This window comes from Mus caroli, unplaced genomic scaffold, assembly GCF_978045245.1.
Source record: "Mus caroli unplaced genomic scaffold, Mus_caroli_1 scaffold_10, whole genome shotgun sequence".
Taxonomy (NCBI): domain Eukaryota; kingdom Metazoa; phylum Chordata; class Mammalia; order Rodentia; family Muridae; genus Mus; species Mus caroli.
Genome location: NW_028227265.1, coordinates 123,890,222 through 123,962,310, shown reverse-complemented (window position 1 = coordinate 123,962,310; position 72,089 = coordinate 123,890,222). Strand labels below are relative to the sequence as shown.

At 38.2% G+C, this 72,089-nt stretch overlaps 1 pseudogene; it reads left to right on the top strand.

Annotated features, from left to right (window-relative positions):
* The first annotated feature begins 37,189 nt into the window (after nt 1–37,189).
* LOC110300417 (small ribosomal subunit protein uS2-like) lies at nt 37,190–38,432 on the top strand (annotated as a pseudogene).
* The last annotated feature ends 33,657 nt before the right edge of the window (nt 38,433–72,089 follow it).

Sequence of the window (72,089 nt, the reverse complement as noted above, 5' to 3'; positions counted from 1 at the left end):
TGATTCAACTTTGGTACCTGGTATCTGTCTAGGAACTTCTCCATCTCATCCAGGTTCTCCAGTTTTGTTGAGTATAGCCTTTGGTAGAAGGATCTGATGGTGTTTTGGATGTCTTCAGGATCTGTTGTTATGTCTCCTTTTTCATTTCTGATTTTGTTAATTAGGATGCTTTCCCTGTGCCCTCTAGTGAGTCTGGCTAAGGGTTTATCTATCTTGTTGATTTTCTCAAAGAACCAGCTCCTTGATTGGTTGATTCTTTGAATAGTTTTTCTTGTTTCCACTTGGTTGATTTCACCCCTGAGTTTGATTATTTCCTGCCGTCTACTCCTCTTGGGTGATGGGTTTAGTGCAGAGTTCTATCAGACCTTCAAAGAAGATCTAATCCCAGTTCTTCACAAACTATTCCACAAAATAGAAACAGAAGGTACTCTACCCAACTCATTCTATGAAGCCACAATTACTCTGATACCTAAACCACAAAAAGACCCAACAAAGATAGAAAACTTCAGACCAATATCCCTTATGAATATTGATGCAAAAATCCTCAATAAAGTTCTTGCTAACCGAATCCAAGAACACATCAAAACAATCATCCATCCTGACCAAGTAGGTTTCATCCCAGGGATGCAGGGATGGTTCAATATACGGAAATCCATCAACGTAATCCAGTATATAAACAAACTCAAAGACAAAAACCACATGGTCATCTCCTTAGATGCGGAAAAAGCATTTGACAAGATCCAACACCCATTCATGATAAAAGTCTTGGAAAGATCAGGAATTCAAGGCCCATACCTAAACATGATAAAAGCAATCTACAGCAAACCAGTAGCCAACATCAAAGTAAATGGTGAGAAGCTTGAAGCAATCCCTCTAAAATCAGGGACTAGACAAGGCTGTCCACTTTCTCCATACCTATTCAACATTGTACTTGAAGTCCTAGCCAGAGCAATTCGACAACAAAAGGAGATCAAAGGGATACAAATTGGAAAAGATGAAGTCAAAATATCACTTTTTGCAGATGATATGATAGTATATATAAGTGACCCTAAAAATTCCACCAGAGAACTCCTAAGCCTGATAAACAACTTCGGTGAAGTAGCTGGATATAAAATTAACTCAAACAAATCAATGGCCTTTCTCTACACAAAGAATAAACAGGCTGAGAAAGAAATTAGGGAAACAACACCCTTCTCAATAGTCACAAATAATATAAAATATCTTGGCGTGACTCTAACTAAGGAAGTGAAAGATCTGTATAATAAAAACTTCAAGTCTCTGAAGAAAGAAATTATAGAAGATCTCAGAAGATGGAAAGATCTCCCATGCTCATGGATTGGCAGGATCAACATTGTAAAAATGGCTATCTTGCCAAAAGCAATCTACAGATTCAATGCAATCCCCATCAAAATTCCAAATCAATTCTTCAACGAATTAGAAAGTGCAATCTGCAAATTCATCTGGAATAACAAAAAACCTAGGATAGCAAAAACTCTTCTCAAGGATAAAAGAACCTCTGGTGGAATCACCATGCCGGACCTAAAGCTCTACTACAGAGCAATTGTGATAAAAACTGCATGGTACTGGTATAGTGACAGACAAATAGACCAATGGAATAGAATTGAAGACCCAGAAATGAACCCACACACCTATGGTCACTTGATCTTCGACAAGGGAGCTAAAAACATCCAGTGGAAGAAAGACAGCATTTTCAACAAATGGTGCTGGCACAACTGGTTGTTAACATGTAGAAGAATGGGAATCGATCCATTCCTATCTCCTTGTACTAAGGTCAAGTCTAAGTGGATCAAGGAACTTCACATAAAACCAGAGACACTGAAACTTATAGAGGAGAAAGTGGGGAAAAGCCTTGAAGATATGGGCACAGGGGAAAAATTCCTGAATAGAACAGTAATGGCTTGTGCTGTAAGATCGAGAATTGACAAGTGGGACCTCATGAAACTACAAAGCTTCTGCAAGGCTAAAGACACCATCAATAAGACAAAAAAACCACCAACAGATTGGGAAAGGATCTTCACCTATCCTAAATCAGATAAGGGACTAATATCCAATATATATAAAGAACTCAAGAAGGTGGACTCCAGAAAGTCAAATAACCCCATTAAAAAATGGGGCTCAGAACTGAACAAAGAATTCTCACCTGAGGAATACCGAATGGCAGAGAAGCACCTGAAAAAATGTTCAACATCCTTAATCATCAGGGAAATGCAAATCAAAACAACCCTGAGATTCCACCTCACACCAGTCAGAATGGCTAAGATCAAAAATTCGGGTGACAGCAGATGCTGGCGAGGATGTGGAGAAAGAGGAACACTCCTCCATTGTTGGTGGGATTGCAAGCTTGTACAACCACTCTGGAAATCAGTCTGGCGGTTCCTCAGAAAATTGGACATAGTACTACCGGAGGATCCAGCAATACCTCTCCTGGGCATATATCCAGAAGATGTCCCAACCGGTAAAAAGGACACATGCTCCACTATGTTCATAGCAGCCCTATTTATAATAGCCAGAAGCTGGAAAGAACCCAGATGTCCCTCAACAGAGGAATGGATACAGAAATTATGGTACATTTACACAATGGAGTACTACTCAGCTATTAAAAAGAATGAATTTATGAAATTCCTAGCCAAATGGATGGACCTGGAGGGCATCATCTTGAGTGAAGTAACACAATCACAAAAGAACTCACACAATATGTATTCATTGATTAGTGGCTATTAGCCCAAAACTTAGGATACCCAAGATATAAGATACAATTTGCTAAACGCATGAAACTCAAGAAGAATGAAGACCAAAGTGTGGACACTGTGCACCTTCTTAGAATTGGGAACAAAACACCCAGGGAAGGAGCTACAGAGACAAAGTTCGTAGCTGTGATGAAAGGATGGACCATTTAGAGACTGCTGTATCCAGGGATCCGTCCCATAATCAGCTTCTAAACGCTGACACCATTGCATACACTAGCAAGATCTTGCTGAAAGGACCCAAATATAGCTGTCTCTTGTGAGACGATGCCGGGGCCTAGCAAACACAGGAGTGGATGTCCACAGTCAGCTATTGGATGTATCACAGGGCTCCCAATGGAGAAGCTAGAGAAAGTACCCAAGGAGCTAAAGGGATCTGCAACCCTATTGTTGGAACAACATGATGTACTAACCGGAACCCTGGAGCTCTTGTCTCTAGCTGCATATGTATCGAAAGATGGCCTAGTCGGCCATCAATGGAAAGAGAGGCCCATTGGACTTGCAAACTTTATATGCCCCAATATAGGGGAATGCCAGGGCCAAAAGAATGGGAATGGGTGGGTAGGGAAGTGGGGGGCGCTATGGGGGACTTTTGGGATAGTATTGGAAATGTAATTGAGGAAATTATGTAATAAAAATATATAAAAAAAAAAAAAAAAAAAAAAAAAAAAAAGAGCACCTTTAACTATGTAGTATCATGTGTATCATTTAAAGAGTTATTTACAGTAGAGTATAATGATCATATGTGAAAGCAGGAGTACATCATGTGAATATCTAAATTACTATTTTTAACCTGTTGCTTCTTACCTGACAAAAGCCTCTTAAAAAGAAAGAATTAATTCCATTGATCCTGCTCACAGTTCGGAGGTACACTGCATCATAGTGGGAAAGTCAGGGGGGCAGGCAGGAGTTTGAGACAGCTGCTGACATTACATCCAGGATCAAGCAGAGAGAATGAATCTAGTCTAGAGTTCAGTTCACTTTCTCTGTTTCATACAGTTTAAGATCACACTCAGGGAATGGAGCTGCCCTTAGTGGGTGGGTCTTCCCACTTCAATTAACATAATCAAGATAAATCCTCACAGGCAGGCCCAGAGGCCCAATCTCAGGTTATACTATATTCTCTCAAGTTGATAGTTAACACTAACCATATTAGTTACAAATTGTGTAACCTTCCTATGTTTCTAGTGTAGACACCAGGGCATATTCAAATTCAATTTTTCTTTCTTCAGCTAAGTAACTGCAAGCTTCCATTCCTTAAGATTCTAGAGAGCTCACTTCTTCAACTTACTGAAACAACAACAACAACAAAAAAAAACTTACTGGGAACAACTGCTATCAAAAAATTAGTTACGATTCTTATTGAAAAATAAATGCACAGTAAAATTCCACTATGTCAATTTACAATCCATTTAAAAGCTTAAAATGATTAGCTAGGATTGTTCCTAAGTATATTACATTGCTTCCAAAAGTAAAAACAAAACAGAGAACAATGTAATGTATTAATACATTTTTCTTTTAATAGTAAAATGTTACTAGCATATCCTTTAGCATAATACATTATATATATTATTGAATTTTTCTTCTTAGAGAAATTTAATTGTATCATCCTTTGTTCTTTCCTGTTTCCATTTGTTTTCTATATTACAAATTTTCTAAATAAAATATTAAGGGCTTTACATTAAATAATGGAAAAGTTATAAAATGTTATATGTCTTTTCCATGGCAATATATTATACCTCACAGATAATATAGTTGCTGCTATGCATAGAATAAAATAGAAAAGGAATGTTATAACCTCGTGAGTAGTCATAATTCTTACATGTCAATCTTGGCCCAAGCAAAAAAATCTCTCAAGGGTCAAGTACGAGTTCAAAGCCCAAACCATCAAATGTTGCAAACTCTAAAATTATTGTAAGATACAAATTAAATAAACAATACTTACTTGGCCTGTATTTAAAATTAATCATCTATGCTTTTAAGCCTGAGGAGAAAATTGTAATTAACCCAGTGGAATCCCTCACTAATACTGACTTGGCTTATTCTTTTACATTTTGGCTTTTAACACTCATCTTTTATGTATTTGTCGTATATCAAATTTATTGCTAAATTGTTCCCCTATAAGATTTTGTTTTGTTTCCCTATTTTAGTATGCAGTATCAAAGAATGTTTATTCTCAAGAGAGCCTACATGTGGGAGTTTACGATACTTTGGCATGGAAGAGAGAGATGTGTACTTTACAGGGTTAATTTAAAGACAGGGTAGGAGTGGGTGATTTTACCTTTCTTTTCCTTGGATGGATCTTTCTGCAGGGTTATAGGTGTCTTTGTGATTTGTTAAGACTCTCAGGGATTTTGGGAAATTTTGTGGCTTAACTATACTTGGCTCAAGGTGGTGGGGCAGCTTTTACAGATCCCAATTGGCCCAGGCTAAGAGGTGGGATGGCTTCCTGAATGGCTGCCGGTGAAGCTTTTCTTTCTCTCTCTTTCTTTCTTTCTTTCTTTCTTTCTTTCTTTCTTTCTTTCTTTCTTTCTTTCTTTCTTTCTTTCTTTCTTCCTTCCTTCCTTCCTTCCTTCTTTCTTTCTCTCTTTCTCTCTTTCTCTCTTTCTCTCTTTCTCTCTTTCTCTCTTTCTCTCTTTCTTTCTCTCTTTCTCTCTTTCTCTCTTTCTTTCTTTCTTTCTTTCTTTCTTTCTTTCTTTCTTTCTTTCTTCCTTCCTTCCTTCCTTCTTTCTTTCTCTCTTTCTCTCTTTCTCTCTTTCTTTCTTTCTTTCTTTCTTTCTTTCTTTCTTTCTTTCTCTCTCTCTCTTTCTTCCTTTCTTTCTTTCTCTCTCCCTCTCCCTCTCTCTCTGTCTCTTTCTTTCTTTCTTTCTTTCTTTCTTTCTTTCTTTCTTTCTTTCTTTCTTTCCTTCCTTCCTTCCTTCCTTCTCTCTTTCTTTCTTTCTCTCTCTCTCTCTTTCTTTCTTTTTTTCTTTCTTCCTTTTTTCTTGTTTGTTTTTTTATTTTTTTTTCCTGGAAATAACTTGTTTTGGACTTTTCCAGTTCTGGGAAACAGAAACTGAGGCCTAGTCTCCCCAGCTGAGAGCTTGCAGTTTGTCATGGAGTCAGCCTGGTTCTGGCTAACTCTGTTCTATCATTCTCCCCTCTGACTTGTAACTGATCGTTGCTTTGTCAGTTCTTTAACCCAAAGTCCTAGTCATTAGCCAAGGGGTCAATTGGGAACTAAGAATCATGAGTTATTGCCAGAAATAGAGACCTTTTCACTTAGCATCTCAGCCTGTAAGGTGGGATCCCGTATAAGATTTGACTTGGGGAAGCACTAATAGAAAATATAGGATATACATGTTGATAAATACTCATAATCCAAAGCACCTGATAGAAGGAGTACGAGGACTGAAAGACTGAGAGCAGCCTGAGCAGCACAGTGCGGAGTACGAGGAGGACTGAAAGACTGAGAGCAGCCTGAGCAGCACAGTGAAATTTTGTCTCAGAATGGCCAGAAGGGTTAATCAGCTAAGTCAGCTAAGTCAGCTTAGCAGGAGGTTTGTTTAGTGTGCTTAAGACTCTGTGTTCAATGATCTCCAGGCCACAAAGTATATAAGTAAATAGATAAGTATAAATAAAAATAAGACTACTACCTAATAGTTTTCTTTTACCAGAAGATAATATAAATCATAATGAGACCTTCTTCAGGTTTTAAATAAATCACCAATTATTTTCTTTTCTTTTCTTAGTTGTGTAAATCTAGACATATATAGATTAAAGTATTATAGACTTTTGATTGTATTGATATATGTGTTAAAATGCCTCTAATTTGGAATATAAAATACAAATTATTATGCTCTTCTGGTGACAATAGGGATGCTATAGTATTTTGGGGTTCAAAGAGTTTCTGAGAATTATTAAGAAGGCCATTTGTCTTTGATATAAAATGTACTATTTCCTGAAATGACAATATATTTCTACACATCCATCCATCAATCCATCCACCCATCCATCTGTCCACATATGCATTTATCTCTATATTATTCTACCTTCCTTATGCTGTGGTGACCTCCAACTAAAAATTATTTCATTGCTACTTTATACCTGTAATTTACTGTTATTAATAATTCTGTAAATATCTAATATGCAGGATATCTTGTATGATGTAACCTTCCCAGCCTTGAGCAGGCCAGGCAGACCTTGAACATTTGCCACAACAGGTCTTATCAACCGGGACAGAGGCATCTGCCTTGGCTACAGTTGCAGGTTCCCATGGGAACTTAGCTGTTTTGGCTGCCTGAGCTGATCTTACTCTACAACATACTCCAGCTGAAGCAGTGAATGTGTTTTGCAGATTTTCCCTTTATAAACACATAGTTTATTATTAAACGTTGAGCCTTGATTAGAACACAGCCTTGGCTTCATGCTTTTCTCACTCCCCTACCTTTTTAATTTCCAGTCCCCCTTTCAGGTAAACCCTGTTCTACCATAGGCTGCTGGACAAGCTACAATATGAGACCCCAAAAAGTGTCTCAACCCAGAGGTTAAGAACTATTGCTATACACATGCTATAGACCTATCTTCATTAAGGTTTCCATTGCTGTAAAGTGATGCCATAGACACTCTTATAAAGGACAACATTTATTTGGAGCTGGCTTAAAATTTCAGAGGTTCAGTCCATGGCAGGAACCATGGCAGCATCTAGCTAGGCAGGCATGGAGTTGGAGAAACAAGAGTTCTACATCTTGTTATGAAGGCAAATAAAAGACTGTATTCCAGGCAGGTAGGAGGAAGGTCTCAAAGCCCACTCCCCACAGTGACACCCTTCCTCCATCAAGGTCATACCTCCTAATAGTGCTCTTCCCTAGGCCAAACATTGTCAAACCACCACAACAATTTTCTAGCTATGTAGTTTGAGGCAATTTATATATCATTTCTAAGCCTCAGTATACTCATTTGTAACATCAAGAAAATATAGCATAGCATAGAATGAAAAGAGCTCATGAATTTACTTAATTGATTTATGTCAAAAGTGCAAAAAATAGTAAATAACTAGAAAACAGTTCATATATTTAAAGTATTTCAAACATAAAATGATAATTGTAGAAGAGGCTGTGGAGACAGGGTAGACCTAATATGCAAAGCCAAGGTAGAGAGAAGTCAAGGGCAATTTACAAAGACTGTTTGAGGTGACTGAGATAGGGGTCATGAGGGAATCTGGATTGCAAATTAATTTGATACTATGTCATCCTAAGGTATTTTGCCTTGAGGCATATGGATGCCTTTTAAGAGAAAATAGCTCCTATGTCTAATATTGTTCATTTGAATTAAGTCTATCATATTTTACATGTGTTACATATAAAATTTTGTGCAAACTGTATATATAGAAAGCTAGCTGTGAATATATAACATAACCAAATCAAACTTATAAATTAAAAACAGAATTATTAAAATTCAGAGATGGGTATGTATGCTACTTTATTTTTTTAATTAAAATACTTTTTTAAGTGAGTAGTCTTACACAGCATAGACTCTTGATTGGGGAATGTCTGTGTTGAAAGTGACACAAACCATGCTACAACTCTCTGCTTAAACAAGAGGGAGATTTTCATTTGTTTATATGTCATTCTGAGATGACATTTGAGCTTCTGATAGTAAGGTCTTCTATGATTGTCTTTAATCTCAGCCATAAGAGTGAACTTAGTGTCACTAGTTTTTAATGAGACTTTTTACCAGCAGAGCAATGACCATATTGAAACGTGTGGCAGTGCTATGTCACTTTCATTCTGAGTAATATGCTAATGTATATGATGATCACTGAAAGTGCACATATTTACTTGCACAGAGAGTTCTGGAAGCCAAATACTAATAATATCCCTAAAAGTATATTTGCAAAGTTCTGTATTAACAAAGAAAACAAAGAAGGCACAAACACGTTGAACATGAGTGAAAAATGTAGCTGTATAGATGTATTATCTTTTGGAAGTTTCACTCTACATGCTTTTATAGAACTTAAAATGATCTAGGCAAAAGGTGATGAAAAATTTGCAGCAGCTATGGAAATGGGAAAGAAAAGATACATTTGAGAGGTAAGTTTCATTTCAGATTGTATGTGGGAGGCAAGGGAAATTGAAAATCCATAGACAATTCTCATATTTCTACTGTGGATGCCTGGGTAGTAGGAATTGCCATTGGCAAGTGAAGAGAATATAAGAGATAGAGTGAGAGGGTGTGGGTAGAAAACAAAGGAACTAGCTTTGGATAGATTCCATCTAAAATACAACAGCTGTTACGGAATAGACAATCTTGAATATGAGCCAGGAGCTGAGGGGAATATTGAGGCTAAACAAAGATTCTATCCTCTGCATATCTGAATTTGCTATCACTTTGGAGCATATCAATGTCCCATAGTGAGAATGGCAAGACTTAGAAGAATGCCAAAATGCCTTTCCAGGAGATAGTGGTTCATTAGCAGATTATGTGGAGAAACAGATCTAAATTCAGACTGATGTGGAACAGAAACAGGGTATACCCTGGAGAGCATGATGCTGTGGAGTGTAGTTCTAGGCCTTGCCTGAATTGATGTAGGAGCCTCATCAGTTGTTTTTGCTGTTGTTGTTGTTGTTTGTTTGTTTTTTTGTTTTGTTTTGTTTGAGTATTGGTGTCCTCAAGTTCATGTCCACATATGATGCCATATTGAACATTTATTTCAAAATAGATAATTTTTCCTTTGTGTTATGTGTTTTTCCATGTTTTTCTGTTAATGTTTAACATGTGGTGCTATATAAATTTAATATATTTTCTGCCATATGCATATTGGATAATATAGATTAAATCAGAATAATGAGCATCTAAAGATTAGAATGATAGCTTTGTCTTTGAGGTTTCCATGTTTGAGTTTTCATGTTGAAGCCTCATGCCTGAGCCCTTCCTTTTATATTCTCTACCAAATGATCAAAGATCATTATGCTCCTGATTTCCAAACACTGTCTATTATCTATCTATCTGATATTTCTATCTAACTAGTTTATTCTATTTGTTATCTGCCTATCTTCTATCATTTTATATATGAATCTACCACCTATCCCTTCCTCCCATCAGTTTATTGTCTGTCTTATCTATCTATCTATCTATCTATCTATCTATCTATCTATCTATCTATCTATCTAACTATCATCTAGCTAGCTAGCTATAATCTATTTATCTATTAAATCATCTGTCATCCACCTGTCTGTCATCTATCCTCTTCCTATTATCTATCTACCTATCATTAATCAATCTATAATCTATCATTCATCTATCTATCTGTCTTCATTATTCTCATAAAATCTTAATTTAACAGTAAACTTCAGACTTGTATTCTCTTCTTTGCCCGCAAATAGAGATCATGGACTTGAACTTTTTCATTTTCCACACTAAGTTATTCTAAGTAATGTCACAAAAGTAAATCACAGTATTATTAATAATATTTTACTTTCCCTCACCTCCAATTATAAAACATAAGATTGTTTTTTGGATCTTCAACCCAAACAATTGTGTACTTCAGAACTTCAATAACAGTATTCACAAGCTGTGCTAGTGGGTGTTTTCCAGAACAATAAGATAATATATATTTATATCTATATATTCATTTTTATATATTTATGTTTCCTAGATCTTATGTATTTCTATTTCCTAGAAAATATAAGAAAAAGTATATTTTTCATGTTAGAAATTGGCATACAGTGTAGAGGTTGAGATATGTTCAGATTTATGGTTGGCAAATAGGGATTTGGCAGAACTCATGGTAGAATTGCAGTTTAAGTCAAAAGCTGCAAGAACCAAGAGTACTGACGGTTTGCTTCCCAAGTCATGTCTGTTTAAAGGCAAGAAAAGACCAGTGCCAGCATCTTGAAGACAGGTAGAGAGAAGGAATTTGCTGTTTTCTGCCTTTTATTCTCTTTGGGTTCTGTAAGGACTTCAGATGTCCCACTCATCCTGATGAATTGACACAATCTTCTCTTAGTCTACTCATACAAATATTCACCTTATCTGCAAACATCTGATGGATTCATCCAAAATAATAAGGAGAGTCATTTGGTGATACAGACTGGGCCTTCATCAATGTTCCTCTACGCTTCTATGTTTAGTGTCTTATATTCCAGCTTTTATAACACATCTGAATGATATGTAAATAAATTATTCACATTATATTATTCTCCATCCTCAATACCCCCTAATGACATCGCTGTGACCTTATAATTAAGGTCTTTGCTTCCTACATTAGTGGTCTAGGCCACACAATATCTGTCAGGGTAAATATTATATTGTTGGTCACTTTGCTCCAGTCTACAGGTACATTTCTGCATCCTGCATGGGATCTGCTATGCAGTTCTCAGGAAGGGGAAGTGCCTTTCTATCTTAGGGTAATAAGGTTTCGCTTTCTTCTATTCTCTATTATTTCTTAACCTTTTGTACACCTTCCAAATAATTTTTCCTCATTTTGCTATAACACTAAGCATTACCACTTTGGGTGCAGCTAACCTGAAAATATATTCTTATCTGGTAGGTCTAGAGAATAGTGGCAAAGTATGGCTGAAAAAATATTGAGAACTGACATGTGAAGCTTAAATCTATTTATCCGGGTGACTTATTACTAAAAATCATTGAATATTCATTTTCTGAAATAGAAAGATGAAGAAACACATAATAAGCATTCACTGTTTGGTTTTGGAGAAGATTGAGAAGTTAAGAGCATCTATTCCTTTTGCAGAGGACTCAGTTTGGTTTACCTCCAAGCACCAACATAGTAGCTCACAACTATAACTCCAGGTACAAGGGATCTGACATCCTGGCCTCCATGGACACCAGACAGCCACGTGGCGTACAGACAAAACATTCATACATATAAAAGAACAAATGAACCTAAAATCAAGACAAAAATAAAAATCAAACAAAAAAAAAATCAGAGAACATGTGGCTCACAGCCTAATGCTAAACAATTGGCTTCAAAATGTAATTCCATTTCCATCACCCTGTTCCCCTTTCTTTCTTTTTTTTTTTTTTTTTTTTTTTTTTTTTTTTTTTTTTTTTTAAGTGAACTACAAGGTATTATAGGGATTATGTCTGGTATGTTAACTATATGGTCCCATTCTCCAATTTATTGTAGTTTAACTTTATCTATAGGAATGACATATAACCACATTACCCAAGGAATGTTTTGGAATGATTCACTGTCGAGGGAATTTTGCTGATAGCCTTGGACATTTATCAGGAGATTGCAGCAGTTAAGGATGAGACCTAGTGGATCAAATGTCAGAGGAATTTCTCATTAAACATAATTTTTGTGGATCCAGATAGGTTTATTGCCTCAACCTTTTTATTCAACTCTGCCATGCTCTTGAAATTCAATGAATACAATTCTAACCCACCTATGAGCTCTTTGCTTTAACACTGAGTGTGGTTGCCTGTCCACCATATGTGTACTTTAAAGCAAAAGTCATCAAACCATCACCCATGGGCCAAATTTGGCAACAAGCATGCTTGTGTAAATAAAGTTTTATTGGAAAAAAGCCACATTCATTTATTTACATATTGTTTAAAGCTGCTTTCACACTATAAGGGCAGAGTTGAGTAGCTACAACAAAGACCATATGGTCTGTCAACCTTCAAACATTTATTGGATGGTCCATTACATTTAAGTTCCACGATTTAGAAACAACCATGTGTTGGGCACTTAATGGTCAACAGTATCTAAGCTAGACCCTGAATGTAGAACAAGGAAGAGAGGAGACTCTTCTCACACAGCACAGAGTTTGCATCTACCACTGTAACACAGGGAGATGCTTACCCAACCTCTGTCAGTAAGCTCTTCTCAGAAGAAATGGTGAAGGAAAGTTAGCAAGAAACAAAAGAGGACATGTAATGCAAGAGCCTTTTTATTTTTTATTTTTATTTATTTTTATTTATTTATTTTTTAATTAGATATCTTCTTTATTTACATTTCAAATGTTATCCCCTTTCCTAGTTTCCCCTCTGAAAATTCGCTATCCCTTCTCCCTGCTCTCCAACCCATCCTCTCCTGCTTCCTGGCCCAGGCATTCCTCTATACTAACTAGGGCATAGAACCTTCAGCAAGAGTCATTTTATATCTACACTTAAAGTTTGGATTTTTTTGTTTTAGTTTTTGTATTTTTGCTTTGTGTGTGTGTGTGTGTGTGATTTGAGTCCTCTTAATTTCGAAGTTTCCATGATGATAATAAATAAGAAAAAGAAAAATAGTTATTCTCTCATTAGGTCAGGTTCTGGACCTCAGCACAGCTCTGCTGCCTAGGACATGTTAGAATGCAATGCTTAAAAGACAAGTCTCATTTAAAACAATTAGTTTATTAAAATAAAATTTCTTTTGTTTTAAAATCTTTCACATTTTGTTACATGTCTTTATAAGCTCTTTGGCATATCTATAGTGACCTTTTTGTTTGAATATAGCTACAACATAGTATAAACAAGGTATGAAAATTGCTTATTACTATATGGGTGTATGGGTCACCCATAGCTTTCTTGCTACTGACCTTGATAGATAATGAGAATAAAATACCTTCTCAATGTGACTCTAGTTAGGAACATATTTTCCTTTTATTTATACAAAAGTTGTGATCAAAGAAACTGTTTTAAAAGATCATCTCAACACTTAACAAAACAAATAATTTTTGTGCTTTTGAAATAACTCAATTTCTTGCAATAAAGACAGAAGAAAACAGTTACCATTATGCTATTTCCAGTCTGCTTCCTATGCCTCTCATACCTCAAGATAGATGACATCAAATAAGAGTTATTTTTTCTACACCTTGATCTAAATTACTATTATTTGCTTACTTGAGATTATATATTTTTTGAGACAGGGTACCACATAGCCCAGGATGACTCCCAATTTCCTATGTAGCTGAGAATGACCTCAAATTTCTCACCCTCCCCACCTCCAGCCTTGACCATCTGAGAGCTGAGCTTATAGGCATGGACTAAATATTTACTAAATGTTAGGCAGTTTGTTGGAATCAGACCTTCCCTGCCTAAGAGAAATAATCTGCCAACTGAACTATATCGTCTAACCACATGGATAAAAATGTACATGCAAATAGAAATATAATAGAAGATAATCAAAAAAAATGTAGCCACATTTGAAATACTACATTTGGTATACTAAAATTTATTAATGGGAATTGAGGAGAGATCATTTAAAAATAAATGAGTGTTTTGTCTAATTTTATCTTAATGATTAGTTAATTAGCACAGTGCTTTTTCTTCTCTTGTTGACGCTCAAAGCAGAGATTTTTCACTTTTCTTAATTTTTTTACCTTGAGATACTAGACTGTTGTTTCAGGTCTAGAATTCAAATTTTTAAACGTATAAAAAGCCTAAATTAACTTTAACTCTTTCTCTTCTATAGGGTTTTATGATAAAGGGGAAAAAGCATCAAACTTTCAAAAGTCAGCAAGGAAGGAAATAATGATGACACGATAAACACTGCCCAGACCATTGTGAATCCTGGGTGTTCAACACACATGCTTTTTTCTACCTCTTTCTTCTTTGAATTGAGAAAATCCTCTTTTCTCACTCTGTATTGGTAAACCAGACTTACCAATTCACCATAACACATCTGACTTCTCTTGGGGACTGAAACAAGCTCTTTTTGTTTTATTATACCGTCTACAGTGTGGGCACATGGAGAAACTGGAGTTCAGACCTAATTATTGGTAAGGTACAAAGCTTGGTCAGGTCTCTCTCTCTCTCTCTCTCTCTCTCTCTCTTCTTCCCTTCCTCTCCCACCCATGATTGCCCTCAGGTCCATTGTGCCCCTAGACCTTTGCATATCTCTTTAAGTGCCATCCTTCTCATCACTCATTTGCAAATACACAGCTCTTCTCTGTGGCATGCTCACCATTCATATATCCATCTTCTATTTCTTCTTGCATTTTAAACTAAAAGGTGATGATGATACTGTTACTAAGCATAATTTCCATGAACATGGCCCCACCTGCAGAAGACATTGTTAGACCAACTGAGAAAGAAACTGAGTATTCTATGCTTACTTTCAAAACTGAGTTCATGGTTTCTGAGCCAATGTGTTTCTATTTTAATTCCCAGCTTTTGTACATGGCTTGAGCTATGCTATTAATATTTTATCTTATCACTCCATTAAACATTTTGTCTTTTATGACTGCCTCTACTACTTGATTTCTATTTCCATTTGATAGAGAAAGCTCAATATTTCTCTGTCACTGTGGCGGTTTGAAATGAAGTGGTCCCCCGTAGGCTTATATATTTGAATATTATAGTTCTAGTTGTTAGGACTGTCTTGAAAGAATTATGAGGTATAGACTTGCTAGAGTAAGTTACTAGGAGTAGGCTTCAAGGTTTCAAAAGCACTTTCACTCTTCCACTGGCTCTGCCTCTGGGTTATGTCTCTAGATATAAGCTCTCAGCTACTTCTCCACAGTCATGTGGAGAATAGGCAATTTGCCATGTTCCATAACATGATAGTCATGGACTCTAACCCCATGAAATTGTAAGCTCCAAATAATGTACTTTTATATTGCCTTGGTCATAATATCTTAGCACAACAATATAAAAGTAAATAAAACAAGGACCTTCAGTTTTCTGTAAATACCCAAAGATGTCTACATAGTTTTACATGTATTTGTGGTTCTGGATAGGTCCAATTGATCTATTCATTTAATCATCTTCACAGATAATTATGAAAACAAATCAATATTGAGCATAGATGGAAATAAAAGGAAATATAGGTGTGTTCAGCATTACTGTAAGGAAGAGAAGTTCTTCATATGGAAAACAAAGGGGTATTTTTTCCTATGATGGTTGAAGGTCCAATTAAAAATGAGTATAATTTTGCTTTTCACTCTTCTTAAAGTCTTTTCTTCCAGCAAGCTGGGAGAAATGGAAAAAGAGGAAACTGTGGTTGGGTTGTATTTTATGGCAGAAGGATCTCTTTTCAATAAAAAAGAAGTCACAAGGAAAAAAAAGTCTCTACTTTGTTACTGGTTTTAATCTTTTTCTTTCTCTCTCTCTCTCTCTTTCTCTCTCTCTCTCTCTCTCTCTCTCTCTCTCTCTCTCTCTCTCTCTCTCTCTCTCTCTCTCTCACCTGCATGCCTGCCTGCCTCTGCCTTCCTTCCTTCCTTCCTTCCTTCCTTCCTTCCTTCCTTCCTTCCTTCCTTCCTTCCTTCCTTCCTTCCATCTCTCTCTCTCTCTCTCTCTCTTTCTTTCTTTCTTTCTTTCTTTCTTTCTTTCTTTCTTTCTTTCTTTCTTTCTTTCTTTCTTTTTTTATTAGGTATTTTCTTCATTTACATTTCCAATGCTACCCCAAAAGTCCCCCAAACCCTCCCCCCTCCCCTACTCCTCCCCCCCCCACTCCCACTTCTTGACCCTGGCATTCCCCTGTACTGAGGCATATAAAGTTTGCAAGAACAATGGGCCTCTCTTTCCACTGATGGCCCAATGGGCCAACTTCTGATACATATGCAGCTAGAGACACGAGCTCAGGGGATACTGGTTAGTTCATAATGTTGTTCCACCTATAGGGTTGCAGACCCCTTTAGGTCCTTTGGTACTATCTCTAGCTCCTCCACTGGGGGCCCTGTGATCCATCCAATAGCTGACTGTGAGCATCCACATCTGTATTTGCTAAGCCCCGGCATAGCCTCCCTCACAAAAGACAGCTATACCAGGGTCCTTCCAGCAAAATCTTGCTAGTGTATGCAATGGTGTCAGCGTTTGGAGGCTGATTATGGAATGGATCTCTGGGTATGGCAGTCTCTACTTGGTCCATCCTTTCGTCTGAGCTCCAAACTTTGTCTCTGTAACTCCTTCCATGAGTGTTTTGTTCCCAATTTTAAGAAGGGGCAAAGTGTCCACTCTTTCGCCTTCATTCTTCTTGAGTTTCATGTGTTTTGCAAATTGTATCTTGTATCTTGGGAATTCTAAGTTTCTGGGCTAATATCCACTTATCAGTGAGTACATATCATGTGAGTTCTTTTGTGACTGGGTTACCGCACTCAGGTTGATGCCCTCCAGGTCCATCCATTTGCCTAGAAATTTAATAAATTCTTTCTTTTTAATAGCTGAGTATTATTCCATTGTGTAAAAATACCACATTTTCTATATCCATTCCTCTGTTGAGGGACATCTGGGTTCTTTCCAGCTTCTGGCTATTATAAATAGGACTGCTATGAACATAGTGGAGCATGTGTCCTTTTTACCGGTTGGAACATCTTCTGGATATATGCCCAGGAGAGGTATTGCAGGATCCTTCGGTAGTACTATGTCCAATTTTCTGAGGAACTGCCAGATTGATTTCCAGAGTGGTTGTACAAACTTACAATTCCACCAACAATGGAGGAGTGTTCCTCTTTCTCCACATCCTCGAAAACATCTGCTGCCACCTGAATTTTTGATCTTAGCCATTCTGACTGGTGTGAGATGGAATCTCAGGATTGTTTTGATTTGCATTTCCCTGATAATTAAGGATGCTGAACATTTTTTCAGGTGCTTCTCAGCCATTCAGTATTCCTCAGGTGAGAATTCATTGTTTAGCTCTGAGCCCCATTTTTTAATGAGGTTATTTGATTTTCTGAAGTCAACCTTCTTGAGTTCTTTATATATATTAGATATTAGTGCCCTATCTGATTTAGAATAGGTAAAGATCCTTTCCCAATCTGTTGGTGGCCTTTATGTCTTATTGACAGTGTCTTCTGCCTTATGGAAGCTTTGCAATTTTTTGAGGTCCCATTTGTTGATTCTTGATCATATAGCACAAGCCATTGCTGTTCTATTCAGGTATTTTTCCCCTGTGCCCATATCTTCGAGGTTTTCCCCCACTTTCTCCTCTATAACTTTCACTGTCTCTGGTTTTATATGGAGTTCTTGATCCTCTGAGATTTGACCTTAGTACAAGGAGATAGGAATGGATCAATTTGCGTTCTTTTACATGATAACCTCGAGCTGTGCCAGCACCATTTGTTGAAAATGCTGTCTTTTTTCCACTGGATGGTTTTAGCTCCCTTGTCAAAGATCAAGTGACCATAGGTGTGTGGGTTCATTTCTGGGTCTTCAATTCTATTCCATTTGTCTACTTGTCTGTCACTATACCAATTACCATGCAGTTTTTATCACTATTTCTCTGTAGTACAGCTTTAGGTCAGGCGTGGTGATTTTATCCTTGAGAAGAATTTTTGCTCTCCTAGGTTTTTTGTTATTGCAGATGAATTTGGAGATTGCCCTTTTTAATTCGTTGAAGAATTGAGTTGGAATTTTGATGGGGATTGCACTGAATCTGTAGATTGCTTTTGGCAAGATAGCCATTTTTACTATATCGATGCTGCCTGGGATGCATGCATGATGCTCCCAGCATGAGCATGGGAGATCTTTCCATCTTCTGAGATCTTTTTTAATTTCTTTCTTCAGAGACTTGATGTTCTTATCATACAGATCTTTCACTTCCATAGTTAGAGACACGCCAAGGTATTTTATATTATTTGTGATTATTGAGAAGGGTATTGTTTCCCTAATTTCTTTGTCAGCCTGTTTATCCTTTGTGTAGAGAAAGGTCCATTGATATAAGAGATAATAAGGAAAAGTAATTGTTGCTTCATATTATTTTTGTTGTTAGGGTTGGCATTCTGTTCTTGTGGCTGTCTTCTTTTAGGTTTGCTGAAGGATTACTTTCTTGTTTTTTCTAGGACGTGGTTTCCATCTTTGTATTTTTTTTTCTGTTATTATCCTTTGAAGGGCTGTATTCATGGAAAGGTAATGTGGGAATTTGGTTTTGTCGTGGAATACTTTGGTTTCTCCATCTATGGTAATTGAAAGTTTGGCTGAGTATAGTAGCCTGGACTGGCATTTGTGTTCTCTTAGTGTCTGTATAACATCTGTCCAGGATCTTCTGGCTTTCATAGTCTCTTGTGAAAAGTCTGGTGTAGTTCTGATAGGCATGCCTTTATATGTTACTTGACCTTTTTCCCTTACTGCTTTTAATATTCTATCTTTATTTAGTGCATTTGTTGTTCTGATTATTATGTGTTGGGAGGAATTTCTTTTCTGGTCCAGTCTATTTTGAGTTCTGTAGGCTTCTTGTGTGTTTATGGGCATCTCTTTCTTTACGTTTGGAAACTTTTCTTCTATAATTTTTTGAAGATATTTCCTGGCCCTTTAAGTTGAAAAATCTTCATTCTCATCTACTCCTGTTATCTGTAGGTTTGCTCTTCTCATTGTGTCCTAGATTTCCTGGATGTTTTGAGTTAGGAACTTTTTGCATTTTCCATTTTCTTTGTTTGTTGTGCTGATGTTCTCTATGGAATCTTCTGCACCTGAGATTATCTCTTCCATCTCTTGTATTCTGTTGCTGATGCTCGCATCTATGGTTCCAGATTTTTTTCCTAGTGTTTCTATCTCCAGCGTTGCCCTACTTTGGGTTTTCTTTATTGTGTCTAGTTCCTTTTTTAGGTCTAGTATGGTTTTGTTCATTTCCATCACCTTTTTGGATGTGTTTTCCTGGTTTTTTTAAGGAGTTCTCCCTCCTTGGTTATGTTTTCTTGTTTTACTTTTTTTTTTTTTTTTTTTGGTTTTTCGAGACAGGGTTTCTCTGTATAGTCCTGGCTGTCCTGGAACTCACTTTGTAGACCAGGCTGGCCTCGAACTCAGAAATCCGCCTGCCTCTGCCTTCTTGTTTTTCTTTAAGGACTTGTAACTCTTTAGCAGTGTTCTTCTGTATTTCTTTAACTGAGGTATTAATGTCCTTCTTGATGTCTTCTACCATCATCATGAGATATGCTTTTAAATCTGTGTCTAGCTTTTCGGGTGTGTTGGGATGCCCAGGCCTGGCTGAGGTGGGAGTGCTGGGTTCTGATAATGGTGAGTGGTCTTGGTTTCTGTTAGTAAGATTCTTTTTTTTTTTTTAATATTTTTATTAGGTATTTTCCTCATTTACATTTCCAATGCTATCCCAAAAGTCCCCCATACCCTCCCCCCACTCCCCTACCCACCCAATCCCACTTTTTGGCCCTGGCATTACCCTGTACTGGGGCATATAATGTTTACAAGTCCAATGGGCCTCTCTTTCCAGTGATGGCTGACTAGGCCATCTTTTGATACATATGCAGCTAGAGACAAGAGCTCCGGGGTACTGGTTAGTTCAACATGTTGTTCCACCTATAGGGTTGCAGATCCCTTTAGCTCCTTGGGTACTTTCTCTAGCTCCTCCATTGGGGGCCCTGTGATCCATCCAATAGCTGACTGTGAGCATCCACCTCTGTGTTTGCTAGACCCCGGCATAGTCTCACAAGAGACAGCTATATCTGGGTCCTTTCAGCAAAATCTTGCTAGTGTATGCAATGGTGTCAGTTAGTAAGATTCTTACGTTTTGCCTTTCACCATCTGGTAATTTCTGGAGTTAGTTGTTATAGTTGTCTCTGGTTAGAGCTTGTTCCTCTCTTGATTCTGTTAGTCTCTATCAGCAGACCTGGAAGACAAGCTCTCTCCTGAGTTTCAGTGGTTAGACCACTGTCTGCAGGCAAGCTCTCCTCTTGAAGGGAAGTTGGACAGATATCTGGCGTTTGGACCTGCCTCCTTGCAGAAGATAAAGGCCCGAAACAGGGCTTGTCCCAGAATCTGTTAGCTTCTGTAGTCCACACTCTCACCTGTACAGGCTTGTCTTGGCGGGATCCAGGAACCAAGATGGCTCCCCCAGATGCTGTGGCAAAGCCCTCCGGGGCAGGGCAGACACCTCTGCTCTGGCACCAATGGTGCCCAGGTGTCTGGAGCCTGAAAGGTGGTCTGCCCCAGAAGCTCTGTGGCTTCTGCCTGTCCCAGAAGCTGTTAGCCTCTGCAATCCACACTCTCACCTGTGTAGACCAGTCTTGGTGGAATCCAGGAACCCAAGATGGCTCCCCTTTTTTCTTTCATTCCTTTCTTCTTTCATTTTTATCCTTCCTTTCTTAGTGTATGTATGTTATACAAGACGGGACAAGGGAAAATCTTGGGTTCTGTTCCTCAGGATATAATTTTTCTTCTTTCTTTCTTTCTTTCTTTCTTTCTTTCTTTCTTTCTTTCTTTCTTTCTTTCTTTCTTTCTTTCTCTCTCTCTCTTTCTTCCCTTCTTTCCCTCCCTCCCTTTTTCCTCCTTCCTTACTTCTTTCTTGCCTGCCTGCCTGCCTGCCTGCCTGCCTGCTGTAGGGAGCCTACAGATCCACATGTCTCTGCTACATCTTTCTTAGTTTTTTTCTGTTTGTTTGTTTGTGTGTGTGTGGTTTGTTTTTTTTCTTGTTTTGTTTTTGAGTAGGAATGGAACTTAGATCCTTTGCTTGCAATATAGGTGCTTTGTTCACTAACTTATGTCTTCTGCACAATTTTTTTATTGTGTATAGCTTTCCTGCTTTCAGTTATCTGACTTCTTCCCTCTGATCACACATCTTAGGTGTTGTCTTCTTTTCTGTCTCTCTATACTAGTTTTCTTTGCTATCTTATCATTTTTCAAAAGTGTGAACCTTAATAGTTTGTATATAATTTCTCTAATGCTCAAATATAATACCCCATATTATAGATAAGGAAAGCTTTTTAAAAATAGGCAGAAAACTTTTTTTCAGTTCTCACAGGTGGTGTATAAACTGGTGCTGAGATTCAGTGTGTCCTGTGCTGGGTTTGTATCACTACATTGGATTCAAAACACTTTTAAAATTGGATTAATTATTCTGTTTGGCTTGATGTGTTTCATAAAATTATGCTGCAAGCAATTTGGTAGAGTTTGGTTTGATGATTTCATTTGGAGAGATGAACGATGGAAGTGGAAAACCATTGGAGGTTTTTTGTTTTTTGTTCTTTGTTTTTTGTTTTTACCCGAACAAATAAATATCTAAATTTTGCAATGTTTGGGCATCAACTGCCATGACTTCCAACAGTGCCTTCTGACTGTAATCAACAATTAATTTTCTCACTAGGTGTTAAAATACTTTGTAATGGAACTCTTGAGTGTCTCTTGTTTGGGACTCAGCTATGAAATATGGTTTAAATGAAAGGAGAGGTAGAAGCAGAATCCTCTTAAGGTTTTTCTACATTAGTTAAATTCATGATTAGCTTAAATTTGTTTTCTTTTTTCCCTATCTTCTCTATTTCAGCTGTTAGCAAACTACTAAGTAGGCTGGGTGGGGGCTACAAGCAGGAGGAAAATATTTAATCTTGTCTTTCTGTAAATTTAAGGCTATTTCCTCTTGTCTTTTCCCTGGAGTAAACTTGTATTTTCATTTTAAATATGAATTCCCAGTGGGCATTAAGCATGCCATTTTTATTTAACTGCATTTTGTTTTTTCAGTTGATGCCTCACTCACATAACTGATCTGTGGCTATAAGAAGAAAATAATGAAACCTGCATTTCTGCCATTGTAAGCTAATATTTTAGAGGCCACTGTAATGAAAATTTTGAGCACTGTTGCAAATCATACCTGTACATACATAATTTCATGTTTGTGTTGACAGTACCATGAATATATCATGTAGCATTAGGCATTTGAGTTGAACTTTCCTAATTGGGGTGTAGGGATAATTAGCTAATGTAGAATAATATTTAGCTCTATATTCTTTATAAAAAGAGGACATTTATAGCCAAAGAATTGATAATACAAACAAAGGCAGGCAGGATAATTCATCACTTTGTGGGTTTTTACAGAAGTAGGTTATACTGTTTTGAATGCTCAGTAATGACCACATATGTATTTTAAAAAATGAAAAATGTTAGCTTCAGTTTGGATTCTAAATTCACAGCAATTATAAACATGAGAGCAATTAAAATATAATTTAATTATCTTTTATAATGACATCTACAAATAAAATTCATTTTCTTAATTAAATTGTTTTAAGCAAATTAAATTGTTTTTATTAGTCTTATTTTTTCCCATTCCTCCTCTTTTCTATCTCTTAGGTTCTTGGTTATTTCTTCTCTGCTTTCATACAAAGAATTATGAAGTGAGCATATCTTAACACATTTAAATCATCTATTAGCTGGTTCCCTAAAATGGATTTAGAATTTATTGGTTATTTGACTCTGTCGCCTACATGTATGGATTTCTATTTTTGTCTTAAGGGAACATAGCTTCACTTATTAATTTCTCATTAAACAGAGAAATAATTCATTTTAGTTTCTTTTCATAACAGGTGTTCATAACTTTTCCTCTGAAATAATATCTCTGCTTTTCATGCCATAGAGGGTTAAATATTTAAAATTCCCGATCAACAAAAAAATTAGTAGGTAGGTAGCTGGAAAGTTCTGTGCCTAGAGAGATAGATGGTGGATTATACACCTTTTAAATGAATATTGATTTTACTATGTTCATTTGCATAATTTGAAGAATGCATTTGAGCTGTATAAACTATGTTAGGGTTGCTCATCTTCATAATTTCTGCATCTTCTGTATGTATGAATGTTTAATTGATTTTCTGATGTTCTTTTTGTCGCATTCCATTTTTATTGATGGCTCTATTCATTTGTGCTCAGTTAAAACCTCTGGAGATTAAAATAGCAAAGGATGACCATTTATTCTTTTCTGAACAGATTATCAATAATGAGTAGCCTTTCTTCCTTGGCAATCTCTAGTAAGAACCTAACTATATTCTATGGAGAGAAGTCAGTTTGACTAGCAAGTGTGTTTTGATGACTAATGAAGACATGGCAATCTGGGTAACATGGAACACAATGCCTTTGAGTTTGAGTGTGTTTGAAAGGGAGCATGTAAAAAAATGTTATTATTTCTCTGTGTGACTGAAGCCTGCATTTTTATAATTATATTACATTTTTTCTACTAACAAAAGTGAGATGCCACAGAGAAGATAACTTTACAGAATGAACAATACTGTGTCTACATGAATATTACTGAAAGTAGATAGCGAAAATTTATATATAACCAGTGTGTTGATAAACTCAGGCTTCTACTATAATATGATAAACTCCTTTGATTGTTTATTCTTTCTCTGACACACATAGTACTCCAGCTTTATTTTAGAGGGATAATGGTAGGATGGTTATAATGATTAATAGCCATATAAATCTCTAAAATATTTTACAATGGCAGTCTATTGGGGGCTGCAAAGCACAGGAATCAAAACTGAGTTTTGTCTGACCTAATTCTATATCACATACTGCTCATTGGTCAGGACGGTGGATCGCTGCTTCCATTCATTACTCATATGGACTTGATAATAAATAGGCATGATTTTTGTTCCCAGGTAATGTGCAGAGTAGATGCAGTCATTTATGGGATGAACTTAGGCTCATTAACTTGGCTGAGACCTTACAGAACTTGACATTTGTGTTTATGTGGCTTTAATTTGGAACTTGTACAAATAGCTGAAAGAAGCAAACAGAGACATCTCTCTGGAGAAGAAAGGCTTCTGGGTTCTCCGTTAGTGATTTGCCTCTTCCCTAACTCTAGCTTTTGAACTTCATATGGCTGCTAAAGAATGAGTGGTGCTGTAGACTTTATGTCTCTGCTTTCACTTTTCCCCTACAAGACTGTGATTCTTAATCTGTGCATTGCAGTCCCTCTGAGGTAGAAGGGTCCTTTTACAGGGGTTGCCAAGGCCATCAGAAAACAGATATTTACATTATGATTCATAACAGTAATGAAATTACAGTTATGAAGTACCAGTGAGGAAAATAATTTTATGATTGTTTGTTGTATGAGGAAGTGTATGAAAGGGTTACAGCATTAGAAAGGCTGAGAACCACTGTTTGTTTTTTTGTTGTTTTGTTTTGTTTTTTGTTGTTGTTGTTGTTTTGTTTGTTTGTTTGGTTGGTTTTTTTTTTTTTTTTTTTTTTTTTTGAGACAGGGTTTCTCTGTGTAGCCCTGGCTGTCCTGGAACTCACTTTGTAGACCATGCTGGCCTCGAACTCAGAAATCTGACTGCCTTTGCCTCCCAAGTGCTGGGATTAAAGGCGTGCACCATCACCGCCCAGCGAGAACCACTGTTGTAAGGAGATAATATATAGATAGTTTTACAGTTATATTTTTAATTTCTCATTATGACATTAGGCATAGAATCATTGTTCTAAAAAATGTGTGATATCTACTTGTACGTATCTGTGTCAAACCTAACAAAAACATCAGAGGGACATTCAAGTTTCATTCTGTTGCTAAGCTAAAACACTGAACAAAAGCAGCTTGGGTAAAGAAATGGTTTATTTCTGCTTCCAGTTACAGGTCACAGGATATCACTGAAGGTAGACAAGTCAGGAGCTCAAGCAAGAACTGAACGAGAAAGCATCTAAGAATGCTGCTTATTAGCTCGGTCATTAACATGTTCAGTTAACTTTCTTATAATAGCCCAGCCCTACTGCTCTAGGAATGTTGCCAACCACAGTGGGTTGGGCTCCCAAATATATCAAGGCAATCTCTCAGACACAGACATAGGCCAGTCTGAATTAGGCAATTCTGCAATTGAGCTTCTTTCTTCCTAGGTGACTCTAGATTATGTTTAGCTGACAATAAAACCCAGCATAGACAGGAGGGGATCAATTTCTTATTCCTCATAGTCTAGCTAAGATATTCCTAGACTTTGAGGCACTGCAACTCCAACAGTGATTTCCAAAGACATAGTCACTGCTTATTCTAGAAACTTAAGGATAATTTTCACAATGTTAGATCTGCTCTTGCAGCATCTCGAGGAGCCTCAAGAAATTTATATTAAGATCCCCATCTTGAGGCCTGGAGGAATGCCTTAGCAGTTAAACGGAGCACTTGCTGCTCCTACAGAGGACCTGGGTTTATTCCTAGCACCCATATCAGATGGCTCTTAATGACCTGTGACTCTAGTTTTAGATAAAAACATCTTCTGGACATTATGGATAGTGTGTGTGTGTGTGTGTGTGTGTGTGTGTGTGTGTGTGTGTGTGTGTGAATGTGCATGTGCCTGTGGTGCATATACATATATACAGGCACTTACACCTACACATAAAATAATTACATTTAAAAGAAAGTTCTCCAGTTGGTTCCTGTATTTCTGCCGTTGAGACCTATTACCTATCGAGGGAAACTGATTAGCAGAGGAAAGAGTTGCCTGAATGGTTAATGAGGTACCTTTGTTTCAGGCTTATTCTTTGTATGTCAGTCCTAACAATCTAGCTCTGAAGTCAGATTCTGTCTATGCAGGAGAAGTACCCAGATGCTATAACAGTGCTCTTGTGTTGTTTGTACATTCTGTTCTTTTTTACTCTTTGTGCAAGTTATTTTACTCCCTATCTTATTTATGCATCATTTGAAGATATCCCTGTCCACTAAATTATTTGTAAGAAGTTGAAACTCAGTTTGATTGTACATTGTCTTTTTTAATTTAACTCTCTGTGACAAGAATTGATCAAAGTGCAGGGATATGCAATGTTTGTGACTTAGATGTCATTTGGTTCTTTTCCTTGACTTAAAAAATACCTTTAAGGTTGGCCAGATTAGAAGTGAAACGAATGTACCAAGTGTTTGTCCTTATGTTTTGCTTCAATTATTTGTAACAGTTTCTTGATGAGAATAGGTCAAATGACAATAAGTTAGACTCTATTTGCTTCTGTTCCTGATAAATGACAATCTTAATCCTGTGTCCCTAAACTTATCTCTGAAAAAATGAAACCTTTCTGCTTTCATTTAGCACTGATTTTAGTATATTTAATCTATTACCTAATAAAATCATCTTTTTGTTTGTTTGTTTTAGAATGGTGGTTTTTTTTTATTCTTAAATCTATTTTACAGTCCAGTCTTTATCCCTCTCCTATTTCTTAACAATTATATTTTTAATAGCTGAGTTGTATTCCATTGTGTAAATGAACCACACTTTCTGATTGGTGTAAGGTGGAATCTCACGTTCATTTTGATTTACATTTCTCTGATGCGTACACATATTGAACATTTCTTTAAGTGCTTCTTCGCCATTTGAGATTCTTCTGTTGAGAATTCTGTTTACCTCTGTAGTCCAGTTTTTAACTGAGTTATTTAGTTTTATAGACTCTAGCTTTTTGAGATCTTTGTATATTTTGGATATTATCAGATGTAGGGATAGTGAAGATCCTTCCCCAATGTGTAGGTTGCCATTTTGTCTAATTGATTCTGTCCTTTGCCTTATAGAAGTTTTTCAGTGTTGTGAGGTCCCATTTGTCAATTGCTGATCTTAGAGCCTGAGCCTTTGGTGATCTGTTAAGGAAAATTTCCTCTGTGCCAACGGGTACCAGGCAATTTCCCACTTTCTCTTCTATTAGATTCAGTGTGTCTGGTTTTATGGGGAAGTCCTTGATCTGCTTGGACTTGAGCTTTGTACAACGTGATAAATGTGGATCAATTCGCATTTTTATACATGCAGACCATCAGTTAGTCTTGCACCATTTGTTGAAGATGCTTTCTTTTTGCCACTGTATGGTTTTAGTTTCTTTGTCAAAGATCAAGTGTCCATATGTGTGGGTTTATTTCTGGGTTTTCAGTTCTAATCTATTGATCAACCTGTCTGTCGCTGTACCACTTTCATACAGTTTTTATCACTATGGCTCTGTAGTGAAGCTTAAGGTCAAGAATGGTGATTGCCCCATAATTTTGCAGGCAAATGAATGGAACTAGAAAATATCATCCTGAGTGAGGTAACCCAGACCCAAAGGACATACATGGAATGTACTCACTGTAAAGTAGATATTAGCCAAAAAGTTTAGAATACCCATGATACAACTCACCGACCCTAAAGCTTAACCAGAAGGAAGGGCCAAGTGTGAATACTTCAACCCCACTTAGAAGGAGGAACAAAATAATCACAGGAGGCAAGGGGTGGAGTGATCTGGGTGGGAGAGGGGAGCGGGTGTGAGGTGGGGCAAGAGGTCAGGATCAGGTATGGGGGAGACAGGAGAGAATCCTGGAGGGCCAGGAGAATGAATAGAAATGTGCAGCACGTGGGGTGGGGGAAACAGAGAACCCCTAGAAAGTTCTAGACACCAGAAATGTGAGAGGCTCCCAGGACCCAATGGAGATGGAATGCCCAACAGTGGAGAAATGGAATCGGAAGAGACAACTTCCAGTAGATAGACATGGTCACCAGTTGAGGGATGTTGCTACCCACCCATCTCGAAAGTGTTCACCCAGAATTTTTCTTGTTTCAAGGAAATACAGGGACAAAAATGGAACTGGCAATCAAGAGACCACCCCAACTTGTGATCCATTCCATGCACAGACACCAAACCCTGACACTATTACTGATGCCAAGATGGGCCTGTAGACAGGAGTCGGGCATTGCTGTCTTCTGAGAGGATCTACCAGCACCTGAGTGAGACACTTATAGATACTTACAATCAATCTTTGGACTGAGTCCTAGGACCCCTAGAAAGAGTTAGGGGAAGGACTGAAGGAGTTGAAGGGGATTGCAACTCCATAGGAAGAGCAACGCTATATTGGATCCCTCAGAGCTCCCAGGAACTAAGCCATCAACCAAAGAGCATGGGCTGTTTCATGGCCCCTAATACATATGTAGCAGATGATTTCCTTGTCTAGCTTCAGTGGAAGGGGATGCATTTGGTCATATGGAGGCTAGATACCCCAGAATGCTAGAGAAGTAAGTTGGGAGTAGGTGGGTAGATGGGGAGTACTCTCTTAGAGGCAAAGGGGAGGAGGGATGGAGTTGTTGGCTCATGGAGGGTGACTAACATTTCAAATGTAAATAAATAAAATAATTAATAAAAAAGAAAAATAGGTTTTTTATTATGTTACATTTGGTTTATATTAAAAAGATACATATTAATTTGTTTTCTATCTAAGGTCTTATTCTATTTTTGCAATGGAATATTTATTTTATATCCATATATTACATATTGATTTAGAATGGGCTATGTCTTTTTAAATTCATCATAAATTCAAATTTGATTAAGTTGAAATGATTTTTTTATTTGTCTAGCTTGCTCATTTAGCATCCTGTAAAAGATGGATTCTTTCCCTAAGTGTTCCTTTCGAAGAAACCTGGGAATCTGTGACTAATGCCAGCTTCCCAGTGTCAGAAGCTCTTTCTATCAGTATTCTATGAAAACCCAAATCTCATAACTTAAGACATAGGTCCTGCAAACAAGCATTGCATTGCTTTCACACCGTTAAAATGGATTTTATTTCAATGCACCACAGGTCAAAAGAGTATGTGCTGAAAAATCTAATTTGCATTAATTGCAAACTAATTTTGATTCATCTCATTGTGTTTGGTATCATTTGATAATCAGTGATAAGAAAATTTTTCTAGCCTTTTCCAAAGTCTTCCTCAAACGTTTAATTCAAGACCTTTCCTAAGGTATATTCTATTTCTAAATATTACAGTGTGTGATGGTTTGTATATCCTCGGACCAGGGAGTGGCACCATCTGGAGGTGTGGCCTTGTTGGAATAGGTGTGACCTGGTTGGAATGGGTATGTCACTGTTTGTATAGGCATAAGATCCTCACCCTAGTTGCCTGGAAGTCAGTCTTCCACTAGCAGCCTTTGGATGAAGACATAGAACTCTCAGCTCCTCCTGCGCCATGCCTGCCTGGATACTGCCATGCTCCCACCTTGATGATAATAGACTGAACCTCTGAACCTGTAAGCCAGCCCCAATTAAATGTTGTTTTTTATAAGACTTGCCTTGGTCATGGTGTCTGTTCACAGCAGTAAAACCCTAACTAAGGCACAGTGAGAAAGGGTAACTATATATAACCTCCTTGTACTCCATGGGTTCTGAAGCAATCAGTGCTTCCTGGGACAAGTGGCTGCCATGGCATAGGCTGTTGGGTTTGGAGTAATCTTTGAGCTGAATAAAAGATCTACAGAAGTTTAGTTTTAACTCAGAGAATTTTCTTTTCTTTTACTTCTAGGTGACAAGTAAAATGTGTTTATAATTATGGTTCACGTTGTGATGTTTTGGTCTATGTGTTCATTTAAAGTGGCCAAATCAAGCTATTTAACATACACATTACCTCATGCACTTGTTATTTGTGGTTATCTTACTTAGAATCTACTCTCAGTGATTTTCAAGCATGCACTGTGTTGTTATCAACTATAGCAACCACACTATTAAAAAAAAATCTCTTGGAAGAATTCTTCCTCTAAACTAGCTGATACTTTGTGTCATTTGTGTGGCACTTCCTCTAGCTACTCACACTTCATCCTGTTCATTGTCTCTCTTTATGAGTTCTACTAGTGTAGAATCTGCCTCAAGTGGCAATTCTGTTTTACAGGTCCTAAAAGTGGACAAAATGGGCTGAATCTTAAAATTGAGATTTTTCATTTTTGCATTTAGGATGATGTTGGAGGAAAGAGATGAACATTTGAGAATCTCTTTGTAAAGGCTTCAGTTAGAGGTTCAGAATCATCATAAATTCCTGTCTATTAGAGGAGAAATAATTTTAGAGATTTGATAAACTTAAGGACTTAGAATAAGTCCTTAAAAATGACATTATTAGAAAACTATTAATAAAATTTCTTACAATGGGATATCTTTTCTTCTTATAAAAATGAAATTTATAATTTCGTAGGTCAGTGGCTGAAAGCACATTGACCTACTGAGACGTTCTGCAACATACAGAGAAGGTTTTAATTATCACAATCTGTTGTGTTGCTTCTGTAATCTAGTAGGTTACAAATAGCACTGGTGAATATCCTACAATATGCAGAATGGCCTCCATGATAGGATTTAGCCAATCAGTGATCAGTAGTGCCATCACTGAGAAGCTATATGAATAAGAAAAAGAATAAATTCCTATAGTGGGAGAAGAGTCAGAGTTGCCTAAGAGTCTTCATCTGTAATACCACATTATTGTTACTTTTCTCTTGCTGTGCTAAGACACCATGACCAAGACAACTTATAAAAGAAAGCATTTAATTTGGAGATCACAATTTCAAAGAGTTGAATACATGGCCCTCACAACAGACAGCATGGCCACAGGCAGGCAGAAATGATACTGTTGAAGTATCTGAGATGTTACATCCTTCTCCACAAATAGAAGTTGGAGAGAGTGAACTGTTAAATGACATGGACTTTTGAAACTGCAACCTACATACAGTGACACACCTCCTCTAACAATGCCACACCTTCTAGTTCTTCCCAAACAATCCCACCAACTAAGAGTCAAGTATTCAAATATATGAGTGAAGGGGTGTGGGGTCAATCTTATTCAAACCACCGTAGACCAGGTACAACAGAATGGTAAATAGAATCTATAGCTTGAGCGCAAATAATTGAATTGTAGGAGATCTGCTTCCATTTAATCTAAAACCTAATTTTATGTAATTTTTTTAAATGCCATTAATGTGTAACAGATTATCTAGAACAAATCATTCAAGATGATCTATTTAAGTATTAGTCTTTGAATTTATAATATGAAAATATCTAAGAATATGATCATGAGATTTAATGTAATATTTCTTTAGAATTAAGATTATTATTTCATAGAAATCCTGATTACTTCTGCATGTTTTCATTAAAATATTTAAATAGAAGTAGGGGAAAAGAAAAAAGAAGAATTTATAAGATCTCTTGAAGAGAGATGAAAAAGGGAGTGATATAAAGATAAAGTGAAAGAATTCTGTCTTATGCTACAAGTGTGTTGGTAGAGGTATGGATAATTTTGAAAACCATTCTAAGCAATCTTAGAGTCCTGTGTATATGAATAACAGCCATTACTGAAATTGAAAAAAGAAACTGCTTTCAAATTGGATAAGGGGGGAAATGGAGTAGATAGAAATCTTCCTCTTGATTCTGAGAGGAGGAAAGGAGAAAAAAATGCACACAGGAAGGTTATGAAACAGTATCTTAGAGTGGTTTGCATGAACGAGCGATGCTTGTGAGTTTAAATGGACTGGATTCTTTGGACAGAAGATAAAAACTCTCCAATCAGAATACGGTAATTTTGGTTGCATATGTGGTTTGGTATTCAGTAAGTCTGTTGTAATTTCTTCTGAAGCACACATCTAAACTATATGCAAAGCCCCTGAAGCTGGGTTTGTCTCTGAGTCCATGTTCTATCCAGTGGAACACTAAGTAAATGTGGTGACATTCTCTTTCCTTGACCAGACATACACTCTATTTGTCAGTCCCTCTTTATTCCTGAGATTATTTGTTTGGTAGTCAACTTGATGGGTTTAAGAGATAACTCTTACCAGTAAAACACAATGTGTATCATTAGAGCTTTTCTCAGAGAGGATTAAGCTATAGGACAGTGAGTTTAGGGAGAAGAGTTCTGCCCAAACATAAGTGACATTGGCAAAAGGGTTGAAGGTCTGGATAAAAGAAAGATGTCATCCCATGTGTGAATTATTGATTGTGTTACTTGCTGATTGAAACTCCAGCTTCTTCATCTTTCAATGAGAAATCAATAGAGAAAAGTTTCTATGCTCTCACGGATGTGTTGGCTTTGCTAAAATGTTTTGCTTTCTAAAATAGGGACCTGACTCTCTGCTTCAGTACCTTATACATAGCCACTGTTGGATTCCCCAGCACCTCATTTTATTAGGCAAATCTGTAAGTATCATTGCATTGACTACTCCTATAGAGAACCCTATCCAAAACAATTCCTATACTCACTGAGCAGATGCAGGATATTGAGCAGTGGCTCTGGAAGATTCCTAGTAGGAAGCATTACAAGAAAAAAAGACGGATAGAACTCACAGTCCCTAACTGAATTTGTGGCCCTCCCACATAAATTATATTAGCAACAAGTGAGCTTTCTGTGTATAAAGTAGCTGTGATTTTGGTTACAGCAGTTAGCTTGTTTGGTTTACATGTATACATAAATGATTATTTTTTGTTAAATGGATTGGGATCTTCCTGAACAAAATATATATCACTATAAGTGGTAGCTGATACTGTGGGTCTAAATGTCACAGTTCCCCCTGGAGTGGTACTGAGGTCTAATTATAAACAGAACAAATCATGTCTATTTCCAGTGAACCACCAATTTTACTTCTAAGAATTTGTGTTAAAGCAATACCCAGGAGTTTTCTAAACCATAGAATCATGTAATGAATTTACTTCTTCATCTTAAATAAAATTCTAATATCTTAAAAGTACAGTAAAATGTTGTTTAAATAAATATTGATTCCATTAATATGTATTATTAGGAAGTTGTAGAAATCACCTTGAGTCTGAGTAACCTGAATAAAAAAAAATCTAAAGTACATGGTTGTCTTAAAAATGCCAAGTTATGCAGTAATATGCACAGCACATTGTCATATTGAAAGCCAATGTGTAAATACTAATGCTAATGATTTCCATTCTCTATTCATGAAGCCTTTTCTGTTATTTCTAAGCTTCCAAAGATAAGCAAGCTTTACTTTTGCAATCCAGAAAACTAATCAAATGGATATCTTTATACGTGTCAGCTCATTAAAATCATTCAGAAAGTGCATGGAAGTTTTAGATGTTGTGCATTCAGCCTCCTTCCATCCTGTGCTGGGAGTTCAGTTATGAGAAAGTCACAATGATCCAGCTGTGTTATGGGTCCTAGAGTTTTACACTACAGTTCTTCTATGAGAGCTGGTTTTTACAACTTACACTTCAAGGAAATAACTCATATCAATAAAATTACTCTCAAAATTCCCTTAGGAAAGTCCTGCAGAGAGGAAAGTTAAGAGATTTCCTTTAGCCAGAATTATGTGAAATCCCTGTTCTTTAGCTGGTTGAATAGTTCACTTACAAACAGATGATTGGGCAGGAAGTATCTGTAATGGGAGAGCCATTACATATAAAACAAATAAAAGTTACATAGACAGGGTACCAAATGACCTCTGTATTCACTCAAGACAAGTACTTCCTGAGTAGAGCAATGGGAAGTGTCACCACACTGTCTTCAGTTATTTTCTCAGATCAAGTAGAGAACATAATTCTCAAAGGGCAGAGCTTCAGTTGTTTTGATTCAATCATGCTCTTGTCACAGCATAATCTCTATTAAGATGAGAGCTTCATTAATTTGTTCATATTTTCAACCCTAGTATAGCTTGCAGGTAATGTGTTGAGACACATGCTAGTTGAGAAACATGCATTTTAAATCAGACATTGTAACTTTAAAAATTTGTGAAGTCATTTTTTTTTTAAATTTAAGGCTCCAAACAACATATCACACTTCATATAATATTTAGTAGGGATAATCTAACACATTTCATCTTAACCTAACATTTTTTTCTTGTCTAATATACGTTCTGATTGAAGTATTTTTGAATTAGAAGTAATTGTATATGAATGTCCCTCATAACAGTAAGATCATGTATACATGTATTAGAGTTCATGTACTAATTTTTCATTGTTTCTTTAAATCAAGCATACCTTTCAAAGTCTTTAATGAGGTGACAGAGTTTGGAATTTAATTCACCCTTCTGGATTTTCACACCTATATTGCATGTGTCTTGTGTAGGGAAAAATAAAGCTTCCAGATGCTATTGCATATAATATAAAAGTCCCCAATACACTAATAAATAGCATCTCCCTTCACATGGAAGATATTAGGACCATAGGACCATATCTGTGCAATTTAGTTGGAAGACATGTATGAGACAGTGTCAAGAATCATGCTTCACCAGAGTATCATAAGACCACCACCCATGGAGCAACTGTGTATATGATGCTCTTAAGGGACACTCTCATGTTAGCTGAAGTTTCTCAAAAGATGAAACATTATATTCTTATACCTTGCAGATTCATTCTGGTCACCTGTATCTTGTCACACAATACCAACATCAGATTGTAAAATACTTTGGTCATAAATTGGATTGAAACATTCTGTTGTGTTATGAGACAATGCTATGGCTTGAATACAAAACTCCTTCCATTGATTCATGTATTTGAACAGGTGGGCCTCAGCTGGTGGTGCTATTCTGTAAGGTTGGAAAACCTTTAGGAAGCAGAGCCATTCCGAAGACACTGGAAGGATTGCTAGTATAAGTTTTAATAACCCAGCTAACTTCTTATTTACTTCTTCTTTCTATGTGTGCATGCAAAGTGACCAGCTGTTTTCCATGTATTCTGACATGTCTTTCCTATCAAAATAAGATGTATTGAGTCAAAGTGACATAAGAAACCCTCTTTGCCTTAAATTACTATTTGTGAGATATTTGAGCACAATGAGTAAAGACCTAATATAAATAGTTTATCAAATCACCAGACACAGAAATGCTTTTGTCAAGCTCATGATAGTTCTGTACAGACTAGTGCAGGATAAAGGAGTGGTTGGAAAGCATGTACATGATTCAGCAAGAGAGCACATTTGAGGATGGTAGCATGCATTCAGCAGGTATAATATAATGTTAAAGTTAAAAGTATCTTATAGTTACAAAATATGTCACTTTTACAACTGACACACATGTAGGGTAAGAGGAAAACTGTTATCTTTAAGGACTATTACTCTAAACATAGTAGTTAAGACAAGCAGACAATCATAATAAATCATTTTGATGTTCTAAGTGATATTTTGCACTGACTTTTATAGATTAACCTTCTGTGACCTTTCACAAACAGCCATGGCTCTAATTGTTATTAGTTTCACTGCCATTAGCCCTTGACACTGTGATTCTTTCTATTATATGGGGTTTTCTTTGTCAAAGCTTTGGATCTTCATGCAATCTGTTGTCCTGGTACAACATAAACTTGCATGAAGATTTCTGATAATAAGAAAGATGAGGTTTTCCTAGATTTCCTGCTTTGTCAATAATTCTTAACTTCTCATTTATCTGGCTATTACTTTTGACATTATTCACAGGGACTTTTAGTTGACTGGTTTTCCATTAGATGATTTAGAGATTAGGGTCCTGCCTCCCTCTGATAGTGAGTGGATAGATAAGGAACAGCCTGAGCACTCCCCCTGTGTCGTAAGAGTAGCACTGATGATTATCAACAGTGAAGTATTTAGAGTAACATTTGGGTAAAAGCTTTCTACCTTCGTGAGTTTCCTGAAACATCAGTTCAATGGATGGGTCTCTAAGATAACCACAGAACTGAGAGTTAATAGAGAATCTAGTCATTAAGTTATCTCATATATCATGAGAAAGCACATTCAGACAATTCAGACAATCAACATATTGAAATGACTGAATATGGATATGCCTTGAGTTGGTGGCATTTAAACAATTGCTAGGGCCTATCTGTTGTATTCCTATTGCCCTACCAAACCTGACCACCTATTTCCTTTCTACTACTACCTTCTAAAAGTTCAGTATGGACTTCTGTTCAATAATTGAAGACATAGAACTCTATTTCCTTCTTTGAAACTCACATTTGAGTCAATGAAAGGCATTTTTCTAGGATATTACTTCAGTTTCAAATTATGGTTAGAATGTGTTACATTTGTTCAGACGCATCTGATGACTCCTCTTTCATGTGTGTATCTGAAAGGAATCTTATAAAGGGAATAGGCCATGCATTCTTTAATTGGGTCAAAGATAAATGTGAATGATGGTGACTTGCTTAACTAGTGAGGGACAGTTGAAAGCATCACTAGCTGAAGGATTATGTTTATCAATAACAACCAAATAAACCTGGGTGGAAAGACTGAAGACTGATGTTCTTTTTCTTTTTCTTTTTCTTTTTCTTTTTCTTTTTCTTTTTCTTTTTCTTTTTCTTTTTCCTTTTCCTTTTCCGTTTCTTTTTCTTTTTTTTCTTTTCTTTTTTCTATCTTTCTTTCTTTCATTCTTTCTTTCTGTTTTTTGGGTTTTTTTGTTTTTGTTTTTGTTTTTGTTTTGCTAAAAGTGTACAATAGATGCTTTTGGAAAATGTTGAAAGCAGCTGAATCAGAAGAACTGATTTATGAAATCTATCCATACTACCTAGCATGTTGGAAAGCATCTTGTTCTATATAACAAGACTTCCTCTAATAATAATAGCAAAGGCAAAGCCAAATGATTGAGTTTCAAGTTTTGAATGATGGATCTAAATGTGACTACAGAATGTCCAGCTGTGTAGGCTCATATAAGGAGGGCTGAGGGTTTGATGAGTAGGTTCAAATGAAATATAAAAATCAAAGATATAAGGAAAAATTACAAATGCTGCACAAAAATAGTAGATTATCCAGGTGAGAAGAAAGGAACACATTTAGGATGTGTTACAAATAGACATCAGAAGAGTAAAGAGGGAAGTTGCCTATGATATTGAAGCATCATCTTTCGCAACAATTTATGTGTAAAAATAATTAAAGAATGAGAGATCATAAAGTTGAGACAGAGTTGGGAGGCCATGGGATGCACTGGAGGGAGAAAGTGTGGGATAAAAATGATGCCTTTATAGTACTCACTATTAAAATTTTCCAAAAATATCAATAAATAAATATTAAAAATAACTATTGAAATGAAGGGCTAGAAAGTTAAATTGTGCTTTTTTCTGTGCTATCTGGGAACGAGTCCTTATGGCTTTGTTCTTGATTTCCATTGTAACTTAAAGGGAAACTTACACAATGTCCGGAGCCCTTGATGTCGTGCAGATGAAGGAGGAAGAGGTCCTCAAATTTCTTGTTGTAGGAACCCACTTAGGTGGCGCCAACTTTGACTTTCAGATGGAGCAGTACATCTACTAAAGGAAATGTGATGGTGTATCTACATCATAAATCTGAAGAGGACCTGGGAGAAGCTGTTGCTCGCAGCTGGAGGTATTGTTGCCATTGAGAACCTTGTTGATGTCAATGTAATCTCCAGGAACATTGGCCAGTGAGTTGTGCTGAAGTTTGCTGCTGCCACAGGAACCACTCCAATTGCTGACTGCTTCTCACCTGGGACCTTCACTAACCAGATCCAAGCAGCCTTCAGGGAGCCACAGCTACTAGTGGTGACCGATCCCAGGGCTGACCACCAGCCCCTCACAGAGGCCTCTTATGTCAACCTGTGTGGGGAGCAGGTGTGGCATCAGTCCCAAGAAGGCGCCAGGGACTGCAGCTAAGTCGTATGACTTGCACCTGACTTCCTCATATAAACCACAAACATCATGAGAGCTGTGCAGGTGTACCAGGTTACTGGCGAAGCCATTTTGGTGGAGATATGCCCCTGCTGCCCTGATTAGCTGAAGCTGCGTATCTGGTGAGGTGATGTGGCCTGCTGTGCATGGATGGGAACTGATAGTATAAAAGAGTGAGAGGCCCAGGGCTCAGAGTCTTTCACCTACACAGTCAATGCGCAGCCCAATAAACGTGTGCAGAAGGATCCTATTGTGGTGTCTTTCTTGCTGGCGAGTCAGGCGTCCCACAAACCTGCCCACCATTGCTCTGTGTAACACAGATTCTCCCATGTGCTATGTGGACATTGCCATCCCATGTAACAACAAAGGAGCTCACTCAGTGGGTCTGATGTGGTGGGTGCTGGCCAGGGAAGTACTCAGCATGTGAGATACTATCTCCTGTTTAGCACCCATGGGAGGTTATGCCTGATCTTTACTTTTACGGAGATCCAGAAGAGATTGAGAAGGGGGAGCAGGCTGCTGCTGAGAAGGTTGTGACCAAAAAGGAATTCCAGGGTGAATGGACTGCACCAGCTCCTGAGTTCACTGCTGCTCAGCCTGAGGTGGCCTGAGGGTTGCAGGTACCCTCTGTGCCCATCCAGCAGTTCCCCACAGAAGACTGGAGTGTGCACCCAGCCACTGAGGACTGATCAGCAGCTCCCAAAGTGCAGGACACTGAGTGTGTCGAAGCCACCACTGAGAGGTCCTGAGCTGCACTACAGACACCTGAGCAAAGAGGAAAAAAGTAGAAGGAAAAAAAAAGTTTCTAAAAGCTGAAAAAAAAAAAGGAAAGAATGTTTTGACTGTTAATTTAGACATGAGGTAGTCTAGGCTATAACAGTGGAAGGGGGTAGGTGTCATAGAATAAGAGGATACTTTTAGTCTAGGAAGTTATTAGATGTGAATGCTATTGGGTAAAAGCCTTTTTGTTATGGTCACTTCCCAGGCTGAGTCATGTGCAGAGAGAGTATAAAAGGAATCCTATGAGTTGCAAGGAAATATAATCACTATATAAAGGAGAATATTTGAAAGTCTGTGGTTGTAATGAGTTGACTGAAATGGCGAAAGAATAGGGGCTGGTCATGAGCTCAGGAAAATAGTTTCATTGGGTAGAAAAAGAAAGAGTTACATATAACTTTAGAGATTACAAAGGCAAGACTATATCTACTTCCTCATATTAGGAAATAATGAGAGCCTTAATCTTAAATTGAAAAAAAAAAACACTGTAATCTTCAGAGCAGGCTAATTTTCTATCACACAATTGGAATATAAGGAATATTAAGAAAAGGTTGAAGATACTAAATATGTAATCAAATTACTGACTCCCAAGTAGAATTCCACAGGGCACAGAGGTAGTGTTGTTAGTGTTTGCTAAAGAAAGGAGAAATAAAAGACTAAATAAACATGTGGTTGTAAAGAGCAATATAGAATAGATGATAAGAATGAGTGAAATAATGTCTATCTCTCCTGAAATATGGCCCTCACTGATATGTTCTGAGATAGAGGTTCAGTTGTGGACAACATGTCCCTGTACTTTGTCTGCAGAGAGCTGCAGCATGCAATGGAGGGTATTAGTTTGAATGTAGAGTCACTGCTTATGTTTTACGGTTCTTATTTTAAAAAGCAGTATGCTTCCATTATTTATAGATACACAAGGCATTTCCTCAGCAACACCTTTAGAAATGGGTAGCTTACATGTTGTCTTGCATGCAGATTTGTAGAATCTCATATGTGAAGATAATTCTATGTGGTGGAGAACTCTGGAAGCAGATACTGAGAGAAGTTTTAGTGAAGTGACTCGAATAATTCTTTCACTCTTCTCAGTGTTACTTCACTCATTTACCTCTGAGAGCTCATGTTTCTATTCACTCTCTAATGGAATTTCTATAATCTTTGATCCATCTTAATTTTAACATAGTTTTAATATACTTTTTCATAGTCTTTGCAAAGTTCTTCTGTGAATATAATGTATTCTGATATCTTTTAGTCTAATTTTACAAAGGACCCCAAACATTGAGTTTATTGAATGTGTGACTGTGCTCTGACATCACCAGATACAGAAAACCATCACAATAAAAGTCAAAGTATTTAAGATTGTATAATCATGGACACTTTGGAAATCATCACAGCCTAGACTGATGTTCTGTGCAATTTTCTCAGCCACACTTACTATAATTTGTTCATTGCCCAGCTTGATATCTCTGTCATGTGTCCCTCCCATAGGATGATGAGTTCTCTATGAAGAAAACAAACTCCACACAGTTGTGTTTCATTCCATGATATACTTCTTTTAAGGAAGCTGTTTTTACTATACACATGAAAAGTTTGCGTTTAACCCAATTTTAAAGTGCATATGGATACACTGTTGAGTGGAAAGGTTTTGTCATGTGTCCTCACATCCCTGTTTCAAAATCTATCTGCATGAGACTGTTAGTACTAGACAAAAATGATCTCTGAGAAACAGTGCAACTGTGATAGCAATTAATATGAAAACAGGAAACACTGTATCCATGCCTTATATATCCATAACTACAGGACTTCATTTGGAGTGACTTTTTTTTATTGGCTAATAAAATCTACTTAGCTATTTGCTAGTGCCTAAACTATTTGCTAGTGGGTCTATATATGGTCTCCACCTGTTTTAAATACTCTGAGTTTCAATTACAAATTTAGGCTTGTGAAATGCTAGCATCTCAGTGTCCATGTCAATGTTAATGTTTAGCTGTAAAACACATCAGTTAAATTTATGTTTCAGATTGTATGTAATATCCCCAAGTGCTGAGACTTTGGGTACCATTAACAGCAACTAATTTTTTTAAAGTTCATTTTCTTTTTTAGTACCATGAAATACCACACTGAATTTGACCTGAAACAGACTCATAGTTTCAAACTGGATATAAGAAACACTTCTAAAAATCATATGTGATCCATCAAATAATATTGTAAATAAGTTCCATTCTTGTTGGCTTTTTATTTTGTAAGAAATTTTGTAAGAAAATTGGTTAATCAAAATTTGTGCCTACTGTGTAACTTGGATTTAAAAATTATAGCCCTAAAATGGGGGAATATCCAACTGTCTATAAATGACCTGAAAATATAAATATAATTGTGGTTATAGTCATATATTTTATTTCACATTGTAATAATCTTAAAATAATTCTTGAAATTCCATCACATCTATCCTTGAGGAGAAGACTTTCTCAAAGATGCCATTCTGAACTTACAGTTATGGAAGGCAGCCTCTTTGCCATGACAACTATTCCAAACTATATCTTCTACCAATGCCCCTGCTCACACACTCTGCACACTGCATTACCATCTCAGCTGAAAGACTTCCTTGGTTTTCATGCTCACCTTTTTACTTCCACATGCTCACCTTTCACCTTCCCTCTGCCCTTCATTTTCAAGTGATATAAGTATTGGTGATAAGAGTATTGATGACACTGATGAAACTTAAAATAATTCACAGGAACATGGTGGGTGTTAAGTGTTAATATCACATACTGGTAGAAGACTCCACACACCTTCCAATCATGCCTGCCTCTTAATATTTCTAAGGACAAAAAGACCACCATTCATAAAAATGCAATAAAATCTTGAAATGTGTTACAGTGTAAAGGAATTTGTAAAACATTATGCTAAATAAAATAAAGGCACAAAACATAAGTAATATGTGTGTGTGTATGTGTGTGTGTGTATGTGTGTGTGTTGTGTTTGTGTGTATACATGTGTATGCTTACATGTGTGCAGCTGCCAGAGAGAGAGAAACATGACCAGTACAGCAATGAAAGATGGAAGAACTGGTAGAAAGTCCTTACCTCTTTGGGAGTGTCCCTTCATTTTCAAGTGATATAAGTATTGGTGATACGAGTATTGATGACACTGATGAAACTTAAAATAATTCACAGGAACATGGTGGGTGTTAAGTGTTAATATCACATACTGGTAGAAGACTCCACACACCTTCCAATCATGCCTGCCTCTTAATATTTCTAATCTTCTTCTTTGACCAAATACTAACCACTTCCTATCTCATTCCTGCACTGAAACTTTAGAGGACCTCATCCTTCACACATACAGGAGGACACATTGCCTCAGGCCATCTATACCTGGTTTCCACTCCTTTCTACACGAAGGAGACAGAGGGCTGGGTACACTATAGTGTCAGACACAGGGATAGTTGAGGCACAGGCTCTTCCTCCCCGTACCCCTAATCAACAAGCTCAACTAATAGCTCTCACTCTTGCCTTTTACCAGTTACAAGGACAATCCCTAAACATCTATAGAGATTCTAATTATGCTTTCCACATCCTCCTGTTCCATAATGCTCTCTGGAAGGAGCACTTATGACAAAAGGAGGATCAATAACTAATGCAAACCAAATTATGACCATGATAAAGGCCTCCCATCTTCCCACAGCTATTGAAATTGTCCACTGCAGATATCACCAAACAGATGACTCTATTGTCTCCAAGGAAAACAACCAAGCTGAAGAGGCAGCTAGAGCTGTGTCCCTTAGGGGCCTAGACTCATCTCACCCTCCTCAGGACATTCTTTCACTACAAACCGCATCCCCACACTCACTCCTTGACACTCGTCAAACTCTGTCCTATCTTCAACAGCTCTTTCCTCTGAACAGTCAAGCCTTGTCTTATTTTGTTAAAGCCCACCTACAGCCTACTCCTAAGGTCTTAAGTTTCTTAAAGTCTATCACTGCCTCTTGTAAAATCTGTCAGATGTCAGACTCCAATTCCAGGTATCATAGCAACCCTTTTGCTACCCATTAAACTAGAGGTCCTCTTCCTGAAACCAACTGGCAACTTGACTTTACCTACATGCCCATCGTAAAATGTATGAAATACCTCCTCGTCTTGGTGGACACCTCCTCAGGGTGGGTGGAGGCATTCCCCACAACTCACAAAAGGGCTCAGACAATTTCTGATCTCCTCCTCCAAGAAATCATCCCCTGAATTGGTGTCCCTGCCTCCCTCCAGTCAGACAAATCCACTTCCCAAATTTCTCAAACTATCTAAAGCTGAAGATACCCCCTGACATTATCATACTCCCTACCACCCCCAATCATCAGGAAAGGTAGAAAGAACTAACCACTCCCTAAAAACTACTCTTATCAAACTGTCACAGGAATGTCACTCAATTGGGTATAACTCCCACCTCTGGCTCTTTTTAAGGCTATGAGCTCTCCAGAAGCAACCTCTCTTTATCTCACCTTTCGAACTCATGTATGGACATCCAGTCCTAACTCCTGGTCTTTCCCCTCCCTGATCATCTACTTACCCCATTACTTTGCCAGCTCTGCTATGAAACTTTGCTGATCACCATCTATCAAGGCCAAATACAGTCTCCTGTCTACTGCCTGTCAGCACTGGAGACCAAGTTCTTCTATCCCCTCCAGATCATCACCTTACACCTCTCTCTCCTAAATGGCAGGGCCCTTTCAAGGTAATTCTTATGACTCCTACAGCTGCTAAACTCGAGGGCCTTTCTTATTGGGTCCACCTGTCTCACCTCAAACCTTTCATTCCTTCACCTCAAAATGGCTCTTCTTCCTACACATCACCCCCAACAGGACACTGCTCTCTTAAGCTTCAGCAGACATCGAGACACCCACCTTGTCCCCAATCCCAGAAAAATGAGACTCCACTCCAGCAGCTGTGCTTGACCCCACTGGATTAGACATGGTCTTCTCATCCTACCCTGCTGTTCATTTCCACCAGGGTAGCCCTTAAATCTGGAGATTTGAGGTTCAAGAAACCCCCACTGATAACAATGAGTCTTTCCAAACAGGGTCAGCAAACTGCTCCATAGCCAGGAACCAATCCAAATTGCTGTCATCCCTATATCTATTGTTCCATCTAAATATTCTGATATCTTTGTTTACTTTCTCTCTGACCAAATGAAAGATGATTGTAAAAAATAGTCAGACGAATATGGGGACTGCCCATATGTTAGGATCATAGACCAATCACTTCTATCAGCAACACAAGACATTCTTCTATATATAAGACCCATGCAATCCCAGTTCCTTTTACAGGATTACCAGCTGCTGTCCATGGAGGAGGCTGATGCAAACAACTATCAAGTGGACTCTGATGGTGAAAGTTAGCTACACTCTGAAATTGATGACTCCCCTAGACAGCAAGAAGAAGTTTAAGAGATCCAACAGCCACTCTATCCCGAGCTTTTGTCCCCGCCGGCAAGAACACGCTCAGGAAAACCGGAATCTTCTGCGACAAAAGCTTTATTGCTTACTTCTTCAGGAGGCAGAGAGCGAATGGCAAAACCCCATCCCTTTTATGGAGAGTTTTCCTCTGCCTCGGACGTGTCGCTCCCTGATTGGCTGCAGCCCATCAGTCCAGTTGTCGTCACGGGGAAGGCAGAGCACATGGAGTGGAAAACTACCCCGGCACATGCGCAGATTATTTGTTTACTACTTAGAACACAGGATGTCAGCGCCATCTTGTAATGGCGAATGTGAGGGCGGCTCCTCACATCTCCCCCTTTAGTTTTATTTAAGAGCAATAGGCCACCCATTCTAATGAGAGTGGAGATAGAGGTCAAATCCCCAGTGTGCAGGTAAAGGAGCCGCCGTACACAAAACCTGGTCTGGTCCCATGTCGTTTTTTCTGGGGGAAGGACACTTGGACACTCAACCTTCTTGAAAGATGACATGTCTCCCTAGAATAGGCTCATATATGCCGCGGAGCCCTTCTACTGCAGTGCTTAGCCGTGCAACTCTCTCTGCTGAAGCACACTCACTCTATCCCGTGCAATGAGAAGACTAGCCTAGTGGGGTGCAAGAGCTGAGTGGCCAGCGACCTATTGCTTAAGCATAAATAACCATATATCAGGGGAAGCACCATGTTCTAGTGCTGCAAGCGTCTGGGCAATAACCACCTTGTCTCTCCTAGTTTGGGCCTTAAGCTTACAGACCAACCAGAGAAGCAACACTAATCCACAGCAAAGTGTAGCTCCAAATAATCCCACCCCCACCCATTCTTTAAAGAAGGAAAATGCTGAGGAGATCCAATTGGGTAATCCTTTGGTCAGGGACAGGTCCAAGCATGTGGAGTTGACCTGCATGATGGCAAGTCTCAATTCCCGAAGGGTCTGTTCAAATTCAGCCGTCCAATTCTGTAACATATACTGAGAAAGACTTTTTGACAAATTAGCTGCCCTAGTAAATTTCTCATACTGAATGGAAGTAACGCATAATCCCGGAAACTTTTGTTCACATCCTAGCTGAGCTATTTGCCATAATACATCTAGTTGTTCCTGGACAAGATCTATGCGTTGATTAACCAGCATGAGACCTCCCTGTATCTTGACATTAGCTGAGGCCTGTTTATCCATGGCTGTGGTCACCGAGGCTGACAATGTGTTAATGGTGTCAGTCGTCTGGACATGTCCAGACAGAGCCAAGGCCGAGGCCGTAAGGGAGGCGGAAACGGCTACTGTAGCGACAATGCTAACAATAATGGCCGATATCCCAAAATCCCTTTTTTGTCTGAACAAGGCCAAGGCCAAGGTTCCCGGCGTATCAACAGGTACTGGCACAAAGCAGGGCCTGCGATCCGCCGCCGCTGTGTGAAATTGACTAGCATCCCAACATAAAGCATAGGTTAGTACAACTACCATTATGACCACAAAGCAGCCATAAATCAAAGGGATTGATATCATATCTCCATGGGTCCATAGTGGTAAAGTTTCCATAACCCTCAAGGGGGGAGAATGAAAAAATCCCTCTTTTAGCCCAACCTGATCTCTGGGCTTGACAGCCGGTCCAAGGGAAAAGGGTGCCTTCAGTCGAGATACCTGTACAGAAGGGGACCAATTGAGGTTGTCTAGGAGGATTGGAACGATCATCATCTGTTGAGTGGACATGAGGCCACCAGCCGTATAAGACTATGGCATTGGCCTTATACCCATCATCGGTCTTAACAGTCGTCTCCAATCCAGCATAGGAGTAATTAAGTAACAGAAGGCATGGGTGTTCCAAGGAACTATCATTGGTTACCCTAAACCAAAGACTACCCTCCGGAAATATGGTTCTGTTCTCCTCTGTCACTTGTGCAATATGAGTGTCTATTGGTAGATAGGCCAAACCCAGTTCCTTGTTAGTGGTAAAAAGCAGGGGAATACTTGAGCATTATACATCACCGGCATTGGGAGTGGAAATGTCGACATTATTCCCCAACGCTGCTCTCCCTTTGTTATTGTCGCCCTGGACATCACCAAGACGAGGGACATTAGTATTCCCTTGGTCAGTCTGGATTTTTCGGGTGAGTCTTTCTGGTATCCAAAATGGGTTGTCTTCATTCTGTGGAAAAACACAAACAGCTCCCCTGGATCTTATTAAAATAGGATCCATTCCTTTCCATTTGTTACATAAAACATCTTTCCATTTAACCATCTCTTTGGGCCTATCTGGCTCTGAACAATGACATTCAGCCGCAGTATGGCCATGAGCATCAAGATTTAAAAAATTGAGTGTAAAGAGTGCCATAGACACAGACACTCTTGGTGCTCGGGGTAGAGCCTCCTCGACTCCCCCTTTCTGTTTTATTAGATAGGATTTGAGGGCGCGGTGCGCACGCTCAACAATACCCTGTTCTTGAGGGTTGTATGGAAGTCCAGTCAGGTGGGTCACGTCCATCTGATGGCAGAACTGCTGGAATTTTTGAGATGTATAAGCTGGTCCATTATCAGGAGTTTGGGTTTCCCCCAAGCACTCCATGCCTCAAGGCAATGTTGAATCACATGTGAGGCCTTTTCTCCGGTTAAAGGAGAGGCAAACATGATGCCAGAGCATGTGTCAATGGACACATGGAGATATTGAAGTTTTCCAAAGGGAGAAACATGTGTAACATCCATTTGCCAGACCTGTAGAGGTCGAATACCACGTGGGTTAATTCCCACATGAGAAACTGGCAAGAACTCACAGCAGCTTTGACATTGAGTAACAATGTAACAGGCTTCTTTTCTGGTCAAGGAGAAACGACGGCGTAATGTTTCAGCCATCACATGAAAATTGTTATGAAAATTTCTTGCAGCCTCTACCGGGGATGATAGGGCAGCAGCCACCACTTTAGTGGCCTTATTTGCCAAATCATTTCCCAGAGCCATGGGGCCAGGTAGGCCTAAATGGGCTCTAACATGAGTAATATAAACAGGAAATCTTCTAGATAACAAAACTAATTGTATCTGCTGAAAAATATTGGCAACTTTACTGGAAGGCTTAATCACTCCAGCCACTTCTAAAAGATTTACTGCATTAACCACATAACAGGAATCTGACACAATATTAAGGGGTTCTAAAAAAGTTTTTAAAACTTCCAAAACCACTAAACATTCTACCACTTGAGGTGAATTTTCATTATATTGTTTGGATACTACTTTACCATTAGCCACATAGGCACCTATGCCAGTTTTTGATCCATCAGTATATACCACAATCCCATTTTTAAGTGGGTTTCTTACTGTTATTTGTGGAAACACAACAGATTGATTTTGGGCAAACTGTAAAATTGGATGTTTTGGATAATGGTTATCTATTTGTCCTGAAAAGGAGGTAACTAAAACTGCCCAATCATTAGATGTGGCTGCCAAGGTTTGAACCTGTGCAGCGGTATAAGGTACAATTAAAAGATAGGGACTTCGTCCAAAATGGGTGATTGCTGCTTTTAGGCCTTTAAGGGCAAGCTGTGCAATTGCATCAGGATACCAATCTATTATTTTAGCTGGGGATACGTTTGGATGGATCCACAACAATGGCCCATTCTGCCACAAAACTGTGGTTGGCAATTGTGCTGTCTTAAAGACACAGAAACTAAAAGACTGCAAATCCTCAATACGTTGTAATTGTGCATTCTGTAAGGCATTTTCCACCTTTTGTAAGGCCTGGTTAGCAGCTAGAGTAAGAGCCCTAGGGAAGGAGATATAAGAATCTCCTTCTAAAATATCAAACAAAGGCCTTAACTCAGTAGAAGGAATCTTCAAAAAAGGTCTGAGCCAATTAATATCTCCCAATAGCTTCTGAAAATCGTTTAAGGTATGGAGGTGATCTCTTCTTATCTCTACCTTTTGGGGCACAATCTTATTTGGGGACACCACAGAGCCCAACAATTGTCCTGTATCAGAAATTTGAACCTTTTCTGTGGCTATCTGTAAACCCCACTGACTTAAAGTTTTAAGTAGAAAAGGATATGCCTTTTGTAGCATGGTAAGGTTTTTATGGCACAGGAGGATGTCATCCATGTAATGGAGCAAAATTAAAGAGGGGAAATGTTCCCTCACTGGCAAAAGAGCTTCTTGCACATAAAGTTGGCACATTGTAGAACTATTGGACATTCCCTGTGGTAAGACCTTCCATTGATACCTCTTATCAGGTTCCATGTGATTAATAGAGGGGATGGTAAAGGCAAATCTGGGCCTATCCCTTGGACACAAAGGTATAGAAAAGAAACAATCTTTAATATCTATAATAATTAAATTCCAGCCACGTGGTAAGGCGGAAAGTACAGGGAGACCCCTCTGTACCGGGCCAAATAAGTTCATTTGCTCATTAATGGCTCTGAGGTCATGGAGCAGTCTCCACTTTCCTGACTTTTTCTTAATTACAAAAATTGGAGTATTCCAAGGTGAGGTAGATGGTTCAATATGGCCTAGTTTCAATTGTTCCTTTACTAGTTGAATCACAGCTTCCAGTTTTTCAGAGGATAGGGGCCACTGAGCAACCCATACCGGATCCCCTGTTTTCCATGGTATGGGTCGTGCTGCCCCAGTGGCCCCTAGAAAAAAACCCAGACCCTGTCTGTCTTGGTTTCCATTAGGTGAGATGGGCTCTGTCCTTCCTTGCTTTTGACGTCCTAACCCTTTTCCTTCTTTATAACCCATATTTGCCATGATATTTTTTGCTTTAGCTGAATACCCTCTTGATGGGGCATTCTCATTGGACAAAATAAGGCCCAAATGCTGCATAATATCCCTTTCCCAGAGGTTAACCAAGAGCGGGAGCACATAAGGTATGAATTTCCCTTGCTGTCCCTCAGAGGATTCCCATGTCAAGGCAACGGAGCTTATAGTGGGACATGATTGATATCCTAGGCCCTGTAACGAATGAGATGACTCTGTGGTGGGCCATGCTTTGGGCCACCAATGTGTAGAGATTATACTTTTATCTGCTCCGGTATCAAGGATGCCTTCAAACTCTTTTCTGTTGATCTTAAGGTGGAGCTTAGGTCTATCATTCAAAGATACAACCAAATAGGCAGAATCATTTCCGGAGGAGCCCATTTTCTTTATCTCAGGTCCTGCAGATTTCTCCCTGGTATATCCCTCACAGAGCAACACTGGTCGGCTCTATGATAGCCCTTGCCACACTTAGAGCAAAGAGTGAGGGTCCCCCCCTTTTTGTCTGGAGCTCTGCAATCTTTCTTAAGATGCCCAGGCTTCCCGCAGTTAAAACATGTCCTCTGATCATTTCTGCCTATAGAGCGTTTTTGGGATTGGAGGATGGCGGCCGCTAAGCCTGCATTCGTGAGAGGTCCCCTGAGCTCCCGACAAACCCTGAGCCAGTCTTGTAAGCCTTTGTTCTTTCTTGGGGCTATGGCCGCTCTGCACTCCTGTGTGGCTTGCTCATAAATGAGCTGTTCTACCAGAGGTGCGGTTTGCTCCAAATCTCCAAAAATACGCTCTGCTGCCTCTGTCATTCTGGCCACAAAATCTGAGAAGGACTCCTGGGGTCCCTGGATGATCTTTGTTAGTTGTCCAGTGGCTTCGCCTGTTCGGGAGAGCGCCTTCCAGGCCTTAATAGCCGTGGAGGAAATTTGGGCATAAGCTCCCCAGTGATAGTTTGTTTGATCAGCGGTATAAGCTCCCTGACCCATTAACAAGTCAAAAGTCCAATCTCTCTGCTCTGGAGTCAAAGCAGCAGCGTTTGCTCAGGCCTGTGTTTGTGCAGCCTCTTGCCATAGAGCTCTCCATTCCATATATTTGCCCAAACTGGGGAGAGTGGCTTTTGCAATCATTTGCCAGTCGGCAGGAGTTAGTGCCATGCCAGCAAGCCTGTCTAACTGTACCAAGGTAAAATTAGCACTGGCTCCATATTTACGGACAGACTCAGCAAGCTCTTTAATCTGTATATACTCTACCGGAGCGTGAACACGCCCACCCTTGGCTCCTTCAAAGACCAGAAATGCCTGTTCATTTTCCTTTGTTCCTCTCTTGGAATGAACGAGTCTGCGCATTGCCTCTCTGTCCACTGCCTCTCTGCGCAGGGCTGACGCATTAAGCAGGGCGTGGGCTCCGCATAGGGCAGAGGTGCACTATGACCTTGAAGCTGACTGCCTGGAGGCCGAGCAGCAAGCTGGCCTTTGCCAGCCGCTTTTGGCTTTTTTCTTGACTGATTAGCTCGTATTTTATTTGGCTGGTACTTTTCTCTCTCATAACGAGCTGCTTCCTCCTCCAAGTCTGTTTCCTCAGAGGGGCTAAGTTCTTCATCTGATTCAGAGCTACTAAGAGCTGGCTCCTTAAACTCATCTAGTGATGGGTATAGGCTCCTTCTCCTAGAAACCTCCGCTGATTGATCTTTTTTCTTTTGCTTTTTCTCCTCTTTCCTTCCAATCTCTCCCCAGGTATTCTTCCCTGACATTAACTTTTCCTCGGATTCAAGACCTGTGGAAAGGCCTGTATACTTATTTGGTACACCATGTTTCCTCTTTGCTCCTACTCTCTCTCCCCACTTTACTTCTGATAGACTGTCTTGAATTTCGTCCAGAATTCTCCGCCCTGCCTTAACCACTTGTTGACATGTGAAAAGGAACAAAAAGGCTTCTAACACTGGAGAAAGTTCAAGGCCAGACATATCTCATGTCCCGCAGTTCTGGTTCCGCCCCGAGAACGAGGGATCTTCCTTGCGCCGGTGTGATGGTAGTTCCTGGGTTTCTCCGTGCCACTTATCCTGAGCTTTTGTCCCCGCCGGCAAGAACACGCTCAGGAAAACCGGAATCTTCTGCGACAAAAGCTTTATTGCTTACTTCTTCAGGAGGCAGAGAGCGAATGGCAAAACCCCGTCCCTTTTATGGAGAATTGTCCTCTGCCTCGGACGTGTCACTCCCTGATTGGCTGCAGCCCATCGTCCGAGTTGTCATCACGGGGAAGGCAGAGCACATGGAGTGGAAAACTACCCCGGCACATGCGCAGATTATTTGTTTACTACTTAGAACACAGGATGTCAGCGCCATCTTGTAATGGCAAATGTGAGGGCAGCTCCTCACACCACTCCCTATGTATGCTTCACCTGTGAGTGGTAGTATGTATTATTACCTGGTATCTATGTCACAGCCTGAATAAAAAGCAGAGACCTCCCCCAACCCCTTACTCTCTTTCTTCTCTTCCTCACTTCCCCCAACCCTAGTCCCCAGTCAATAAAACCTTCTTCTCTTGGGATTGTGCTGACCTTGCATGATCTGTGTAGAAATGAGCTGCCTTCCAACTAACACTGATGCTATTAATAATATTAATAATATTCTGTTTTTGTTTGCAGACAGGATCCTAGCATAACTATCTTCTGAGAAGATTCATCCAGCAGCTGATGCAAACAGATGCAGAGACCCACAAACAATAAGCAGAGCTCAGGGGTCCTTTGAAATTGTGCAGGGTAGGAATGAGGGGGTTAGGGTGGTCAAGGGCACCACAGGAAAGCCTACAGAGTAAACTAACCTGGGTCCATGGGATCTCACAGAGACTAAACCACCAACTGAAGAATATGCCTGGGCTAGACCTTGTCTCCTTATGCATATGTAACAGCTGTGCAGCTTTTTCTTCACTTGAGGCCTCTAACAACTGGAGTAGAGGCTGCCTCTGTCTCCATTGCCTGCCTTTGAATCCCTTTCCCACAGCTGGGTTACTTTGACTGGCTTCAGTGGGGACAATGTGATTAGACCTACTGTGACTTGACGGGTGTGTACCCATCGGGCAGGCCTCTCCTCCTATGAGGAGAGAAGGAGGGGGAGAGAGGAAGTGTAAGCATGGTACATGAAGGAGAGCAGGGTGGGGGGGGGGGGCTGAGATCAGACTGTCAAGTGAATAAATAACCAAATTAATGGAAAAAAAAGAAGCAGAACTGGAGGGAGGATAGGTTGAAAATCTTCAGGAAACTGTTGTGAAGAAAAGAGGTTTATCTGTATTGCTTGGCACTTCACACTCTAGGGTAACAGAGACGACCTGGAGAGGAATGGGATCTGCACTTGGAGTTAAACAGAATTTACTTCCTGTGCTTAATTCTCCCTCTCCATGCTCACGTCTTTATTGTGACTTTATACCTAAGAACCAGTATATTGATTCTTTTTTGTTATAAGATCCATAATTCCAGCCTTATTCTTTATGTTTGTGACTATATGAATGGTTCAAGTTTTAATAAAGGTTTATTAAATTTTTATAATATATACAAATAGTAGTAACTGAAGAACACAACTCTATTATAAATTTTTCTTACCTACAAAATTAAAAATTAAAAATTTGAGGCTACTATTCTGGGACCAGATCTGTTGTAGATGCTGTCTGTGTATTGGCCAGAACTGCACTCTTTACTTACATCTTGAGTAAGAAATTATTGAGAGTTGAAGTTTAGAAGGAGATGGAGTGGGGGCACTAAACAGAGTTGGAGAGAGGTAGTGGCGGATAGATATGTTTAACATACATTGTATAACTGTATCAAACAAAAAAATATTTCCCTATTGAAGATGTTTGTAATTCCCAGAGTATTTCATATATATATTATTTTTGTTTTCTGGAGAAAGTTATTGCAAAATATACTGACTGAATACATATATGGTTTTACTTTAAAAGAATCCTATGTGGTATAAGATTTTTCTTAAATGACCTTTATGGTTACTTTTGGAGTGACTATGTCCGGCACATGTATCACTACCCTTTTGTAGAAGTCAGAGAACACATTGTAGGAGTACTTTTATGTACCATGTGAGTCTCAAGTAATCAAAATCCGGTCCTCAGGGTTGATAGGAAGCATTCTTAGCCACCAATCCACTTCTGTTGCTTATGGTGTGAGATTTGAACACTGACAAAAGAATAAAAATCTAACTTCTAGATGTTACATGATAGATATATTTATGCACAATATTTATTCATATGAAAATCTAAAAGTATTTTATTCTTCAAGGCACATTTAAAAGAAGTATCTAGACAAATTCCAGCGATACAGTAAACTAAAAACTAGAATGTGTTTAACTCTATTTAAAATTTAGTCGTTACCACAATAAAGACATCATTATGGAATGATAATCTGAATGGTAATTAACATTTCTATTTTGTTGCTTCAGGGTCAACAAGGTGGCCCAGTTGCCTGTTCTTTCCTTTGCTTTGTGACAATCCATTTCACTGCACTAAACATTCATAGCTCAATTGATTTGACTTTTGGCCTTTCTCTCTGAGCTATATCTGAATACTCATGGTTAGAGTCAGGGGAATTAATGAGTCTATCCTTCTACCTCACATTCTGCTCCTCTTTTTAAATGATAATTATAGTGACAACATTCATGTTATTATGGCTTAAGCATTTCCATTAGAAAACCAGTCTTTCATCTGTTATAACTGTCTAAAAATTTAAATTGGAAAAGATAAAAAAACAATAATGGAAATCTTAAACTTGAAAACACAGTGACTTCGTGCTACTGTAGTGTGAGCTGTACAAAAGAAAAAAAAATCTGAAAATGTCATTCAAATGCTCATATGTAACCAGAGTTTTATGGTGAGAACTCCAGACTGGGGAGACCAAGGAGGCTAGGCTCAGCCACCTATGCCCAAAATCCAACTAAATAGATGAGTAAACATGAAAGTCAGAGACACATTTATTTAATGTGGTAACATTGGGAAGCACTAATAAAGGGGATCCAAGTGAAGGTTCCCTGCAGTGACATGGGCTTTAGGTTTAACTAATGGAAGCATTAGGACAAAGGCAAAATCATGCATAATGAGAGCCAAGCTTGAAGAGGCATGCCTGTCATTCTTGCACTGGGAAAGATGAAATAGAAGGTTCTCTGCAAGTTTCAGGCCTGATGTGTTTGGTGAATTCTATACTAGCTGCAGACTGAGATTGTTTTTAAGGCACAATAAACAACCAGAGAGCATACACTGGCTGGTCTGAGGCCACAACACATATATAGCAGAGGACAACTTAGGTTTGGCCTCAGTGGGAGAAGATGTGCCTAATCTTACAGAGACTTGAGACCTCAGGGGAGGGGATACCCCAGGCTGGGGGTTGGGTGAGAGGGAGCACCCTCTCTCTTATAGCAAGGGGTACCGAATGGAGTGAAGTACTGTGTGGGGGGAATGGGAGGGACTGCAGTGCCTGGAATGTAAATAAATAAAATAATTAATTAGAAAAGGCAGAATCAACCCAAAACAAAACCAAAAGGAAAAATATACATAATTAGGCAGTCCTTGTAAATGTCTGATTGATAACTGTCTTGGCTCTGGTTCTACAAGGGAGTCATTAGAAATTCTTAGAGACAAACTGGTCCTCATGAGATAATTACTTCTGAGTTAGCCTGCAATCTCATTCTTTTAGATGATTTTTCTCATCTGTGGAGTGGTCTGTACTGTGGGATTCTGATGTTTACAAAATCTAAGGTGATTGGACTTAGGAAAATCACTCATCTGTATGCCATCAATGTAAATGGGGCATTATATAGATCAGGAATCACCAGCTGGTATCATTCTTAAGTGCAAAAGTGAGGAGTGACTCAAAGCGGGCAGCAAAACAATGACAGGGCTGGAGATAGCTCAGTTGTTATGAGTGTTTGCTGTTTGCAGAATTCCATAGTTCATTTCCCAGGAACTACAAGGCAGTTAATAACCACCTTAAACTCCAAGTCCATTGTATCTGACATTTTCTTTTGGACTCCTCTATATCCACAAACAAGTGTACACACACACACACACACACACACACACTCACAACTACCTTATACTCACACACATGTGAGTAGTACAGACTTTTTGTAATAGGTTATAAAAAAAGACATCAAGCCAGGAGGGGATCTATCGTGGGAATATGGGGACAGATGGAGTAAACAAGCGATAGTCATAATCACCTTTTATCCTATGTGCATATGAAACTAAAACAAGTAAAAATTCAGGAGAATTCAGCAGTTTGACTCAGTATTGTCTAATGGATGTACAAATTGGGTAACAATAAAATTAAATAATGAAAAATGTAAGATAAAACTTTTTTAAAATGTAGGCAGTTTGCTAGGCTTTCATCATCATGGTTTTGTTTGTTTTGTTTTGTTTTTTGTTTTTTTACAATATAGGGCAATGGGTCTCAGTCTGTCGAATGCTGAGACTCTTTATTATATTTCTTCATGTAGTGATGACTCCTAACCATGAAATCACTTTTTTGCTATGTTATAACTGCAATTACTACTGTTATGAATCTTAATATAACTATGTGTGTTTTCTGATAGACTTAGGCAACTCCTGTGAAATGGTTCTTTAGTCCCCAAGGATTTTTGACCCACATATTGAAGCTCACTATGTAAGCCCAAAGAAGAGTTAATGCTTTTTAGTAATAACAGTTTCCAAGTATGTGCAATATATCAATTGTTTCAAATTCTTTACAAGATTAAACCAGTGAAGAAGTTTAAAATGAAAATACCTTTATGATAATATAGAGGTCAACTTATGGATGCTTACAAATATTAGTTGACAGTTTAAATGGCCAGTAAGGCTTAAAAGAAAATTTCTATAAGGTATTGACTACTGAATTTGACAAGTGAGATCAGAGTAGAAGTTTACATAAGTAACATTTAAAGAGCTGATAACTGAACTATTGAAAGATCATGATGAGTCCTGGGGGGAGAGAGTTTAAAAAGGAACACTCCTATGTTTGTAACCATGGTATAAGATTCGTCACTGAGGCTGGGAATTTGACAAGATATCTCTAAACTGTTGAAGTTAATGAGATGTGTTTATTTAGAGATTAATTCTTCTAACATGACAAATGGTCTGGCAAATATGGTGATGTTTACATTTTTGAGCATAATTTCTGAGCTTTTTTATTATTATTATTTAGGTGAGTCATGATACCAGGTGCTCCAAATTTCTATACCACAGTAATAGTAAATACACAATTTTAAGTATATATTGTAAATATAAATAATTTAATTATGATATGCACATGATTGTAAAGCTACATCAAGGGTAACACTTTGCATAGCTCACATTCCCTTAATTATATTGTTTTATAATTTTATTCACCAAACTTTTGAGTGTATTTATTGGAGTCCCTACTGAAAATGTAGATAAGTTTCCATTTTTTGCAACTAGAAATAGCTCAACTGAGAAGAAAGACCACAATCCCATGGGCAGGTGAATGAAGAAATAGTTTATGGCATAGTGAACTATGCAAAGATTCTTGGGAAATCCCTAAACTCTTTCTCTGGACAACAGCTATCCTGAGAGTAAACACCTGAGCTCCCAAAGAAAAATGTTCTCTGCTCTCTGAAATACCTTGGGCTGAAAGTCCAAGGGTCTAAGGAAAGAAGATGAAAATTGAGATTCTTTGCATTTCTGAGATCCTGAAGGCAGGGCAATGTCTCAGCTTTCTTCATAGTTTCACTCGGGAATTCTTCCAACATCTGCTGGCTGCCTAAGGAATGTTTCTGGAATAAGTGAATAAATAAATGTGTGTCTCTCCAAACACGTTGTCTCATATATTTTGACAATAGATTTTCTTGAATTTTTATTGCAATGAATATCGCTGAGCTTCTAGAAGACTGATTGACATATTCAAGACTACCTGTCTGACATTAGTTTTGGCATCTCTGAATTGTCAGTATCTTAGGGGCACAATAAGTCACCAGGGATCAGCAATGCAGTTGAATATAACTCTGTGAGGACACCAGGTGTTGAAGAAAAATGCCAGGTAACAACTAATATTGTATACATATAAGTCCTAAGGGTAGGCATTCTTCAGGCTGAGTGAAGAAGCATATTGGAAGAGATTCTTTATCTAAACTCATCAATCACTTAGATCTTATTCAGATGCAGAATATATAGATTAGGTAGGCACTGGAATTGTATTTGACTTTGCATTTCTAATTATCTGCATGTATTTGAGTTCATGCTCAGTTTTCTAGTAGTGATGATTAACAATAAAAGAACAAGGTGAAGTGTTAAGAGGAGACTTAGGTAATACACAGGCAGAGGCCACATGGGGATCTCTCTCTCTCTCTCTTTCTCTCTCTCTCTCTGTCTGTCTGTCTCTCTCTCTCTCCTCTATCATTTTAATCTAAGACTGTGAGGTTGTGAGATGTCATAGAATTTGCCCAGTTTTACAAAACTGAGGTCTGAACAGGGACCTTCTGACTCAGATATTACTGCTCTTTCCTCTTCTTTTTCCCAGAGCACTTGCTAGATAACAAAACCATAAAACAATCCCAAGCACCAGGGAGAAACCTCACCTACAAATGCACTTTCCTTCTGGCCTCTAATAAAACACAAGCAAAAAAAGGAAAGGTGTAAAAGCTAGTTTCTCTTATACAAGCATCTCATCTGGGATAAAACCCTCCTGGCTGGCAACTCCTTAATCACCTTACCTCTCCCCTTCCCCTATGATTCCAAGTAACAGAGCAACTACACAGGTGTTTGTATCTGTACCACAGATATCTAAAGCTCAATTAGCATTTTTAGAGTTGTCTTCGAGAAAGAAACTGAGAATACTAATGAAGTTAACTGATGCCAAGGTGTAGTGTGCAAATGGTTGAGCAACATGCAAAATTTTGAAGAATACCAGAATGTTATCCTCTCTCCTTATCATGCCAAACAGATCCTTAAATATGACCACTTATGAGTCTGTGCTAGTGAAAGTATAAAGTCATACACTGAGGAGGGCAGAGGACAGTAAACATTATTCTTGGAGGTCTTGCTTTATTAGGTAACGTGCAAATCAAGTTAAACAAAACTAAGGTTGTATGAAAAAGCATCATGGCTCCCACCCTCAGCTTATAATTAACTTTAGGAAACAAGCCTTACCTGATATATATTGAGTTATAGTTACCAAGAGAGATGTGAAGGAAAAAGAATGCCACCCCTACCTATCCAGTGCCACAAGCAGGGCAGCAGAAGAACACATGGCCACTGTCCAATGGAGTGCATAGTGGTATAGAACACATGGCCACTGCCCAATGGAGTGCATAGTGGTATAGAACAGAGACAATAGCAGAGAAGAAGTTGCTTGAGATCCTGAGATGTTTAGAAGTTGAAGAAAAATAATTTTGAAAGGCTTAATGATTTTTTGACCACCACATAATTTAGTTCCATAATTTAGGATGGCAAACAATATTTACTGAGTATTGGGTTAGCTATGTGACACACAGAGGGAAAATAAAGCAAAGTTGTTATATGCCTTTATGTACCTGATGTATGAGTACAAAAGTATATATACTTTTTAATGGTCTATTGTACTATAGACCATAATTGAAACTTGTATATGCTTATCTGTCACTCCTCTGTTTCTTCCCCTCCTAAGCACCTGAAATTCTCCATTATCTTGTTTCTATGAATTTGAACCTTTTAGATACCACGTTTCTGTGAGAATATGTGATATTTTCTTTCTGTGCCTGAATTATTTTATCTGACATATTGTCCTCCAGGTTTACCTCCACTGATTTCTATTTATTTTGTTACTGAGAGACCAAAGTTTTTGGGTGCAGATTCCATCTTAGAGAACCTAACTTAAATTTAAACCCAAATAAACTAACAGGCCGGAACTTAGCACCGGTTTCCACATTACCCCACAACAAGACCTGTGCCTAGCACCAGTCTCCAGGTTATTCCCCCAACACCTCCTGGTTACAAGCCTGCCCCTGCCTATCAACCAGCAATCAAGAGGAAAGCAGAAGTTACGTTGATGGTTTGGTTCCCAGCACCAGCCAATTATGCTAAAGGCCACAGTAGCCCTCTCCCCTCCCGCTAGTTAGATGCTTGCCAGGCTAAAAACATTTATCCAACGCTTGCTATTTTTAATAAAACCTTGTCCTGATAAGTGTTCGGGGTTATTCTCCACCAGAACGGTCCTGTGGTCCTGTGGCTTGGCAGTGAGTTAAGCCAAAGCTCGAATTTGTAAATAATGACCCTTGGGTGTGTGCTTGCATCTGATGGGCTTCTGATTGGTCGGTCTTTCTGGTACTATATTCAAGTGATTAAAAAATATACACAAAACTATATTAACACGTTTATATTTCCAAACATTAACCAATTAGATTCAAAGATAGAATTTCTAAACCATCATCAGTGTGATCCTGAATATGCTCAGCACTTGCTCTGAAGTAAACAGTGCTTTTGATAGCCATTCCTTAGATAGAAGACATTACAGCAAGTAATTAACTCCTTGTCATTAAGACTCAGAATACATAGATTGGAGTTATTGGTGCTGTTTCATGTTTCCTTCATGGAAGCTCAGTGCTTGTTTCCTTTGTGTCTAAATCATTTCTTAGACTTGGCATCACTATGAATACACAGCACTGTTGTAACCCTTTTCCTAAGCAGATGGATTGTCAATGAAGAATAATCCATCGAGGCCAACCAGTGACCTATACCTTAATGACTGATGTCTGCATGTAAATTCTCTTTTGGAGCCTTCCGGTCTCAGATAATTGTGTTGCTAAGTTAGAACACTCAGAGAGCTCTGTGTGTGTGTGTGTGTTTGTGATGTATGTGTTCAGTACAGGCAACATTTCTATGGAGGTCAGAGAGCAATTTGGGGGAACCTCTTGCTGAAGCATAGTCTCTTATTTCTGATTGCTATAAATTCTATTCTTTTGCATCAGGCTCCCATCTTGCTGTAGGAATTCTGAGATTGCAGAAGCATAACACCACATCTGACTTCTTACATAGGATTCTGGTATTAAACTCAGGTTGTCAGGACTTTCTACTCCCATCTCTCATGTTCTCCACTCTCCTGATGTAACATCACCTCTATCTACTATCTTGAATTTGTTTATTCTCACTGCTGAGACGCCAATTTCCAGTGGCACAACCTTATTCAAAGAAATGGATCCTTTGAGCATCATTAATATGTGAGCTCTTTGAAAGGTATATATATATATATATATTTCAATTATATGAAGTTTTATAATTTCTCAAGCTGAGAATCTCAAGAAATTTCTTGTACGGAATAAATACTTCACCTTTGCCATTGAATCAGACAAACTGGTCAGAGGTTTATTTCAGGACTTATGCAATGTAAAGAAACAAAAGTCAGGTTTAAGCCACACTATCAAAAAAAAAAAAAAAAAGACATTCCCACTATAGTGCTGTGTAACCTCTTGACTCTGCATTCTTTTCTGAAAAGGGTGAAGACAGATCACACAGTAGTTACTTTTAATGCCAAAATTGTGTGCAAAAGTGGTGTTTAGATGGTGCAAAAAACAGGCATATTTTAAAACTGTACTACACAGCATTGGGGATACTCTATATCTCAACTTTTAGAATCTGCTATAACTTTGTAAAATGAAATTTTTCTTTCTTCTTATTCCTTAAAACATTGTTGTAGTATGATGCAGAAAATCACTGAAAGAATTACTGCTACGGAGCAGACTCAGGCTCAAGCCCACTATAAGATACTGTGAAGTTTTCCACTCTTATTTTGAGGGGAAATTGGAAAATAATCATGAGCTTAGAAGCAAGAAAAATAACAGTGTGTCCTGACCATGATTGTTTTACCACACTGCAGTTTTTATTTGATACGGGTTACAACATCTCCTTTTAAATGTCAGTCTGGACTCAAAATCTTTTGTTCCTGTCATCAGACTTTGCATTTTCAGACACTTTCCTGTCATGATAATGAGGTTTTTTGCCACTACAAGACTCTGGGACAGTTAGATTTACAAACCACAGTTCATCAATTGATTGGAGATTTTTCCCCTTGGAAAACAAAAAACCTCCATGTGCATACTAAGGAGAAAGGGAAAATTGATTTTCAACGGCCATGCAATCTGGTAAGATTTGAAATGTGACTGTGGGGCAAAAAAATCCTCCTGTATTTCCATAGAAAATACATCACATTTTTAAAATGGCATACCAAAGATGTCAATACTAATAAGAATTTGTAAACTGAAAATTAATTTTAATATACTTAGGAAGGGAAGGGACACTCTTCCTAATTGCTGGAAAAATAAAATCTCAAAACTATCTACTTCAGTCTTATTCTTATGGAAATCATTTATGGTCTCATTATACTTGGAAATTCTTTTTACAAAATATTTCTTAACATCCATAAAAGAATGATTTGATGGAAAACAAGCCTGTTTTTCATTTAGGAATCTGCTAGCACCATACATAATCTTTCATTCCCCATTTTGAGACCATCATCCTATACCTATGTTGATTTCATTTCTCAAATGGGATGTTTGACACAGTTCTAGCCCTTTGGGACGTCTTTTCAGGTCTGTTTATCTTCTGAGGCAGCATTGTTAGGCTCTTAGGGAAGACAGCCATTACTTTTGTCCCTCTCAATGAGGTCTCCACAGGGCTCTCTCAGCAGCGTTTCACGCCTGTGCCCAGATGCCTTAGGGTCTGAGTCATTCACTCTCTGGAAGCATCACTTAAGCTGATACAACCACTCTGGAAATCAGATTTGTGGTTCCTCAGAAAATTGGACATAGTACTACCTGAGATCAAGCAATACTACTCCTGGTTATATACCAGAAGATGCTCCAACATGTAATAAGAACACATGCTCCACTATGTTCATAGCAGCCTTATTTATAATAGCCAGAAGCTGGAAAGAACCCAGATGTCCCTCAACAGAAGAATGGATACAGAAAATGTGATACATTTACACAATGGAGTACTACTCAGCTATTAAAAACAATGAATTTATGAAATTCTTAGGCAAATGGATGGATCTGGAGGATATCATCCTGAGTGAGGTAACCCAATCACAAAAGAATACACATGATATGCACTTACTGATAAGTGGATATTAGCCCAGATCTAGGAATAGCCAAGATACAATTCGCAAAACACATGAAAAGAAGAAGGAAAACAAAGTGTGGATACTTCGGTCTTTCTTAGCAGAGGGAACAAAATACGCATGGAAGGAATTACAGAAACAAAGTGTGAAGCAGAGACTGAAGGAATGACCATCCAGAGGCTGTTTCACCTGGAATTCACCCCATAAACAACCACCAAACTCAGACACTATTGTGAATGCCAACAAGAGCTTGCTGACAGGAGCCTGATATAGCTGTCTCCTGAGAGGCTCTGCCAATGCCTGACAAATACAGAAGTGGATTCTCACAGCCATCCATTGGACGGAGCACAGGGTCCCTAATGAAGTAGTTAGAGAAAGTACCCAAGGAGCTAAAGGGGTTTGCAGCCCCATAGGAGGAACAACAATATGAACTAACCTGTATCCCTAGATCTTCCTGGGACTAAACCACCAACCAAAGAAAACACCTGGTGAGACTCATGGCTCTAGCTGCATATGTAACAGAGAATGGCCTACTTGGTCATCAGTGGGAGTAGAGGCCCTTGGTCATGTGCAAGTTATATGCCCCAGTATAGGGGACTGCCAGGGCCAGGAAGACTGAGTGGGTGGGTTGGTGAACAGGGGCAGGGTTGAAGGGATAGGGGATACTGGGAAGGGGAACCAGGAGAGGGGATAACATTTGAAATATAAATAAAGAAAATTCCTAATGATTTTTATTTTAAAGTTGAAATAGGTTTTTTTTTTCTGATGTTCTTTCCTTTTTATTTTGATTCTGAATGGTTTTCTTCAAACTTGGAAAACTGATTTCTCATTCTTCCCACAACAGAAGAATACTATCTGAAGGTTACACATTGGTTGATTGATTGATTGATTAATTAATTGATTTGTACGTGTGTGTGTAATATGTATGTTTATGTATGTGTTTGTGTGTGAGAGTTCAGGTAAGCATGTAGCAAGGCACTTGAATTGAAATCCAGAGGTCTGCCTCGAGTCTCCATCTTTTCTTTCTACTTTCTTAGAAACACAAGAAGGGTTGCCTAGTTATTGCTGGATATATCACATTAGCTACCCCAAAAGATTCCAAGGAGAGTTCTGCTACATTTGACTTTGTCTATGTTTTGGGGATTCAAATTCAGGTCCTCATTTTTACTCAGGAAGCGCTTTATCTACTGAATCATATCCTCAGATTCTGTACATTTATTTTAAGTGTACATGGTGAAACATGCAAGAAATACTGAAAATTTATAGACATGTGACCCTAACAGCTTAAGGTCATTCTTCAGGTCTGCTACCTATTATTTCTGTGCCCCAATAAAGTCAATTTAAAACTCATTCTTTCCAAGATAGCTTCTTGATAAAATTGTCCCCCTTCCAGATTGAGTAACTTTTTCTCTGGAATTTTCTTTAGAGCCAATTTATGAGTCATTCAAGGAAATAAGCCTCATTACTTTGTAATCACACCTCATTTCAACCCCAAATAGAATTACATAGCTTGATCACTCACTTAATTCACTAGATTTGGCTCTAAAAGATTTCATTATTTCTTAACACAAAAGCAATACTTTGAAGATGGAGACTCATCAGCACTGACTATGTGGAATGCCTGTTGTAGGCTCTGATGATGCTTTCACACTCAGGGTAGCCAGGTATGGGCCTTAACACACCACTCATATTGCTATTGTTAAAGGCACCAATGGTCATCGTCTGGCTCTATATAATGGCAACTCTGTTCCCTTGACTTCTCATCCAACTGAGAGGGTAGAAAACAATTGGTCAGTTTTTTCCCTTTTGGAATATTTTCTTCATTTAGTTATACAGTCTCCTTTCTTTGATTGACTTCTATCTATCTTTATTCATTTGTTCTGTCTCATCATACTACCTTTCCTAGCCAAAAGGACAGGAGCTTATTAAGGTGATCTTTTCTTCTGTAACTAAAGGCTTGTTCACTTATTCCCTTGAGGGTTTTATGTAAGTTTTGGTTTACTGTACAATATAAATATGGATTTTTTTCCATGTGCAGATTCACAATTGAATTTGAATTCTAGATTCTATCTCAGGATTTTGCATTTCCTCCCTGACTATACCATCAATGAGGTAACTTTAAAAAGAACTCTTAGATCTACCCTGTTGCACCAGACATACCTGGTGTGAGGTGGAATCTCAGTCCTTTTGATTTGAATTTCTCTGATCACTAAAGACTTTGAACATTTCTCTTTTTTTCTTTTTTTTAATTAGGTATTTTCTTCATTTACATTTCCAATGCTATCCCAAAAGTCCCCCATACCCCCCCTGCACTCTCCTACCCACCCACTCCCACTTCTTGGCCCTGGCGTTCCCTTGTACTGAGGCATTTAAAGTTTGCAAGACCAATGGGCTTCTCTTTCCACTGATGGCCGACTAGGCCACCTTCTGATACATATGCACCTAGAGACAAGAGCTCTGGTGTGGGGGGGTACTGGTTAGTTCCTATTGTTGTTCCACCTATAGGGTTGTAGATCCCTTTAGCTCCCACGGCCATTTGAGATTCCTCCTTTGTGAAATCTTGGTTTAGTTCTATACACCATTTTTTGATTGGATTGTTTGGTTTTCTGGTGATTAGCTTCTTGAGTTCTTTATATATTTTGGTTATTAGCCCTCTGTCAGATGTGAAATTAGTGAGGATTTTTCCCCCAAACTGTATGTTGCCAATTTGTCTTATTGACTATGCCCTTTGCCTTACAGAAGCTTTCCAATTTCATGAGGTGCCATTTATCAATTCTTGATCTTGGAGCATGAGCCATTGGAGTTCTGTTTAGGAAATTTCCCCCTGTGCCTATTAGTTCAAGGCTCTTTCGCACTTTCTCTTCTATTAGATTCAGTGTATCGGGTTTTGTTGAGGTCCTTGATCCACTTGAACTTGAGCTTTGTGCTAGGTGACAAACATGGGTCTATTTTCATTTTTCTACATAGAGCCAGTTAGACCAGCACCATTAATTGAAGATGCTTTCTATTTTCCATTGTATATTTTTGGCATCTTTGTCAAAGATCAAGTGTCCATAAGCATGTGGTTCTATTTCTGGGTCCTCAATTCTATTCTGTTGTTCAACATGTCTGTCTCTGTACCAATACCATGTACTATTACTCTGTAGGAAAGGGAATTCCCTTTATATGGAAGAGATTAAAACATGAGATAGCCTTGTGTTATTAAAGGGGTTGGAAGATTATTCAGCAGTTAACAGCACTAGCTGCTCTTGTAATAAACCTAGGTTTGTTTTATGTAAAAGTAATGGTCATCCTAGAGTCTTACTGAATAAACTTACCCTTTTAGTTCGTTCTGAATTCTGGCAGGCTGGTGCAACTCAACCAAATTCCTCTCCAAGTTACCTGTGTGAAAGTGTCAAACTGGCTTCATTCAGCTTCTCAATAAATTGTTCTTGTCCTCAAATTACCTCTGGCCTCCTATTCTAACCATCTGTCTTGTTCTCATTCTCTTGCTTATTCTGTATTCACTAGTAACCTATCTCCATAAAGCTTTCCCGGTAAAACTGTTGTTTGTATCTCTGTCTCTGTCTCTGTCTCTGTCTCTGTCTCTGTCTCTGTCTCCCTCCCTCCTTTCCTCCCTCCCTCCCTCCCTCCCTCCCTCCCTCCCTCCCATCCATCCTCCCTCCTTTTCTTCCTCCCCCAAGCTTTTGCTGCTCTTCTAAGTCAATACTCTTCTCCGGTCCTCAGGAGATATGGGTGTATCCTATCTCTACCTCGTTCTGACAAATCTTTCTGATTTTTCACTTTGCCTCTCAGTGAGATATCACTTTGAAACAACTCTGATTTCTTCTACAAACTAATTATCTACATTGTGTGAAATTAAAAGTGTGTACTAAGGTCTTGTCTGTGTTTCACTCATAGAGATCAAAGATGTGTCTGCATACCAGCCAGATCACGTAGACCTCAAAAGTCTTTCAATGTGATCTCTTGCCAAAATCATCATGCTGTTGGATTAAAATTCCTCTACAGATTCCTAGAATTCACATGGCGACTAAAAACAGTTACATTAGTTCCAGAAAGTGAGATATACTTTTTAGCCTTCCAGGTCGCCACACCCACAAATGTTGCACAGACATATATGCAAAATATGCAGACAAAATATCAGCATGCATTAAATCATGTCAAAACCTATCCAAGAATTAACTTTCTTTTGCAAGTCCAAAGTTACTGTATGAGACTAGCGTGAGTCCACTCATAAAAAGGCCCATTGCTTTTCACTAAGTATTTCTTAAAAATCCTACTTTCAAAACTGTGCTTATGAAAAAGTAGATGCCAGCACAAGAAACTTGGCAGACACACTCAAGTTTTATCATATTCTCAAATTGCTTTCTCCCTCAGAGTAAATCTAAATGCTCTTACAATGTCTAGCAGGGATCTACCTATCTAGCTCTCCTTTATCTTACCTATGCCATTTTTATAATCACCAATTACCTTCTGTATGTTGTGACACAGGCCTTCACAATGCTTATAAAATATTCCAAGAGTGAAATTGACTTTAGATATTCTGTATTTTTTCACCAATTCTCTTAGTCTCAAATACCTTTTTTGGACAGCTATCTATCCAACTATGTCCCACAGATTCTCCAGAACAAATACAGAAAATGTGGTTCATTTATAAAATGGAATACTATTCAGCTATTAAAAACAAGGATATCATGAATTTTGTAGGCAAATGCACAGAACTAGAAAATATCATCCTGTGTGAGGTGGCCCATACCCAAAATACATGCATGATATGTATTTATTGATTAGTGGTATTAGGCAAAAAGTACATACTACCCATGCTGTACCCCATGGAAACTAAGAAGGTAAACAAGAAGGAATGCTTAAATCTCACTTAGAAGGCAGAGCAATATAATCATGGGAGACAGCAGGAGAGAGAAACACAGATGTGAGAGGAGAGGGGGAAGGGAAAGAGTGGCAGGATTAGGTATGTGGGAAGTCAGGAGAGAGACCCAGAAAGCCAGGAGAATGAAAAGAAATATGCAGCTGCTTGTGGTGGACAGTGAGGGTCACCTGTAGAAAGTCTCAGAGACCTGGGCTGGGGGAGGCTCTGAGGACTCAATGACGGTGACCTTAACCAACGAGGCCAACACTGCAACTATGGAACCTGAAGAGACCACCTAGACAGGATACCCAATGGAGAGATGGGGACATGAACCTATCTACAAAATTTTTGACTCAAAATTGCTCTTTTCTAAGAGAAGTGCAGAGAGAAAAATGAAGCAGAGACTAAGGAATGACTGGTCAATGACCAGCCCAACTTGGTCCATCCCACAGACCAGTCAGTACCAATCCCCAAACACTATTACAATCTATGTTGTGCTTGTAGACAAGAGACTCTGAGAGACTCTACCAACATCTGGCTGAGACACATGCAGATATTCACAGCCAAGTATTGGACTGAGGTCAGGGACTCTTACAGAATGTTAGGGGAAGGATTGAAGGAAGGGAAGGGGATGGTAATAGCATAGAAAAACCAACAGTATAGACTAACCTGGACCCTTGGGAGCTCCCAGAGACTGAGCTACCAAACAAAGAGAATACACAGGCTGATCCAAGACACCCTGGCACATATATAACAGAGGGCTGCCTTGTCTGGCCTCAGTGAGAGATGTGTCTGTAGAGAGTTGATGCACCCGGGTTGGGGGATAGCTAGGTGGTCACCCTCTTAGAACAAACAAGAGGGACGTGGGGGGAAGAATTATGTGGAGGGGGAGTAAGGGGGCACAATCTTTGGGACATAAGTAAATAAAAATAATTAATAAAATACAAATCTGCAGCTGCCGTTCAGAAGAGCCCTGCTCTGCCTGTGCTTCCAAAGTTGATCATTTACCCACTGAGTTTGCTGTACTGATTATCATGTTACAAATAATCTCAACATTTTACAATTTTCAACAGTTTCACATATGTATATAATTTTCATTATTTTTTATTTATTTAATTTCCATCATCAAGAAATATGACACGAAGGAAGAAATGGACTTATTGTTATTATTTTTCCCTATTTGTTTCAATCCTTTTTAAGGCCTAGAATTGTAAATAACCCATCCTAAAGGTTTAGTAAATATTTGAGAAATTGCAACTTCTCTGAATATATTGTCTAGCAGTAAATAAATAATGGTTTCTTATCCTTCTGTGTCTTTGATACTAATTCCTATCTATTGTCATTCATACACACTTAGGAAAAATCACTTAATTTCATTTAGGTGGAGCCTTCCAAAAGATTCTCCATATATTTACATATGTATGTAGATGTATATAGCCATAAACACACTTCCATGGATTTCTCATTTGATAAGTATGTTGGATGATATGGTTGAATACATTTATGATTTGTTATTTAAATCTCTCATTCTTCAAAATGATTATATAATTTCATAGAAGCAACACACACTTCCACTTATTGATTATTCCAGTGTTGAGAAACATTGGAATTGTCTCCAATTTTTAAAAATTGAAATCCAAGGTAAAAGTGAACCTTATGGACAAATATACTAGTATTTCTTCAGAATAGTCTTTGATAAACAGAATTGTTGAATCATAGAGAGCCTGTATTTTACCTTTGATCTTTGCTGTAAATTTGGCTACCAGTTTATGCTCCCAAACACTAAGATCTGATATAATCTATTTAAAACTTTACTGACATAATTTTGTCTTGTAATTTCTGGCTTCTTATGTTTTTTTATTCTTTGCTATTAAATGAGTTTATAGTATTTGTACCTATTAGTAACTGTATACTATTTTCCTCTACAATTACCATCTTTCTTATTCTTTTATGCTTTTATTGTTTGCATAACTACCTTTAAGACAGAAATTCATTTGGACTGAATAGACAGTGGGAGAGAAAGAAGGAAATTAGTGCTTTCTCCAGCATCCCATGTAACTGAGTTTTGAGAATAAAAAAAAAGACAAAAAACAAACAAACAAACAAAAAGATCTAGGTTAATTACGATTAGCTTTGATTTTGTCCTAGAAGTCACGAGGCATATCACATTTTGATTAGGCATTTTCTGTACTGATGTCTAACTTGGTTCCAGAAGGAAGTTTAACTTGAGGTGAAAACAAGTAAAGGTTTTATGTTTTGTTTTGTTTTGTCTTTCCTCCTCTTTCTTTATTTCCTACTTTCCATGAGTTGTCCTAAGAACAGGTAGTTTGGAAATTCCTGTATTCTTGTTTCTTCTCAAAGTCTTACATAATGAATTTGTAAGTGTGTGGGATAGAAAAGATTAGCAGAACTTTGCTTTTGATTGCTGGTTTGGTAGGGGATTTGTGGCTACTTTCAAGGTATGTTTCTGGCTACCACCTCTAATTGAATTACCAAGTCTACATCAAAGTTAGTATTTGTTTTACTAATTAAGTGAACAAAATCCAGAATGCCTATGTATCAGACTTATCCTTTCTCCAAATTCTAACACACACACACACACACACACACACAATCATATTTCAAAAATATTTATTTTGATTTTTATATGTTTTGGTGTTTTTCCTAAACTTGTTTCTGAGGACCATATACTTACAGTGTCCTCAAAGGCCAGAAAATGGTGTTAGAATTCTGGGAAACTGTAGTTACTGTTGGTGTGATGTGATCCATCATGTGGGTGCAGGAAATTGAACCCAAGTCCTCTGCAAGTGCTGTGCCATCTCTGCAGTTCCCAGGTATATATTTATAAATCTCTCCTTAAGATAAGTAGGTATTTGTATTTTGTAATGCTTCTTATCCCTAAATTGAATTTGATTATGTAATATAAAGTCAGATATTTCTAAAATGTTATAGCCAGGAACATAACAGACACAGGTATTATCATTGAAATTTGCCTATACTTTCAACAAATCACTCAATCCTCTGAAACATTCCCCACCCAAAAATCTTTGTTTCAATTATATGTTCACAGCACATCTGAGTAATGGAACTGAAACACTCTGAATACCTTAGAGACAAAAACGTACCTGTACTGCATGCATTAGTTTTGTTTATTTTCCTGATCTGTTAAAGGCTTCAGAGCTGATGAAGTGACATTTCTCGTCTGTTAGTAACACCATCTTAAAATAACAAGCAGAAGATTTTATTAGTTACTTGCATCTTGAATCGTTTTTATTTACTTAGGGTATGGTAAGAAAATTTCACCAAGTGGTCTGAGAGACAAATGTCTCAAACAAATGTGAACATTAAAGGCTATCAGTCTGAAAGTCATTTGTTTTGTAGCCACTTATAATGGCATGCTTTTAGTCAAACTACAAAACCTCAGTTGGTTCTAATATTTTTTTCCTTTTTTATTAGTTGAAAAAAAGTCATAAATACAAGAGAGCACAAATATTGCTGAGTTAATATTAAACCCACTCCACTCTCTCCCATGTAATCCACCTCAGGAGATATATATGTGTATATGTACATATATATGTTATTGTGTCAGTGTGCAGCACACTTCATTTTTAAAAGCATGTTTAGCATGAGTGAAATATAACACTTAGATCATAAGAGTACAAAGGATATTTTCAGCTAGCTTTTTTTTACTTCATTAGCATAATATTCTCTGGGTTATAAACAGGATCTCTTTTTAGGGGGGATAATGGTTGGAATTGAACTGAAGTTCTTAGCCCATGATAAGTATCTGCTCTACCAATGAACTACATCTTTCCCAAAGTTTTCTTATACAGTGGGTTGCAAAAGCTTCAGGTAATATGTTATTTGAGTACAGTCACTACCATCACCTGTTCCATTCCTATTAAACCCATATTCCCTCTGGACAGTTTTGGTTTTTTACTGATATTATCCGGACATGTATACTTTTATATACTTACATAAAATATAATACCTCTACATGGGAGAAAGATGTGGTATTTGTCCTTCTGAGATTGAGTTAATTCACTTAATGTGATTTCTTCAGTTGTGTTTGTTTTCCTGTAAATGATGCAATATCATTCTTCATTATTGCTGAAAACATACTCATTGTGAACATTTTCATTTTTCTGCAGAGGTACACCAGGACTGTTCCATAATATTTGTGGAAAGTGCTGTAATAAACATTGATGTGAAAGTATACGTTTAAAAAAAAACCAGAAAGTATATGTTTTAAAATATATTCATAAAATGTGTAAAAATTTGTCTCTTTTAAATCATACCTATAGTAGTACTTTCCACATGATAACAAAACCATACTACCATTCAATAATTATCAATCTGTTACTTTAATATCTTGATTTTTTTCTAGCAGAATTTTTTATTTTTATTTTTTAAAATGGACTTTACAAATATATATACTCTTTTTTATAACTACTTCTTAGTAATACATTTTTGTTTTATTTATTTATCCATTAATCTATTTCTGTTTTGTAGACAAGTTCTGTGTGTATGTGTGTGTGTCTGTGTGTGTGTGTGTATTCCTGGCTGTCCTGAAACTCACTCTGTGTAGATCAGAGTGGTCTTGAACTCAATGATCCACCTGCTTCTGCATTCCCAGTGCTGGGATTAATGTTGTGTGCCATCACTGCCCCATACAATTATTGTTATTATTAATTATTATTATTAATAATTATTATTATCACCATCATTATCATTAATATTAAGCACAGCCATTTACTAGTAGAATGGTGAGAATCACGAAGCCAAAATACCAGCAAAGCTGAGCCTCATGCTGCACCTGATCATTGACCTGATGCCCTTTACTTTCAGTTTGAGTTTCTGCATGTTACACAATTAGGGGGCTATTAGCATAATTGTTCACCCATATCTTCTCTTACAAAATTGTTTCTGTATTCCCCTGAGAAAGTCCTGAATGTACTAACCCTGGTTCTCTGGGAGGTAACCTTAGTTGACCCTACTTGAGAGTATTTTCTGTACTTTGGGTATTGTTATCTGCACCGAAGTAAATTCATGAAACACAAAATTAGAACTGTTTGAACTTAGAGGAAGCTGACAAAAATTCAGGAGAAATGACAGCAGATCATAGCACAGAACTCCTTTTACAGGATATTTAGAATTTCTTAGAATTATAACCTACAAGATGAAAGACCATACATACTAAGTTCCTAGTAAGAACTGAGAAACAAAAGCTACAATGACTAAGATAATATAATAGCATGTGTAGATTGCACAAAAATGATATAAAAATGCAAGAAGAGCCTTCCGGTCAGCGCCAGCACCAGGTCACCTTGGGTGCAGAGTCAGTGGACACCCCCAAGGTCCCCAGAGGATGCTCCATGGGATTTTAGGACCTCTGGTGAGTGAAACACAACTGCTGTTCCAATCCAATCGCACGGGACCTGAGACAGCATTAATTAGGGAAGCAGAAAACCCGGCCTGACCAGG